Here is a 72,089-nt window from a genome sequence, read left to right as displayed (position 1 = left end):
CTCTGACGCTGCGCATTCATTAGCATGTTACCACACCCACAGGGACATACTAACATGCTAATGGGGCTGACTAGCCAGGTGAACTAACACCCAGGAGACTAGTCCCCTCTCTCATTAGCATTCGATAAAAGATCTTTAGAAAAACTTTTTGTTAAGATCTCTTTATCTATGCTAGTGTATACTTGATAATTTGAATTTGATTTATTCAAAAAAGCCAAGCAAAGGAAGTGAACTTATTTGGACAGCTTTAAATTCTCTGACGTTTCGGCCAACGGCCTTGTTCACAGAGTTTACTATAAAAAATAAAGTACAAAACATGAAGCAAGATGTTACAAAGTTTGTTGTCACAAAGTTTTTTTTACAATGAGAAGTAACAAATATTGGGGAACAAAGACGTGCGTAGTGAGAAAAAAACCCAATACAGACAGTAGATACATTATGTCATGGGTTGACTAAAGAATTATTAATATTAATCACCAAAATATAGCAAGTTTTTGCAAAAACCATATTAGTACCAGGAAACAAGGGGGAATGGAGAGTGGAATGAGGGGGTTAGAGATCTAGTATCAGCATGTCATATAGACAGACTATCTATGACTATATACATTGTTTATAAAGGCTGTGTAAAGAGAAGAAAATAGTTTTATGATTAATTATGTAAGTAATTAGTTAGAGAACACTACCTGTTAAAGGTGGTTCAGTGTCCTAGAGGAGAATGGTTATAGAAATTGTGAAAAAAAACTCACGTTAAAAACATATGTATATGTGGATAACAGAAAGACTTGCAAATTTAGACCAAAGATTGAAATAAATAGACAGTTAAAGTATATGTGTACCGCCCCGCTCTCGGCAGCCGAGCTGCTTGGATCCAGTCCTTCTGTGGGTGGCTCGAGGGTCTCCGGACCCGGGGGTCTCGCGGTCACTTCAAATGAAAAGGGGAGTGATGGGATGGTAGGTGTAGGACATATATGTACAGGCTGAGCCGTACGGAGTTCGTGACGCCACCCACGGTATGTGGTGATATTGGACACCACCGCTGCAGTTACGGGGCACCCGGGGGATATGTTGCACAGCAAGTTGTTAACCCCTCTGTGGGCAGGGATGGTGGCCCCGGGACCCGTTGGGGACTGGTGATGCAGGGAGATGGGCGACCGCAGGATGTACTCACTATTAGAAACAGACACAAGTCTCTGGTAAACCAAGGTGATGGTGGTCGGTGCCCGCAGCCGGCTGCGTTCAGGTTCCCCCACCCGGCTGGTGGTCTCTGTCTTTCTCCTGCAACTGTTTTGGAATGGTGGACTACCTGCGCTTGCAACTTCAGGAGTCCGCTCCCGGCTGGATGTGGCCTAAGGAGCCCTTGCCCGCAGATGCTGGCCCGTGGGATCTCTGAGCCTTGGTGGTAGCCTGTTATCCCTCTCGGTGGGCAGTTGCCTTCAATCGGGACTTTGGGTGGGACAGGACCTCTAGTCTTGGCCGCAATCAGTTAATTAACTAGTTCCAGTCGCTTCTGGACCTAGCTTCAGGGTCTGAGTACCCCCCTGTGTGCTCCGGTTTCCGAGTCGGTTCCCCGGGTCGGTAACGGCGGGCCACTACCCTGTCCTGGTCCACCTCGGTTCCACCAAGCCGTCTTCCCGGCTCCTGCAGACGGAGACTGCCATCTGCCTCCTAGCAAAGGCACCAGGGCTCCCACCCTGGTACCTGTCAGTTTTCCTTCAGACCTGACACACAGGCCTCACCTCCACTCTCACTGAACTCCACCACTACTCTGAAACTGAACTCTCACTTTCCCCGCCCCGGGCTGTCTAAACTCCTAGGTGGGCGTCTTCCAACCGCCTGGTTCCACCCCTAGTGTGTCTATCAAGCCCTTTGTAGGGGACTAGGGTTTTAAGGTTGGCTGTGTGTTACCTGTGAGGGAAGGGTGTAATGCGGGGCCCTATTTTTGACTACCTGGCCCGGCCAAGGTGTCACATATGTGATTACCTCTAGCGGTAGTATAGATGGAGAGATGTGGGGGCGTTCTGCCTTAGGTGTATTGGGCATGCAAACTGTGGAAGATAAATAAATGAAACTGTGAGTCCGGTTACATGGGAGGGAAGAGTGGGAATAAAAGTATCTTACCTGAGCCTGGGTGTGTGACGGCGCTCCCGTGCCTTGGCTGTATGAAGGCTGCTCACAGCTGTAGCGCTGTAGTTAAAATGCAGTCTGCGCTGGGTGGAGAGGTGACGTCACGCGCGTGCGCGGTGATCACCACCGCCACCTGCGGTGTACTGTTATTTGTTTGGAGTGAAGATGCCATGGTGCAGGAATGACGTCACGCGCATTCGCAATCATCATTCTTGCAATCGGCGGTGTGAAATCAAATGGGTTGCTGTGATATAGAGATAACGTCCTGCACTTGCACAGTCATGTTTGTGGTGTCAGGCACTGTGAAGCTGGCTGCTAGAATGTAGTTCTAATGGGAATATATAGTGTGTAGCTAAGGGATAAATGTAAGTTATAGGACTAAGAAGAGAATATGTATCAGTAGTATTGAATATGATGTGAGGAAAAGGGAGGAAAGAGGGGGGAAAAAAAGGGGGGGAAGGGGTTATATAATATAGCCTATAGAGAAAAGTGTAATGAGAGATTAAGGATTCTAAACAAGAAAGATGAGATGCAGTACCAGTCTTACCCATCAGGATGGGGCATGGGAAAGGGGAATAGGAGGAGAAACATGGGAATCCAATTTATTGGAGATCATGAGTTCATGTCTGTCAGAAAAAATGAACAATAGATTAGACATATAATCACATAGACCATTCAATTTCCCTGTTGAGACCGAAAGGTGTTAGTGTATGAAGTGTGTAGATCCAATAGCTCTTTGGAGCGCTGAAGCCTGATGTCTGGGATACAGTGGGCGTTCCTGGATGCGTCACCTGACTGTTACTATGGACGCTGACGTCAGTACACTATGCGCTCCATTGTGGAATGCGAAAGCCTGATTCCTGCGTAGCCGGATGTGACCTCAGACACTGGGGAATCATGTGAACAATGATTCTTGCAGGCTGCCTGCGGAAGTGCACTGACTTCCGGTATGCATTGTTCCAGGCATCACCTGACCGGTACTGGACACCTCTATTGGAATGTAATAGAATACTATGCATTCCAGTATGGAATGCGGAAGTCTGTGGTCCGGAAAACCGGAAGTGACCTCAGACGCTATTACATCCTGGGCTAATGATATGTATCGCGGTCTGCAGAAGTGCCCTGTACTACACATGTGGAAGTAATTACAGTGGATCCAATTAGGTATAAAGCTGTGGGAGGATTCAGTGTCTATGTACCACCGTCTATCTCTATACACATAGGTTTTTTACCCCTGAAGCCTGTACCAGTCCCTGCCACTGCAGGTTGACCTCTTTTAGTCTCCCCTGAGGAACTCTCGCTATTGAGAGGAAAACGCGTTGGTAGGGCGTCTTTTCTCTTTTTTGTGATTACGGGGCAGGCAACTTACTAGGGTTCTGCCCTTGTCAGGGCGGAAGTCTATACACGGGGCACGACAGGGGCTGATATACAATTACCCGACGGCTGACCCTGGTCCTTCCAGCCTGTGACCTTTTACATCTGGATCGGTGTGCAATCTTACCTATGGAGAAAGTTTGGGTGAGATCTGTCTAATTTCTTGACATTTGGCAAATTTTGTATATTGCACAAGTGATGTACAATCGCTTGTGATTTTATTATTAGATTAAAAGTTAAGTTTTAGTCCTTGCTATTATATTTATTGATTTAGGACTATTGGGCATTATCTCTCTGCATTGCAGAATTGCTTTCGCAGTACCAGTCTTACCCATCAGGATGGGACATGGGAAAGGGGAAGAGGAGGAGAAGGATGGGAATCCAATTTATTGGAGATCATGAGTTCATATCTGTTAGAAAAAATGAACAATAGATTAGACATATAATTACATAGACCATTCAATTTCCCTGTTGAGACCGAAAGGTGTTAGTGTATGAAGTGTGTAGATCCAATAGCTCTCTCTCTGTTTTAGAAGCTGTATATGATTCCCACCGCGTCTTGGGCAGTCTATTTTTTCTAAGATTTGAAACCTTACTTGGGAAAGTGAATGTCGGGCTTCTTTAAAGTGATGTGGTATGGGAAGCCAGGTTTTATTACAGTGTATTGTAGACTTATGGCTAGCAATTCTGTCCCGCACATGTTGTGTTGTTTCCTCCATGTATAGTAGTCCGCAGGGGCATTTTACTACATGAATGGCAAAGTTGGTGTCACAAGTATAAAAATCCTTGTTAGGATAAGACTTGCAAGTTCTTGGATGGGTCACAGAACTACCCTTTATCACATTCGAGCAGGTGGCACAGCTAAGACAGTGAAAAGTACCTGTCCATTTCGTGCCAAAAAATGTTTGGAATGGACCTCAGTGAATAGGGTCGATGTCGGCTCTAATCAGTTGATCTTTTAAGTTAGAGGATCTTTTCATACACATAAGCGGAGGGGGCCAATTGTGCCGATCTCAGGATGAGCTTTTTTCAAGAGGGGTCAATGTTATTTGATAATGTATTGTACTTTAGGTGCTATAAGATGGTATTTATGGACAAATGGAACACGTTCTAGTTGTGGTCCGGATACATGTGGTGTTTCGGAGGAATCTAGAGCTCTTTTTACTTCCTGTCTCAGTAGTCTTTGAGGATAGTTGCGTTCCTGAAATCTTTTGGACATGTCATCTAAACGTGAGGGAAGCACTTCTTTATCCATGATGATTCGACTGACCCTTGTAAATTTTGACTGAGGTAAACTAGTTTTAGTGGCCTTCGGGTGAGAACTGTCAAATGAAAGGAGTCCATTATAGTCAGTGGGTTTAGTGTAAATATCAGAGCTTAATGTGCCCTCCCGGTTCTTGGAAAATGTCTTGCATCCAGAAATACCACATCCGTGTGGCTACATGTGAAAGTGAATGATACCTCTTCTCTAATGGAATTCAGTTCATTGATAAAGGCTTTGAGGTTAGTCATGTCACTATTCCAAATGAAGAAGATGTCATCGATATATCGGTACCAACAGATAGTGTTGGAAAATAGAGGGTGGGGGTACACATATGTCTCTTTGAATATATTCATGTATAAATTTGCATATGCAGGGGCCACATTGGACCCCATTGCGGTCCCGCGGGTCTGGAGAAAATATTCATCCCCAAAGAGGAAGAAATTTTCCCTCAAGACAATATTCAAACGATTAATGCATAAGTCTCTAGTATCCCCGTCAATGTTAGATCTCTCAAGTGTTGTTCTCACAGCTTCTATTCCAATATCATGAATAATAGAAGTGTAAAGACTATTGACATCCATGGTGGCCAGGATGCTGTCAGGAGGTATGGAATTTCAATTTTTAATTTTACCAAGGAAATCACCCGTGTCCAAAATGAAAGATTTAGTTTTTTTGCAAAAGGCATCAATATTTTTTCTAAATAAATTGAAAGGGGTGCTAATACGAAATCTGTAGATGCTACAATGGGTCGCCCTGGGGGTTTCTGTAAGGATTTGTGAATTTTAGGTAAAATGTAAAAAACAGGGGTGATTGGGTGGACATTTGTGAGAAATGAAACTGTTTAACTGTCAATGATTTTTCTAGCTGCATAATGGGAAAGAACATTTTGGATTAGGTGCTGAATTCTTGAGGTAGTGTCTTGTGGTGTTTTCATGTAGGTATTAGAATCCGCTAATTGTCTTCTAATCTCATCCAAATAGGTAGATTTATTCATAATGACTATTCCACCCCCCGTTGTCGGCTGGTTTGATTATAATATTGAGATTATTACAGATAGAGTGAAGTGCTTGTCTTTCTATCTCACTAAGGTTATTGTGTGTGGGGTATTTTCCTAGCTTATAGTCACGAATTAGATGATCAATGTCCTGCTGAATTAAGCCAATATATGCCTCAACCGCGTGATTAGTGTGAGGTGGCATAAAATTACTTTTGTTCCTTAGCCGCGATTGGTCAATATACAGCATAGTGGATAAATCTCCGGAAGATGCATTAGATTGCAGCAATACATCAGGTTGAAGACCAAAATGGGCCTTCAATCTGATGCTTCTGTATGACGGTGTGGGGCAGAATGTTAAACCCTTATTTAATAATGACATTTCTATATGAGACAATGTATAGTCAGAAATATTGACAATTAAATTAGGTGTCTTACTTGGGAGCGTGTGATCCTGTCTGTTGGTGCGACGGTAGGAACTCCTTGTCCACGTCTTTTTCTTTGTCTTTTCTCTAAAAAAAGGGGAGCAGTACGTAAACTGGTACTTGTATCGCTTCCGGAGCTGCCAGAATCCTGTCTTCGTGTTCCAGGACCACGACGCCAAGACCTATTATCAGTGGACTCGTTCCAATGATAAACCCTATTGGAAAAATAATCTGCGCTATCTCGTTGGAATTTCTGTCTTTTTTTCTCCTGTAGGGACTTCTTATATTCCTCTAAAGTTGCATCAATTTGAGTTTTCAAATTATATAGTTCAGATGTAGACAGAGTAGTAGCAAGTTGAGTCTCGATGGCGGAAATTTTATCATTGGATTCCTTAATAGCAATTTGGAGGTGTTCGACTGTCAAGGTGATTATGTCAAGAGAACATTTATTAAGAATTCCTTGAAACTTTCTGCAGTATTCATCATTATCTGAGAAAATTATTGGCTTCTGATGACATCTTATACCCCTGGGAATCTTATTCTGACGGAAGTACTCCGCCAGTGTGGTACAATGTAGATCATATGAGATGAGTTTCCTCTTCTCCTTCCAAGTCTCGTGTTCTGAGTTCCTTTGCAGTGATTTGGAGAAACTCAGAGGAATTAGTCACCCTAGATATGATGCTACTACTGGTATTACCGTCATATGCAAATATTTCAGATGACATCAGTGTTCACAGGTGCAACTGCCAACAAAAGAAGCAAATAGCAAGAAAATGGCGTGCATACTGAACTTACATATATCTCTTAGCTGCACACTATATATTCCCATTAGAAGTACATTCTAGCAGCCAGCTTCACAGCGCCTGACACCACAAACATGACAGTGCAAGTGCAGGACGTTATCTCTATGTCACGGCAACCCATTTGATTTCACACAGCTGGTTGCAGGAATGAGGATCGCGCATGCGCGTGACGTCATTCCTGCACCATTGCAACTTCACTCTAAACAAATAACAGTACACCGCGGATGGCGGTGGTGATCACCATGGGTGGCGGTGGTGATCACCGCGCATACGCGTGACGTCACGTCCCCACTCGGCGCAGACTGCATTTAAACCACAGCGCTACAGCTGCGAGCAGCCTTCTGTATACAGTCAAGGCACGGGAGCGCCGACACACACCCAGGCTCAGGTAAGATACTTTTATCCCCACTCTTCCCTCCCATGTAACCGAACTCACAGTTTCATTTATTTATCTTCCACAGTTTGCATGCCCAATACACCCAGGGAAGAACGCCCCCACATTTCTCCATCTATACTACCGCTAGAGGTAATCACATATACTTTAACTGTCTATTTGTTTCAATCTTTGGACTAAATTTGCAGTTCTGTTATCCACATATACATATGTATTTTAACGTGAGGTTTTTTTTCACAATTTCTATAGCCATTCTCTTTTAGGACACTAAACCACCTTTGACAGGTAGAGTTCTCTATCTAATTACTTACATAGATAATCATAAAACTATCTTCTTCTCTTTACACAGCCTTTATATGCAATGTATATAGTATATAGTCATAGATAGTCAGTCTATAAGATATGCTGATACCAGATCTCTACCTTTCCCCCTTGTTTCCTGGTACTAATATAATTTTTGCAAAAACTTGCTATATTTTGGTGATTAATATTAATAATTCTTTAGTCAACATCAGAGAATTTAAATCTGTCTAAATAAGTTCACTTCCTTTGCTTGGCTTTTTTGAATAAATCAAATGCATATACGTTACCTTGAGTGTGCAGTGTAACTTTTATATATATTGGTGGGTTTCACCCAACCACTAGCACCTCATCCTCTTCAGTGTGCACACCATTTTCTTGCTATTTACAGGGACGGTTAGGCAGGGATTAGCAATATACACCCAGAACTGCTCGTGGTTCTGGGGGCATATTGCACCTGACAGGTTCACTTTAAAAAGTTGAACCCGTCCAAGCATCAAAATGCTCGTTTTTAGGCCCAGTGCTCATTGATGACTAATAGTCAACTTGGAAGCCCAACTGGAGTACCAACATCGTGGCAACAGGGGCCTTCAATAGGGCAATGACTGCCGTGGCGATCAATCGAGACCCTGTAATGGCATCGTGGGAGAGTAACAAAAGCTATTGCTCCCTTTAAATGCTGCACTCAGGACTTGACAGGGGTATTTAAATGGTTAAACAGCAGCGTTCTGAGCTAGCACCAATCACTGCTGTTAGAAGCAGATGCCGGCTGTATAACACAGTCAGCACCAGCCATATATTGAGTGGGCTCCGCTCCTGAGCTCAGTTGGTACACTCAAACATCAGGAAGAGGAAAATAACCAGAAGGTTTTTTCAGCAGTTGTTAGATGCACAATCATGTTATTGCCGAGCCACATGCAGCCTGGCATGTGAGATCACTAAAGAAAGTTAATTTGGGCTCTTGTGGATGATTGAATATTGTCATCTAAATTTTTATTTTTTTCTGGATAGCGCATAAAACAAATTCTGAACACCCAATATTTTTCACAGGCACATCGAAAAACCATGATAAATAATTAAGCAGAAGTGGAGGTCAGGGCTGTGTGTGACAGGCCTGAAGTAAACTGAACCGGTGCCAGGGTAGGAGCCCTGGTACTGCTGGCTAGGAAGCAGACGGAGGTCTCTGTCTGCAGGAGTCGGGAAGACGGCTCAGTTGAACCGAGGTGACCGGGGCAGGGTAGTGGCCCACTGGTACCAACCCGGGAAACCAACTCGGAAACCGGGGCACAAAGGGGGGTACTCAGACCCTGAAGCTAGGTCCAGAAGCTACTGGGCGCTAGCTAATTAACTGATTGCGGCCAGGACTATAGGTCCTGTCCCACCCAAAGTCCCGGCTGAAAGCAACAGCCCAACGAGGGGGATAGAAAGCCACCACCATGGCAGAGACATCCCATGGGCCAGCGTCTGTGGGCAAATGGGCTCTCTCGACATACACAACGCCGGGTAGTGGACTCCCATTGCTGAAGCGCAGGCAGTCTACACATACATTACACGGTGCAGGAGAAAGGCAGAGACCACCAACTGGGTGGGGGACCAGACTGCAGCCGGCTGCGGGTACCGACCACCATCACCTTGGTTTACCAGAGACTCGTGCGTTTACTAATAGTGAGTACATCAGTGCCCTCCAGCCACCCATCTCCCTGCACCGCCAAACACCCCCAACAGGTCCCGGGGCCACAATCCCTGCCCATGGAGGGGTTAACAATTTGTTGCATAACATCTCCCCCGGGTGCCCCATAACTGCAGCGGTGGTGTCCACCTTCACCACATCCCATGGGTGGTGTCACGAACTCAAACACGGCTCCGGCCGTACACCTACGTCCCCAAACCACCAAACCCCTTTTGATCGATGTGACCGCAGGACCCCCGGGTCCGGAGACCCTCGAGCCACCCACTGAAGGTCCTGATCCGAGCGGCTCGGCTGCTGCTGAGCACGGGGCGGCACACATATACATTTGACTTTGGCGAACAGCACCAATATCAGCGTGGACAGAGGACTATTATAATATGTACCAGGACCTTAACACCTTATGCAATATCAAGTACATGTATGTATTTGCAAAGGTGATCACATGTGGCGAAAGCTCCGGAGCTCCACTCTTTTTATACGCAGCCTGTCTCGAACAGCCGCAGCCAACAATGAGTTCTGGCTGAGGCTGGCAGCCACTTAAAAGCCAATGTCAATCCCTGTCCTTGATAGTGGCATTGAAAAAGGAACGCATGCCAGTGCTTATGGTCAACTGCTCCCATGGAAATCCATGACATGATTGCAGGGTGCCGATGGCTTACTATGACAGTTAGAGGCCTGCTGAAGACCCCATGACTACCAATGTGGTCCTCTCTTGAAGATCAGCTGTATTTTGAACTTAAAGGAAACCAAACAGCAAGATTTTCCTATATAAAGTAAAGCCAGTGCTATATTGGTACTAGGATGCTGAATCTAGGCATTCCTTTTGTTCAGAGATTGAATGTTTTAATTCAGAAATATGTGCAAGTAAAGTTCCAGCAATGCACTGCTATTTGACTGACAGGTGCAACAGGGGCAGGAATATATTGGTTGGGTCTTGCTATATATTCCCGCCCCTGTCTGCCTGCCTAGCCTTCCTCCCCCTGTGTTGATTTCGTCGCATGCGCAGTATCATTTGTAAGTATTATGCAGCTCATGTTCTTCTGGGTGTGCACTGCAGTGAGCTGATTTTAGGGGTGGTCTCTACTTCCACGGTAACCACAAAAGCAAAGGATGCAAGAGTGCATGTGCCGCCCTCGCATAGCGCATACGACAGTCCGATGCTGGAAAACAGAGTGTTCATAAATATGATGCTGGAGATAGCGCTATGAACAGGCACCAACACTATCTTAGTGAAGAGTTTTCTGCAATACTTACTAATGCTACTGCGCATGCGCAAGAATTAACATCTATGATGGCAACAGGGGGAGGAACAGCAGGCAGACAGGGGCGGGAATACTTAGCAAGAGCCAACCCACATATTCTCGCCCCTCTTCCACCTGTCAATCAAATAGCAGTACATTGCTGGAACTTTACTTACACATATTTCTGAAATAAAACATTCAATCTCTGAACAAAAGGTATTGTTACATTCAACATCCTAGCGCTAGTATAACACTGACTTTACTTTATATATGAAAATCCTGCTGGTTGGTTCCCTTTAAGTGGAGACCAGGATATACTCTATGTACTCAAATATTATGGTAATGCAGTGCATAGTGTAAGCGATCAGATGATCGCTGGTACAAGTCCCCTGAGGTGAGTAAAAAAAAAAGTATAAAATTAACAAAAAGATTTAAAATAATCATATTTGGTATTGCCACATTCCTAAAAGACTGATTTATAAAAGTATAAAATTAATTTACTCCGATCGATTAATGCCATAACAAAAAAAAGAATGTGAGAATTGTCTTTCTTATGGTCACATTTCCTTTCTAAAAATTCACTAAAAACAAATCAAAATATTGTATTTTTACTAAATTGCTATCAGTAAATCATTTAGCTCTTCACGCATAAAAAAGGAAAATAAAAATGTTGCGAGTTTCAGAGGATGGCAACACAAAAGAAGCAGCAAATTTTTACAAATTTTTAATTTTTTTTCTCCATGTAAATGAAAAAAAATATATATACAAGTTTGGTGTTGCAATAATCATATTATCATGGAAAATCATAATTTAGAGTATTTTTTTTCAGAATGTGCACTGTAAGAACAAAACCCCAAAAAGCATTGTAGAGTTGCATTTCTTTCACAATTTCGCCACATTTGAATTTTTTTTCACTTTTTTTCCTTTACACTAAATGTTAAAACAAACCGCCACTTTCTTCCATAAAAACAAGCCCTGTTATGCCGATGGAAAATTAAAAAGGTCACGGATTTTGGAAGAAGGGAAAGAAAAGACAAAAATGCCAAAACGAAAATTGGATGCGGAATTAAGGGGTTAAAACAATTTATATATTTGTATTATACAGCAATCCTCATTGTGACTGATCTCTTATATCTATATACAAGGAGATAAAGCAGAAGACGTAGCAGTCCGACAACGCTCATATTACATTAGGGAAAACTTGACTTTGATTATTTCACATTAGAAATTAAAACATTTTTGTTTTTGTAAAAAGAATATTTTTTATCCATAAATATGTCATTTAGAATTAAATTTTTAGGAAATCTGCGCTCTTTTGTATATAGTATATTATCTCCTATAGAAAACATTCTATAATAGAAATACATTTTACAATATTTGGGCTTCTTATATTTTAGAGTAATATATTTGTATTTTTGGGATTATAGTTGGAATATGAGTACGATCTCTTGTGATTCAATGGCATTTACTGCCGAAAGAGAGAAGAAGCCATGAAATATGCTGATACGCAGAAACATACTCAGCAGAAAGAGCTGAGAACAAAGACGGGGAGGAGAAGGTCCCATAATCCTTTGCTCCATGTACAGCAGTAACTCTTTCTATCCAGGAGCTTTGGACTCCTGCTCACTGTATAGTAGTATCCAATTTAAGCACTAGGTCCTAAAAGACTTTTTTTTACTGGGATACTCAATCAGCCAAAAATACATGTTGTCTGCTGAACTGAGGATTCTTTGATAAATAGCTACAAGCCCTGATTATCCGATAACAGACACTACTCATCCAAATATATATAATAGAAGGTGGAGATAAGCAGATTCCGAACACTTCAGGACCACATGGGGGACAACAAGAATTACAATGTTTGAAAATCTAATGATAGACTGCATAAGAGATTAGGGTCTTAACCGATAACAACCTTTAGTGGAAAAAGAAGTGTACTCACCTATAGTGGTTGTGCCAGTCACAACCACTATAATAGCCAAAATAATGGTGGTTAGCTGCAGCTCCCCGGATTAGACGATAGCATGTGTTCTGAAGAAAGGGATTTATGCCGCGCTCACATCACGTAATTCAATCAAAGATTTATGTCTCTTTATTCTTTGTAGGCAAAGGTCAATAGAGACTATATTTATGTTCTTTCTGGTCTGATGTCCTGATGAAGAGGGCTGCGTCCCTCGAAACACGTTGACCTGTGCCTACAAAGAATAAAGAGACATAAATCTATGATTGAATTACGTGGTGTGAGTGCAGCATAAATCCCTTTCTTCAGAACACATGCTAATGTTTGAAAATCGACACACATCTTGGAAACTTTGGAAGAAATCAGATTTTTTTTTTAATTATGATATGCAAATACCCACACAACTTAAGAAAAGAAGACAAACCAGAAACTCTACTTTCAGACACGTGTTTTGGCGTATTTGACGCTCATCAGTGAAAGGCAGGAAAACTAGTTTGGATGAGGGGAAGCCTCTCACAGGGTCTCAAAGGAGAGTGGCATATTGACATAGGGACATTTATTGGTTATGTAATTCTCCCTTGGAGATCTAAAGTGGGGTAAATAAGTATTTGATACACTGCCGAATTTGCAAGTTTTCCCACTTACAACGAATGGAGAGGTCTGTAATTTTTATCGTAGCTACACTTCAACTGTAACAGACAGAATAAAAAATAATCCATAAAATCACATTGTATGATTTTAAAACAAGTAACCCCTTTACCCCCCAGCCTGTTGTCACTTCTGACCAGTGTCACTTTGACAGGGTATAACTCTGGAATGCTGTAAAAGATCCCCGGTGATTCTATGACTATTTTTTCATGACATATTGTGCTTTATTATAGTGGTAAACTTAAGATCGTATTTTTTGTGTTTATTTGTGAGAATATCAAAAATATAGCAAACATTTTCAAAATTTTGTAATTTTCAAACTTACATTTTTTATGCCCCAGTGAGTTATGTCACACAAAATAGTTAATAAAAAACATTTCCCACATTTCTACTATATATCAGCACAATTTTTGAAACATAATTTTTTATTAGGAAATTAGAGGGTTCAAAGTTCATCAGCAATTTCTCATTTTTCCAACAAAATTTACACAGACATTTTTTAGGGACCACATCACATTTGAAGTGATTTTGAGGGGCTTGGGTGACAGAAAATACCCAAAGTGACACCATTCTAAAAACTGCACCTCTGAGACTACACCAAAACCAAATCAAAGAAGTTTATTATCCTTTCGGGTGCTTCACGGGAATGAATGCAAAGTGGAAGGAAAAAAATGAACATTTTACTTTTTCCCCACAAAAATGTTACTTTAGCCCCAAATTTTTAATTTTGACAAGGGTAACAAGAGAAAATGCATAATGTAATTTGTTGTACAATTTCTTCTGAGTACACTGATACCTTATATATGGTGGAATACTATTGTTTGGGCGCATGGCAGAGCTCAGAAGGGAAGGAGCGCCATTTCAATTTTAGACCACAAAATTGTCTGGAATATATAGCAGATACCATGTCTTGTTTGGCAAGCCCCTGAAGTGTCTAAACAGTGGAGCTCCCCCACAAGTGACCTCATTTCGGAAACTAGACCCCTCAAGGAATGTTTCTAGATGTTTGATGAGCATCTTGAACCCTTAGGTTTTTCATAAAATTTTATAACATGGAGCCATGAAAATAATAAAAAAAATACATTTTTATCACAAAACTGTTACTTCAACCAGATAGCTTTTTTTCACAAGGGTAACACGAGAAAATGCACCATACAATGTATTGTGCAATTTCTCCTGAGTACTCTTATACCTCATATATAGTGTGAATCAACTGTTTGGGCACATGGCCGCCTTTGGAAAAGAAGGAGCTCCATTTCACTGCAAAATTGGCTGAAATCATTAGCAGATGCCATATTGTGTTTGGACGGCCCCTGATGTGCCTAAACAGTGGAGCTCCCCCACAAGTGACCCCGTTTTTGAAACTAGACCCCTCAAGGAATTTATCTAGATCTTTGGTGAGCACCTTGAACCTTCATGTAATTTTATAACAATGAGCTGTGAAAATAAAAAAAATACATTTTTAACCTCAAAAATTTTTCTTTAACCCTAAATTTTTCAAATTGATTAGGGTAATAGATAATAATGGACTATACAATTTGTTGTGCAATTAATACGCCAGTACCCCACATGTGGTCAAAAACTACCTTTGAGGCACAGTACAAAGTAAAGAATGGAAGGAGCGTCACATTGGAGTGCAGATTTAGTTTATGGGTACCATGACACATTGGCAGGGCCCCTGAGATCCCAGAACAGCAGAAACCCCCCAAAAGGGACCCTATTTTACAAATTGTACCCCTCAATGAAGTCACCCAGGGATGTAGTGAGCAGATTAACCCTACATGTGTGTCACAAAATTTTATATTATTGGGCGGTGAAGAAAAAATAATTACATTTTTACTCCTAAAATGTTGTTTTAACCCCAGATTTCAATTTTCAAAAGGGATATAAGTAAAAAAAGGCCCCAAAATATGTTACACAATTTCTCCTGAATATGGCAATACCCCACATGTGACTGTACAGTATTGTTTGACCACACCAGAGGGCTCAAAAGAAAAGAAGCGCCATTTGAATTTTGGAACACAGATTTTCCTAGAATAGTTTTCAGACTCCATTTTCAGAGCCCCTAAGTGCCAGAACAACAGAAACCCCCTGAAGCAACCACATTTTGGAAATTACACTCATCTGGGAGTATACATCTACGGGTGTATTGACTACATCTATGTGTGTAGTCATGAGCTAATCTCTGGAAAACACTAGAGATGAGACAGCCTCTAAAGGCTCGAGTTCACTTCGGATCGTCGAACGGAGGCAGCGTTCGAGTTCGGTTCGGCAAACCATTCGACGAACCTCTCGAACCCCATTGAAAACAATGGGAGGCAAACACATAAAAACACATTATAAATGTACACATACAGTTAATAAACATTGCCATAACACTTACAGGTCCCCGAGATGCGTCCTACACTCTGTCTCCCGCCGCTTTTCCTTCCGATAATCGCTGCGTCCTCCCGGTAACCAGCACTGATAATAGGACCTTCCGTGACGTCAAAAAAAGCATGTGACCAGTCACGTGTCTATTATCTCATTGGCTACAGACTGGTCACATGGCTATGATGTCATGCTAGGTCCTGTCATTGCACTCTCCGGTACGCGGTGATCGTTCCAGCATCTCCGTATACCAGCGAAATGCTCTGGCACATGGTCGACTCCCCGTTCTGCTTCCCCGTTCCGTTTTCACCGGCTGCCACAGCAGGTCAATAACGGAGATCACCTTTACTATAGCAACCCGCCTGTCAGCGGTGACGTCACCGCTTACAGCCTTCAGCCTCTGCTCACTCTCACTGAGTGAATAGACTGCAGTGCACGGGGAGCAGCAGCATAATTCCTCCCATGCAGCACTGTCTGATGTAGCAGAGCTGCATGGGATGAAGGAGAAAGAAGACAGAAGGCCAGGATCGTGGAGGTCTGACAGAGAGTAATAAACATGGAGTCTCTAAGTGTGTCTGTGTATTTATTTCTATTAAAGTATTTTTTCTCTGTGTGGTGTCTTTTTTTTTTAACCCTTTATTGGAGATTCTTAATGGCCAGGTCAAACTTGCCTGATATTAAGAATCTCTGAATTAATACTAGCTTTGTTTTACTAGCTAGTATTAACTCATTATTACCCAGCAAGCCACCCGGCTTCAGGGCAGCTGGAAGAGTTGGATTCAGCGCCAGATGATGGCGCTTCTATGAAAACGCCATTTTCTGGGGCGGCTGCGGACTGCGATTCGCAGCAGAGGGGCCCAGAAAGCTCAGGCCAACCTGTGCTGTGGATTTCAATCGCCAGCTGCCTAGTTGTACCTGGCTGGACACAAAAATGGGGTGAAGCTCATGTCGATTTTTTTTTTTTTAATTATTTCATGAAATTTTTGAAATAATTAAAGGGCTTCCCTATTTTTTTTGTTCCCAGCCATGTACAAATAGCCATCTGGGGGTTGGGGGCAGCCGTACCTGCCTGCTGTACATGGCTAGCATACAAAAATATGGCGAAGTCCACGTCATTTTTTTGGTGGGCAAAAATCTCCTGCATACAGTCCTGGATGGAGTATGCTGAGTCTTGTAGTTCTGCAGCTACTGTCTGCTCTCCTGCATACACCAGTGAATGGAGCATGCTGAGCCTTGTAGTTCTGTAGGTGCTGTCTGCTCTCCTCCATACAGGCAGACAGCAGCTGCAGAACTACAAGGCTCAGCATACTCCATCCAGGACTATATACAAGGGTGTGTCCAGCTCACCTCACTGCCTTAGGAGACCACAATCTCACCGTGCAGGGATCCATTTGGAGTCAGCCAGCTCCCTTGGTATCCAGAATTCCATGCAAAAAGTCGATCCAGCACAGTTCCAGTAATTTAAAAATAAAAATCCTTTATTGAAGAAATATTAAAAATCCATCATGCCATGTTAGGAGGATGCGTTTCGGACTAGTTGTCCTTACTCAGTCTCAGGAGACTGAGTAAGGACAACTAGTCCGAAACGCGTCCTCCTAACATGGCATGATGGATTTTTAATATTTCTTCAATAAAGGATTTTTATTTTTAAATTACTGGAACTGTGCTGGATCGACTTTTTACATGGAATTCCATCCAGGACTGTATGCAGGAGTTTCTTCCCCCCCCAAAAAATTACATGGGCATCGCCATGTTTTTGTATGCTAGCCAGATACAGCAGGCAGCTACGAGCTGCCCCAAACCCCCAGCTGCCTATTTGTACCCGGCTGGGAACCAAAAATATAGGGAAGCCCTTCTTTTTTTATTATGAATTTCATGAAATAATTTAAAAGGAAAATGACGTGGGCTTTGCCCAATTTTTGCGTCCAGCCGGGTACAACTAGGCAGCTGGGGATTGGAATCCGCAGCTCAGGGTGCCCAAGCTTTCTGGGCACCCCTGCTGCGAATTGCAGTCCGCAGCCACCCCAGGAAAGAGCGCTTTTATAGAAGCGCCATCTTCTGGCGCTGGATCCAACTCTTCCAGCTGCCCTGGTGACGGGTGGCTCGCTGGGTAATAATGGGTTTAGGGCTAGCTGTATATTATCAACTGGCCCTAAGCCCGAAATTCATAGTGTCAAGCCAATATTAGACATGGCCACCATGACTTTCTAGTGCAGATAAAAAAAACACAACACACAGAAAAATATTTTTATTATAAATAAAACACAATACAATTAGTGACTCCATCTTTATTGAAATAAAGAACCCTCCTCCGCAGTAATCCTGGGTCAAGGGTCCTGCACCGTCCAATCCGGATCCAATATCATCTGATCGGTTTGCTGGAAGGCAAAGCGATCAGATGATGTGTCAGATTCAAGGGCCTGAATCACATGACACAGCAGCTGATTGTATAAACAGCTTTTATACAATCAGATGATGCATCAGTGCAAAAAAAAACCAAAACAAACTACACACTTCTGTGCAGACTCCTGTCCGACAGCATCAGCTGATAGTTTAGCCGGCCGGGCAGTAAAAAGCCGGCCTCACTGCTCGACTTATAGTGTCAGCTGATTCCGTCAGGTGACCGCATCAGCTGATCATTGCCAGTTCTGAGAGAGAGAGAGAAAGAAGAGAGAGAAGAGAGAAAAGAGAGAGAGAAAAAAGGAGAGAGAAAAGAGAGAGATAAGAGAGAGAAAAGAGAAGTGAGAGGGAGAGAGAGAGAAGAGAGAGAGGGAGAGAAGAGAGGAGGAGAGAAGAGAGAGGAGAAAGAGAGAGACAGAGAGAAAGAAGAGGAGAGAAATGGAGAGAAATGGAGAGAAGAGGAGAGAAGAGGAGAGAAGAGGAGAGAGAGAGGAGAGAGAGAGAAGAGAGAGAGGAGAGAGAGAAGAGAGAGAAGAGAGAGAAGAGAGGGGACAGAAGGAGAGAGAGAGAAGAGAGAGGAGAGAGAGTAGAGAGGAGAGAGAGAGACTGACTGACTGAGACTGACTGACTGACTGACTGAGACTGACTGACTGACTGACTGACTGACTGACTGAGACTGACTGAGACTGACTTACTGACTGAGACTGACTGACTGACTGAGACTGACTGACTCACACTGACTGACTGACTGAGACTGACTTACTGAGACTGACTGACTGACTGACTAAGACTGAGACAGACTGACTGACTGACTGAGAGTGACTGACTGACTGAGAGAAAGAAAGGGAGCAATGCTGCCTCATTCCGTGAACTCCTCCAATTTTAGATGTGCGGCTCATAGCTGATGTCCGGCTCCTCCCCTCAGTGCATAATTAAATTAAATTAGAATTATAAATAAATAATTCTTATTTAAAATACAATCAGATGATGCATTAGTAAAAAAAAAAAACAACAAAAAACTACACACTTCTGTGCAGACTCCTGTCCAACAGCATCAGCTGATAGTTTAGCCGGCCGGGCAGTAAAAAGCCGGCCTCACCGCTCGACTTATAGTGTCAGATGATTCCGTCAGGTGACCGCATCAGCTGATCATTGCCAGGTCTGAGAGAGAGAGGGAGAAAAGAGGGAGAAAAGAGAGAGAAAAGAGAGAAAAGAGAAGACAGAGAGGGAGAGAGAGAGAGAGAGAAGAGAGAGAGAGAAGAGAGAGAGGAGAGAGAGAGGAGAGGAGAGAGAGAAAGAGAAGAGAGAGAGAAGAGAGAGGGGAGAGAAGAGGAGAGAAGAGAGAAGAGAGAGAGACTGACTGAGACTGACTGACTGACTGAGACTGACTGACTGATTGAGACTGACTGAGACTGACTGACTGACTGAGACTGACACTGACTGACTGAGACTGACTGACTTAAATTAAATTAGAATTATAAATAAATCATTCTATATTTAAAATTAAAAATAAATTACATTTTTTACCAGGACGGCCAGGGCTAGAGCTCGTGAACTAATGTTCATGTAGAGAGTCGAGCGCTCTAACCATTGAGCTACTGGCTCTAATGAAAAACATGGGCAGATTTGGTAAGATTGACTTCTGCATTGCAGACTGAAGTCTCAGATTACAGCGCGATTCTCTTCATGTGCTACGTGGAGAGGACACAGATTGCTCCCTGTCATCTTCATGTAGCAGAGCTAGCAGAGCTAAAAGTGTCGTGTGGATTACTTCGGACCTGGATTGTTGTTTTGGGATTAATAAAATGGTGAAAGAGGATGTTTTTTTGTCTTTTATTCCAAATAAAGGATTTTTCGTTGTGTGTGTTTCTTTACTTTCACTTACAGTTTAATCATGGAAGGTGTCTCGGGGAGATGCCTGGCATGATTAAACTCCTTATTACCATGATTGACACCGCACCAGGGCAATTCGGGATGAGCTGGGTAGAGTCCTGGGACTGTCGCATCTAATGGATGTGGCAATTCCGGGCGGCCGCTGGGTGATATTGTTAGGGTGGAGGGCTCCCCATGACGTGGTGCTCTCCATCCTGACAATGCCAGCCTCCAGCTGTGTGGCTTTATCCTGGCTGGTATCAAATATGGGGGGAACCGCATTTTTTTTTTTTATTATTATTATTATTTATTTATTTATTTTTTACTGCACGATATAGACCCGCCCGCGGCTGTGATTGGTTTCAGTGAGACAGCTGTCACTCATCGTGGGGGTGTGTCTGACTACAACCAATCATGGGTGCCAGTGGGTGGGGAAAGCACGGAATACCTGATTGAATAATGAAGTGGCAGCCATTTTCTAAAGAGGAAAAGACGCTGCAGATTTCTGAGAGCCGTGCAGCGAGACGCCTGTGATCGGTGAGTAGGAAAGAGAGAGCGATTGTGCTGGGGATGCAGGACGCATGCAGATAGCAACGTGTGCACATAGCCTTACTGTGAAAAGCCACGTTTTTGTTGATCGAACAGTTCTCAAACCTAACTCGAACTGTCGAGCTTTTAGCAAAAAGCTCGAGTTCGAGCTCGAGCTTGAACACCCGCCAAAATCACTTGAACATGAAATTGGCGAACCTCGAACATTGAACATCGCTCAACTCTAGAAAACACCCATGTGTCAAATGCAGTGAATGTTGCAGAATTAAAAATGACAGATAAATCCTTGTCATACACAGTACATTGTAGTGCCCATACATTGTGCATAGCTCGTGCTTCTGGAAACCTGCATCCTGTAAATTAAGCGTGCTCTCTTCACTACAAAAACGCTAAACATCTGGACGCCAACTATGGCTTAGGCACATTGTGGACTTAGAAGGGAGGGGGGCATTTGGATCTTGGAGCTCATATTTTGCTGGATTTCTTTTTGAGGGGGGAGCCATAGCAGTTTCCAAAGCCTTTGTTTGTTTGTTTGTGTGCAGAATTATTAGGCAAATGAGTGTTTTGATCGCAGGATAATTTTTTATACATGTTGTCCTACTCCAAGCTGTATAGGCTTGAGAGACAACTACCAATTAAGTAAATCAGATGATGTGCATCTCTGTAATTAGGAGGGGTGTGGTGTAATGACATCAACACCCTATATAAGGGGTGCATACTTATTAGGGAACTTCCTTTCCTTTGTCAAAATGGGTTAGAAGAGAGATTTGATGGGCTCTGAAAAGTCCCAAATTGTGAGATGTCTTGTAGAGGGATGCAGCAGTCTTGAAATTGCCAAACTTTTGAAACGTGATCACTGAACAATCAAGCGTTTCATGGCAAATAGTCAACAGGGTTGCAAGAAACATGTTGGGCAAAAGAGGCGCAAAATAACTACCCATGAATTGAGGAAAATCAAGCGTGAAGCTACCAAGATGCTATTTGCTACGAGTTTGGCCATATTTTAGAGCTGCAAAGTTACTGGAGGATCAAAAAGCACAAGGTGTGCCATACTCAGGGACATGGCCAAAGTAAGAAAGCCTGAAAAACGACCACCTTTGAAGAAGAAACATAAGATAAAACGTCAAGACTGGGCCAAGAAATATCTTAAGTATGATTTTTCAAAGGTTTTATGGAGTGATGAAATGAGAGTGACTCTTGTTGGGCCAGATGGATGGGCCAGAGGCTGGATCAGTAAAGGGCAGAGAGCTCCACTCCGACTCAGACGCCAGAAAGGTGGAGGTGGGGTACTGGTATGGGCTGGTATCATCAAAGATGAACGTGTGGGACTTTTTTTGGGTTGAGGATGGAGTGAAGCTCTCTAGGTTCAGTTCACCAAGCTCACCTGAACAAACTGTACGTTCACCAAACCGTTTGTCAAACCGAATCCAAACTGTTATCAAACCCCTTTGAATTAAATGGGAGGCCAAATGTAAGGCAGAAAAAACACCTTTGGGATGGGAGGAGGTACAAAAACCTTACAAAACAGCAAAACTATGTTTTACAGTGCAGTACCACTATTTTCGCATAGCCATTAGCTTTCTAGACTATTGACATAAGAAATATAGAAGTGGATGAGAGACAGGTGTAGAGCTGGTGCTTCCATACCCCTGCCAGTACAGACAAGGCCCAACTTTGAGACCTATCCTGGAGTCTCAACATTTAGAAACCTTTCAGGCAGACAGCAGTACAGTAGCATCAATTGTCCCCCTCCCCATAGTGTCTTTGCACATAAGGGAGGTATGGTCTATGCAACATACAGGCTGTGGCCCAGCATTTCAATTTTCAAAATGAAGACATGCATGGCAGATATAGGTATGTTACTGCCAGAAACCTGGCACTACTCAAGAGACACAACTTTGAGACCAATATTGGAGTTTCAATATTCAAAAACCTTTCAGGCAGACAGCGGTACAGTGGCATCAATTGCCCTCTTGCCTATAGTGTCTTTTCACAATAGGGAAGTACTATCTCTGCGACACACAGGTTGTGACCCGGCATTTCAATTTTAAAATAAAGACATGCCTCAGTTACAGGTGTAGGCCTGTTTCTCCCAGAAGCCAATACGCAATTTAATAACTTCCGGGGTGATTAAAGTGAAAAAACACCTGAACAGTCACAAAATTATTGTTAAAACCCAAATTCTTTATTGAAAACACTAATAATGTATAAAACAGGAGAGCACACCACAGAGGGACAGATATAATGCCTATAGTAAAAATCAAGTTGTCATGACTCATGACATGTTTACTACATCTGCGGAAAAGGAGGCATTAGAAAATTTAGAGTCTTTGGCATCAGAGAGTGAAGCATCAGATGGAGGTAAGTTTCCAACACATCTATTTGGTAAATCTAAGACTTTTCCCTCCCTTAGTTTATGCCCTGCAGCGGACGTCTTCACCAAATTAGTTACTAGTGATATTGAAAATCTACAGTTGGCTAAACTCTCTAGACCATCTAATTTGGACTTTAAGGACAGAGAAGCTCTTAAACAACTGCGGCAGTTGGAAAATGTGGTATTCAAACCTGCCGACAAAGGTGGAAACCTTGTCTGGCCGTGTCAATTATATGAGAAACAAGCTTACAAATTACTCAACGATGCAAAGTGTTTCAAGCATTTAACTACTAATCCCACTGCTGCATATCAAAATGAGCTAGTAGCAATATTAGAAAAAGCTTTTTGTGAAAGCTTAATTCCCAAAACCATTGTTGACTCAGTAAGGAAATTACAGCCACATATGCACACGTTGTACCTTATCCCAAAAGTGCACAAGGATCCATGTGATCCACCCGGAAGGCCGATTATTTCCGGGAATGGCAGTTAATGTGAAAACGTCTCTGTCACCATTGACTATTTCCTCAAACTCCTGGTGTCAACACTACCATTATTTATCAACGACACCACCTCAGCACTTCAGAGACTTAATCATATCCATATTAATGGGGGAATGGTCATGGTGACAGCAGACGTGGAATCATTGTACACTTCGATTAAGCATGATGATGGCCTGCGGGCTGTGGCATGGCTCTTGGGTGCCAGTGATGTTGGCGCATCCACTTCTGAGCTCCTGTTGATGCTGCTGGAATATGTTTTGTATCACAATTTTTTTTATGTTCAATGGTAAGATTTTTTTCCAGCAACAAGGTACAGCAATGGGGTGTCTTGTGCGCCCTCATATGCTAATTTATTTTTGTGATATGGGAACGACAAATTTTATTTGGGTGACAGTTTGCCATCGGTGTCGGGAGTTCAGGAGTGGATGCGCTACATTGATGACATCTGGTTTCTGTGGTCAGGGTCCGTGACAGAATTGGAAACATTGATGGCTGATCTTAATGGTAACAATTTTAACATTACACTCACATACAAATATGGTAAGCAACTTGACTTTTTGGATGTGAAAATTGCGGTCACGGAGAATGGAGACATCAGTACAGACATGTTCCGAAAGCCTATGGCAACGAACACGTTGCTCCATGCATCTTCATCCCATTTTCCGTCTACAATTAATGGAATCTCTATAGGCCAGTTCTTAAAGGCCAAAAGAATATGCACATGGGATGAAGATTTTCAAGTCCAGTCTATGGACATTGCCCGTCAGTTTGAAGAACGTGAGTATAGCCGTAGGAGTATCAGACATGGCTACAAAAGAGCTCAAAAAGTCAAGAGAGATGACCTTCTCTTTGGAACAAAAACAAGATATGGGAAGGATTCTTCAAATATTACCAGACTGATCACAACCTACAATTCACAATGGAAGGATTTCAAAGCAGTGATTGAAAAACATTGGGATGTACTATTAACTGATCCGATTCTTAGAAATTACGTGCCAACAAAACCATCTATTGTGGCTAGGCATTCATGCAATTTACGTGATATGCTAGTACATAGCCACTACGAAGGTAAGCATGGATGCAAAAAATCCAATTCTACACTTTGAGGATTTTTTCCCTGCGGCCTGTGCAAGGCATGTGGTAATTGTACTAAGACTAAAATTTTCAAAAACCATAACGGATCTGTAACTTTAATATCAGTAAGACACTTACCTGTTCATCTATGGGGATCATATATGTAGCCGAGTGTCCATGCTCCAAAATTTATGTTGGACTTACAAGGGAAATGAAGGTCCAAGTTCTGGAGCATCTTAAGGACATCAAAAATGCCAAGACTGTTGAGGACATGGCCCTTTTGAAAAGTGTCCCTAGACACTTCAAAATATTCCATCAATGTAACCCTAGGGGTTTAAAATTTAGGGCAATTGATCAGGTCAATTTGGGACCAAGAGAGGTAACATAGGTCAAGCTCTGGCCAAGGTGGAATGTAAATGGATTTACTGCGCTTGGCTCTATGTCCCCCCAGTGTGGTCTAAATGAAAATAACGGTTATGGGTCCTTTCTGAATGATTCATACAGTAATGGTAATCGGATTTGGTTTGGTCCTCTAATTGTTCTTTATGGATATTTTAATTAATGTAACAGTGGAGGTTTTTATGGATGGGATTGATTTTAGCTGTTTGGTTTTTTTTTTTTTATATATATATATATATATATATAAATATATATATATATATATATACAGTATATATATATATATATATATATATATATATATATATATATATATATATGTAGAGTAACACACATATATATTTTTTTTAGTGTGTTATCAATCTTTTTCTGGTGTGAATTGAGTCGCTTTAAGGGATATCTGCGCCAAGAAATGCCCCTGTTATCGAAAGGAATCAAGTGTACCACAAGATGTTGTGATGAATTGATATAATGAAAAGATGATTCTATCAGGGGATTTTATGTGGGGGATTTCATTCTAATGTTTCTTTATGAAATGCCCTTTATTATGTATACATAATGTGATTGACTAATTATTGTTGTCTAAGTATGGGGTTGTTCATATTTATATTTATAATGACAGCATTTGAATTAATATATCGATGCAGTGTGGTGATTTTATACATTATGTTGATAATGGATACCATAGACTTTTATAATGTATTGAGTAATATGTGAGATGTTCTCACTTATATACTTAAAGATACGTGGAGTCACTGTACTGCATACATTATTATTCATCAATTAGTGTTCTAACCTCGATATACCTCGATATATATGTATATACATATACATATACATACATTATCCAATTTATTTGGACATCGTCTTGGATTTATAATCCCATTACAGATATTTATCCTATCTGGTAGAGTATTGATTTGGATGTATAATCCTCACATACATTTGCAAACGGGCGATGGGCATGCGTCATTTCTCGATCCTTGAATTTCTGGTATGCGTGCATTATGTGACTGCATGCGTTCCACGTATACGGCCCAGTGCGCAACCAGGAAGTTCATTGTGTGAGGGAGGCGGTGACGACGTCATGCGCTACAACGAAGCCCATGTACACCCATAGCTCATCATGATTGGTCACACGCTGACAATGGGCTCATTTCACTGGTAGTATATAAGAGGTAACGTCCCCCCACCCTGACACGCCCCTCTTGAAAAAGCAGGCATGAAACGTACGTCAGGATAGAGGGACAGACAGCCTAAACGCTCAGGTAATATGCCATTTAGATTATTTGACTAATTGTTTTTCTGTGACCTTGTATAATGCTACTTAACGGGTATGGTTAATCTCAGTGTGGCGAGAGATATTTATGCACTTTATTGGCATTGTAGATAGATGGGCAGTGGTTATGTGTTCATTACTCGTACTACAAACAAGTCAGCTGGAGAGGCTGTGGTCTTTAATCAGCTGACCTGTGTATTCCGGCATATATACAACAACAATTGAGATTTATCATGATGAAGCACGATTATTGCTTTGTTGTGGTTTAGTTGATATACAAGAGTCAGCTGTATGGCTTGTTCTGCCACTTAGGTATCACAACTACTTCTATATTCTCTCTGATTTAGGTAAAAAAAAAAAATGAGATATACAATCATTTAGATAGTATAAATATTGTCAAACTTTTACAGTGTGATTGTGTTTACACTTATATCCTGGTAGCTAATGCACTTGTGTCACTTTAATATAGATGGTCCACTGCTGTAGTTATTTCTATACAGCTACAGGTATTATTGTTATGATAGTTGATTTACAATACTGTTACATAATTTATGATATTTATGTGATAGGCATTCATGTATATTTGTACAGCTTGATATATTGAACATCATTGATATAATTTTTGATGAATTTTATGATAAAACAGTTTGATCGATTGTTAATATTTATTCCAGATATTTTTGCAAAATAACTACATGGCTAAACCATGAGCGTTTTACTATAGGCATTATATCTGTCCCTCTGTGGTGTGCTCTCCTGTTTTATACATTTTTAGTGTTTTCAATAAAGAATTTGGGTTTTAACAATAATTTTGTGATTGTTCAGGTGTTTTTTCCACTTTAATCACCCCGGAAGTTATTCAATGGGGTATTGGCTAAGTTGTTAAGTTTTGTGAAGCCTTTTTGATTAATTTTGGACATTTTTGTTACATTGATCAAACTCAGCCTGAATAGTGTTCCACAACTCTGCAGCTGTGTCACTGTGTTTTCTGATGTATGTTAATTTAAGCACTGCGTAATTGCGTTGACTGACACCTAGGATGTGGCCTGGCATTTAAATTTTAAAATTCAATAGAAATGTTTAAAAACATTTCAGGCAAACAGTAGGACAGTAACATCAATTGCCCCCTGCCCATTTCACCATAGTGTCTGTGCTCTGCAAGGAGATATGGTCCATGCAACAGACAGGATGTGGCTTGGCATTTCAGTGTTAAAAATCAAGAGATGCATGACAGACAGTCGTAGGCTTCTTGCTCCCAGAAGACTGGCACTACAGAAAAACATCTCTTTGTGTTGGAGGTGAAAAGAAAGGGTATATTTTTTATGTAGACTGTTATGACATCATCAGACTTGGAGTGACTCATTTGCACCCTAGTTTGGCAGCATTGCTGCCCTTGTATGCACAGATTAATGAAGACCCCATTTTGAAAGACCGCAGCTCAGCGATCAAGAGCTGATGCAGCACATTCAGGCATTTCTGCAAATATGATGAAGAAAAGGACCTCTCACAAGAAACATCGAAGCAATATGGGACCCAGTAAACTAATTTCTCAACCTAGAAGAAATATTGTAAGTTGCAGGATACAACATGGCTGGAAAGAGGGCAGTGGTCCAATAACGCAATGGAAAGGAACTGTTTTGGATCAAGTACTACTCAATCCTTTTCTTTACCTTAAAAAATATGATGGATTTGATTGTTTGTATGGACTTGAGCTTCACAAAGATGAAAGGGTGTCTGCTCTCGAAGTTCTACCACATAGAGTTTCATTATCCCGAAACTGCAATGCTCATTTAGCAGGGGGGGTGGTACCAGGGGCACCTGCAGGGAAGACCTTCTGTGAAGACAACATGCCTTTTGGTGGCACTTCATGGTTGAAAATCTCTTTGCATGTGAGGTGGAAAGAAAGGGTATCTTTTTCATGTAGACTGTAAAGACATCATCGGACTTGGAATGACTCATTTTCACCCTAGTTTGGCAGCATTGCTGCCCTTGCATACACATATGAATGAAGACTCTATTTGGGAATTGCCAATGTAACCTCCTTGGCTTCCTCCTCTTCCTTATCAGCTCAGCTAAACAGCTGCATGCCTCTGGATTCACACCAAGTTGGATTTACAACTTCATCATCAGGCTCCATGTTATCTCATTCCTCCTCTTCCTGACCTGACATCACAGGGCAGTACAAGTGCACCTCAGGTATCTGAATTTCATCATCATCACCTCCACCCCAGGTTATCAGTTGACAGGGGTTGGGATCCTGCTGGGACCTTACTTCATCCAGGCCAGGATCCGACTCACAAAGATTTTGGGCACGGGGGAAGATGCTTTCCTTCTCTTCAGTCTGGGAATCTTTGGAGCAAACCTGTGATGCCCATGGGATAGAATGTGTGATCAGCTCTTGACACTAGCCCATGTGTGGTTACCAACAGTCAGTAGGCGATTTGTGACACGGGCATAAACAAGTGTAATTGGGGTGGCATCTCTGAGAAATGATATACGTGCGATGCTGAGGTGCAGAAAGAGGAGGAGAGGCCTCTTGATGCAGCGCTTGACCTCCACTCCAGTACTTGCTGTTTACCAACCTCATTTCAAAGTTGAACCAATTGCGGCTGCCAAAGAAATCTAGTGGAGTAGGCTGTCCAGTAACAGAAGTTGTTCTCATTTCTCTTTGATAGGATGAGCTGGTGTTCGCTGTCTAGACCTTTGACTTTCAGAACTTCCCACACGTATACCTTAAACACCCAGCCTATTAACTCTTCTATGACAACTTCTTTGTGACTTTTCCCTCATGGTTAATGTACCCTTTCAAACAGATTTTTCACAAAACTACACCTACACCTGTCAGACACCTGACACAAAATATACATTATTTATTTCCTGCTTGAGTTGGCAATATTGTGAAGGCACTAAAAAGGACCACTACCTGTAAATGCGTTTCACTTCATAATTTGGAGCAGACTCTGAAATGTGCCAAGAAGACCTTTTTAGCTTGCTCAATAGCAAATTTTCAGGAGGCACTAACAACAATACATATAAATGTGTTTCACTGTGTAATTTTGAGCAGGCAATTAAAATTGCCAAGAACAACTTTTTAGCTAGTTGCCTAGAAAATTTACAGCAAGCCAGACACTGCAAACTAACAACACCCATAAATGTGTTTGCATGATTTTGAGCAAGCATTTAAAATTGGCAAGAACCACTTTTTAGATCCTACTCTAGCAACTTTTTAGGCCAGGCACTGCTAACTAGCAATACCTATAAATGTGTTTATGTAATTTTGAGCAGGCAATTAAAATTGGCAAGTACCACTTTTTAAATACTTCACTAGCAACTTTTTAGGCCAGGCACTGCTAACTAGCAATTCTTAAGGGTACTTTACACGCTGCAATCTCGCTAATGAACGACCTCTCCAAAACCAACGATTTTTACCTCTTTTGCGATTGTTGAAGGTCGCTCGTACGTGTCACACGCTGCGATGTCACTAACGACGCTGGATGTGCGTCACAAACACCGTGACCCCAACGATATATCATTAGAGATTTGCAGCGTGTAAATGGCCCTTTACAGTATAAATGTGTTTGCTTAATTTTGAGCAGGCAATTAAAATTGGCAAGAACCACTTTTTAGTTACTTTCCCAACAACTTTTTAGGCCAGGCACTGCTAACTAGCAATACCTATACATGTGTTTGCTTAATTTTGAGCAGGCAATTAAAATTGCGAAGAAACACTTTTTAGATACTTCCCTAAAGACTTTTTAGGCCAGGCACTGCTAACTAGCAATACCTATAAATGTTTTTGCATGCTTTTGAACAGGCAGTAATACACAGCAAAACCTATTTATATTCTTCATTGGCAACCCTCTAGCAGGAACTACAAGTACCAGTCCCTATTTATATCATGAAATGTGCCAATTTGTGGCACACACATACCTACACTGCACGTCCCTTTTCTAAACTGTCGCTCTCCTATCCATTTCAACTACAGTACCTAGCATTAAACCTCTAGCTAAGCTCACTGTCTAGCAGTGGCGGGAGCACTGGCGGCAGCACCTTGCCTAATGATTCACATTCACAAAATTTCACTGAAGCAACATGTCTGTGTACCGCCCTGCTCGCAGCAGCCGAGCTGCTCGGATCTGGACCTTCTATGGGTGGCTCGAGGGTCTCCGGACCCGGGGGTCTCGCGGTCACTTCAATCAAAAAGGGGGGTTATAGTGGTGGTGGATGTAGGACGTATATGTACGGGCTGAGCCGTATTAAGTTTATGACACCACCCACGTTATGTGGTGAGGTTGGACACCACCGCTGGAGTTACGGGGCACCCGGGGGAGATGTTATGCAGCAAGTTGTTAACTCCTCCGTGGGCAGGGATGGTGGCCCCAGGACCCGTTGGGGTTTTGGTGCAGGGAGATGTGTGACCGCAGGGTGCTGGTGTACTAACTATTGAAGGAAACACACGAGATTCTAGTAAACCAAGGTGATGGTGGTCGGTGCCCGCAGCCGGCTGCGTTCTGGTCCCCCACCCGGCTGGTGGTCTCTGTCTTCCTCCTGCATCTTTGTAAGATGGTGGACTGTCTGTGCTTGCAACTTCAGCAGTCCGCTCCCGGCTGGATGTGGTCTAAGGAGCCCTTGTCCACAGACACTGGCCCGTGGGATATCTGAGCCCTGGCGGTGGCCTTCTATCCCCCTCGGTGGGCTGTTGTCTTCTAATAGGGACTTTGGGTGGGACAGGACCTCTAGTCCTGGCCTCAATGGGTAAATTAACCGGTTCCAGTCGCTTCTGGTCCCGGCTTCAGGGTCCGAGTACCCCCCGTGTGCTCCGGTTTCTGAGTCGGTTCCCCGGGTTGGTACCGGCGGGCCACTACCCTGTCCCGGTCCACCTCGGTTCCGCCGAGCCGTCTTCCCAGCTCCTGCAGACGGAGACCGCCGTCTGCCTCCTAGCCACTGGCACCAGGGCTCCTACCCTGGCGCCGTTCAATTTGGGGTATTCACCTCTGCTGGAGCTGCACTCAGCTCCAGCCTACACTCCTCTCCAACTTGAACTCTAACACTGTTCTGTTTACTTTCCCGCCCCCGGGCTGTCTAGACTCCTCGGTGGGTGTCTTCCAACCGCCTGGTTCCGCCCCCTGGTGTGTCCATCTAGCCCTGAGGGGGGGTGACTAGATTTTGAAGGTTGGCTGATGTCACCTGTGAGGGAAAGTTGTAGTGCAGGTGCCTATCTGTGACTTCCTGGCCCGGCCAGGGCGTCACATCTACAGTTGATATGCAGTCGGACATGTGACTTAGGCACCCTTGTGTCTTAAACTTGTGGATGTTTTCTGTGCTGTGATTGCCTGCAGGAACATCCTCAAATAAAGATAAGAAAAAAAATGTCCTTCTCCTGAGTCCCCACCCTTTCCACTGATTTTACATATCCCCCATTCATAATACAGCACCATAATCCTTAATATTATTACAAAAGCAGTTTTGGAAACGTGGACAGTGTTCAAGGGCAGAAACTAACAAAACAGAAGATCGCCTACTGTTGGGGAAAGTGCTCGGGGTTACCGAGCTCGAACGAACATGCCAAGACTTGAACCGAATCTGAAATTGGTGAACCTTTATCGAACAGGTTCACTCATCTCTACTCATGACTTTTTATTAAGATGTCATATCTGTCTAAAAAACTTGCCTTTTCCTTTATGTTTGTAACGGGGGCAGGGGGCGCCTCGGGGGTTGTAGTCGCAGTCTCTCGCCCAGGGGGCGGCAGGCTGACCCCCGGCCCGGCCGTCACTGTTAGATCAGAGGTGTTGTTTGTGGGGCAGAGTGTAGGTGGCAGGGACGCTTCCATGTGGGCAATTTGCTTCTCGATGACACCTTTTTCTCTCGGCTCACAGGCCTCTTCACCACTCCCAGTAAAGAGCCACAGACAGGCAGTTGATGAACCAAGAAACATTTTATTGATCACAACTTCCGCTCTTCTTTACACCCTTCAGCATCAAGTCACTTTGGATTACAGGTTACACTTCTTGGTGACGGTTTCCTCTTTCCCCGGTAACTTTCCCTCGCCTGCAGGGGACATGCGTTAACCCCCTAGTAGCTGCACACTGAACCCGGATTTACTATAGGGCAGATCTAGCACAGACTACCGGCTCCGGATAAGTTCTCACCTCTCCACTTCTTTGCGGGGGAACTACTTCACTTGTTTTCTACGGGCGTTTCCATTTACCTTCACGTCTTTGTCAGGGCACTACCCTTCGCCTGCAGGGGCCACTTGTTATCCCCCTGATAGCTGCACTGCACTGTAGTACACACTACCGGCTTTGGGACTAGTCTTGACTCTTCCACTTCTTCTGCCACTGCAACACTTCCACACTCTGCCCCGTCACCTCAGACTTCTTTCTCCAGTCACATCTCACTGCACACTGGACTCTGCATTCAGAACCCTTCCTTCCCCACCTAGGCTGCCCTGCCCCTTCATTCCCTGCCACTGTTACCAGGGGAACCACTGCTCTACACTGGCACCTAGTGGGGAAACAGTTTATGACAGGTAACATTTTACCATTAACATTTACAATTTGCCACCATACTACTGTGGCGTCTTCAGGGGGGAAAAACAGTTCCTTCACTACCAGGGGTCCGACTACCCCTTACATTCCTCCCCTCTTTAACCTCAGCCTCCTAGCGAGGTTCGTACCTGCAAAACAACACATGTAGGAAAACACACAGACTGGCACACAAGTTTGGTGCCCGGAGTCCCTCCAGGGAAGCTCCCGGTCTTAGTCGCACATCTGCCCGGAGGCCCTCCTCAGGCACTCCCGGTCTTAGCTGACCTTCTGTCCGGAGGCTATTTCCAAGCGCTCCCGGTCTTTGGGTGGGCAGAAAACAACAAGACAACAAGATTCCTTCTTAACAGTCACGGAAGGAGTCCACGCACAGTTCTGCATTAAGCTCCTACCGGGTTTAGTACTTTTAACGTTACTGTAACTGGAAACATTCACCGGCTTTCAACAGTACCGGTTTTCAACGGCAAACAAATCACTCTCTTCCGGACGATTACCTCTGGTTCTGGGATATCTTGCCAGTACAGGGCCTTAACTCCTGAGGGGGGCAGAGGGCCTACCTTAACAGACGCGGGCGCCTCCGGATTCTGTACGGATGCTCCTGGTGGCCCGCTCCCCAGAGTTAGCCGGGACTTGTAGGTGGCCCGGACTTCCGTCGTCGTTTCCCCGGTAACGGCATCCCATGAGGTAAAAAACGTGACCTTCGCTGGTTTCTCCGAGACTCCAGTCACGGCCGGTATCATGTTTGCTGGCAACGTGATGGTGGGTAACTCTCCCACCGAGCTCTCCATCGGACGTCCTCTTCCGCGTCCTACGGGCACCAGCGCGCCCGCTACGGCTTGCTTGTCTGTCCTGGCCTCCATTTTGTGTAGCACAGGTAACTGGAACTGTTGCTTCTGCTGCTGGGATTGCAATGGCGCCGGTGAAGGTGGAGGCGGTTCTTCTTTTCCCGCTTTAGCACACACTCCGCCCCCGGCTTCACCCACCAGGTCTGCATAGCGTTGGCGACGCCTTTTCTTTCTTGCAGCGCCGCCCATGTCTCTAGACCTCTGCAGCTTCTTGGGGCAAGTACCTCCCCTCTTTGGGCGGCGCACTCCGGGCTTCTTCCTCCCATGCCAGCCCAGTGCTTTTCGTTTGGCGCCAACTTTTCGCGCCTCCACTGAGTCCATGAGGACGGCCACCATCTTGCCGCCATCTTGTGGCCCGTTCAGCATGTCAGGCACCACTTTATCTTCCTCACAGTCTCTGGTCAGGGTTTCTTGCACTGACGAAGCCGCAGCGGCGGCGATACGCGTGGGAACCCTGGTGCACCCACGTGCCCTGCCACGGTCTGCTCCTCTCGGCCTATAGCCCTATGGGTATAGCCTCCCCCCCGCTCCTTCCCCTCTCCCCCCCCTCCCCTGGGGGCGATATAACCCATTGGTGTATCATTGCTGCTATTTGTGTGTGGGATTGAGCGGTTTATGCTGTATTATTGTATGCATTCATTTTGGTTGCCACTGGCCTAGGTCTTATATTAACCTTACAGCCATAGACCCCTTTTAAGGACCTTTGGGGTAACACTTCATATGTGGCATCATATATGTGTATGTGATTTCCTTGTGTCCAGGCAGAGCATTCTATGTTGCATAAGATTGTCATTTATAACTGTTGTTAACTGCTATTCATGTGACCTGCTTTTCTGCTGGGACTTGCATACCATGCTCAATTGGAGGATGTGGGCATAACTAATGTTGGCAATGTATTAATGTATTAATAGATCACACGGGCACTTTACGGTCTGTATTGTTACAATTGTGGGAGCCAGGTTGTTGGTTTTATGGTTCACGGTTTTAATGGTGTTTTATTGTATGTAAGTGTACGAATAAAGGTTTTTTGATAATATACTTGGGTTGTGCGGACATGTGCAATGTCTCTTTCTCCTTGTGGCTACTATCTATTCCATTGCATTCCAGCACCCTTTGACTACATATACAAATGCTGTTGTGGTGCACTCCTTCCCTCCTCTTCTTGCAGGGTTTCTTGCATGCAGGCTTGATCCTGCCGACTACGCCAGTTTGTAACGGGGGCAGGGGGCGCCTCGGGGGTTGTAGTCGCAGTGTCTCGCCCAGGGGGCGGCAGGCTGACCCCCGGCCCGGCCGTCACTGTTAGATCAGAGGTGTTGTTTGTGGGGCAGAGTGTAGGTGGCAGGGACGCTTCCATGTGGGCAATTTGCTTCTCGGTGACACCTTTTTCTCTCGGCTCACAGGCCTCTTCACCACTCCCAGTAAAGAGCCACTGACAGGCAGTTGAGGAACCAAGAAACATTTTATTGATCACAACTTCCGCTCTTCTTTACACCCTTCAGCATCAAGTCACTTCGGATTACAGGTTACACTTCTTGCTGACGGTTTCCTCTTTCCCCGGTAACTTTCCCTCGCCTGCAGGGGACATGCGTTAACCCCCTAGTAGCTGCACACTGAACCCGGATTTACTATAGGGCAGATCTAGCACAGACTACCGGCTCCGGATAAGTTCTCACCTCTCCACTTCTTTGCGGGGGAACTACTTCACTTGTTTTCTACGGGCGTTTCCATTTACCTTCACGTCTTTGTCAGGGCACTACCCTTCGCCTGCAGGGGCCACTTGTTATCCCCCTGATAGCTGCACTGCACTGTAGTACACACTACCAGCTTTGGGACTAGTCTTGACTCTTCCACTTCTTCTGCCACTGCACCACTTCCACACTCTGCCCCGTCACCTCAGACTTCTTTCTCCAGTCACATCTCACTGCACACTGGACTCTGCATTCAGAACCCTTCCTTCCCCACCTAGGCTGCCCTGCCCCTTTATTCCCTGCCACTGTTACCAGGGGAACCACTGCTCTACACTGGCACCTAGTGGGGAAACAGTTTATGACAGGTAACATTTTACCATTAATATTTACAATTTGCCACCATACTACTGTGGCGTCTTCAGGGGGGGAAAAACAGTTCCTTCACTACCAGGGGTCCGACTACCCCTTACACCTTCATAATATTACTTACACCATATCCTCTATTCACCAATCTACTTAGAATAGTGACAGACTCATTTTTAAAGGTTGAGCTGTCAAACTCTCCATAGGGGATAGAAGATATGGTGTGAACAGGATGACAGCCTTCAGCTCTTAAAACAGAGTTATCGCTGACAGGCTTCCTATAAACAGAAAAAGCCACACATTTTCCATTATCAGAAACCCATAAACAAATGTTAAGAACTTCCATTACTTTGGTCCTTTCCATGTGAACTGTAATTTCACATCATTGTTATTAAGATAATTCCTAACATCTGGTATGGCCGCCATGTACCCAGACCATACCAGGATATCGTCCATATAGCGGCCATACCAGGCTATAAAGTTTGAAAATGGGTTGGAACATGTGAAAATATTTTTCCTCCAACCAAGCTACAAACAAAATAGTTAAAGTTCAAGAAAAACAAAACGCCATTGGTGCTCCCTTTATGTGAAAAAAATATTCACCATTAAACATAAAAAAATAGTTTTTTAGCAAAAAATCTATGCCCTTCAAAATAAACTCTTTCAGCAACACGTTATAAGTAGAGTTGAGCAGATTGCTCATAATCCGGGTCCGGCGGATCAGTGGCGGGTTGACAAAGAAGTCCAGATCCAATCCGGAATCCGGGCACATGAGAGAGAGAGAGAGAAAAAAAAAACGAATTCAGATCGTGCAGCCGGATTCCCACATCCAGGTCGGACCCGGATCGGAAGCTGAAACCGCGCGGATCCGGATTTTTACAGTTCGGGTCCACTCAACACTAGTTACAAGAACTATACCGATCAAGAAGATGTGAAACCACCAACATGGCCACATTGTGCGGTATTGAGGAAGAAAGATCAATGATGTCAAAAGTAACAAAATTATAACCCTTCCTCCATCCCATATTTTCAAAGGCCAATAACATAGAAGTACTATCCTTCAAATAACCTGGTACTGGGCCAATAAGTGGTTGAAGATGTTGATCAAGCCATATACTTAGACCCTCGCTAAAGGGAACCAATTTCCGATACTATGGGGCTAAGGTGGCAAGAAAACTCTCCTTCTGAATTTTAGGGAAAGCATGAAATACGGCTTCTGGGCAAAATTCTCTGTTAATAAATTTGGAAGCATGATCATCAAGAACTCCTGATTTACATCCCTCATCCACAATTATAGATAACCTGCTTTTGCATAAATCAGTGGAATCATGCTGTATTCTGAGATATGTTCGGTTATCATCCAAAATAGTATGTACCTGCGATCTGTACAATTCAGCATCCAAGACTATAACACAACCTCCCTTGTCCACTTTTCTTATAACCACATTAGATTTTTGCAAATGGACAATGCTTTATTTTTTGTAGGACAAATTGTACTTTTGAATGAAATAATTAGTTTTACCATACAGTGTATTGGAAAATGGAAAAAAAAATTCCAAGTGCGGTGAAATTGCAAAAAAAGTGCAAAAGTTTGTCCAAAAATAGATTAGAAGCTATTGGTGCCATTTTCTGAGACCCGTAGTGTTCTCATTTTTCAGGATCTGGGGCTCAGTGATGGCTTATTTTTTGCGTCTTCAACTGGCTTTTTTAATTATTCCATTTTTGTGTGGATGCTACGTTTTGATTGCCTGTTATTGCATTTTAAAAAAAATTTGTGGCGACGAAAAAATCCCATAATTTTGGCGTTTGGAATTTTTTTGTGTACCAATCAGATTAATTGATTTTATATTTTGATAGATCGGGCATTTCTGTATGCGACAATACCAAATATGTGCAGAATTTTTAATTTTTTAACTTTTATTTTCAATGGGGCGAATGGTGGGTGATTTGAAAGGTTGGGGTTTTTTTTATTTATTTTACTAGGCCCTCCTAGGGGACTTTATGGATCCACAGTCTGATAGCTTGTGCATTTCTGTTGAGCCTCAACTCCACAACCTCCCTGAACTAGCTTACGGATGTAATGCGGGCGTCACACGGGACGATAAATTGTGCGATCGCATAAGCGATCGCACCCGCCCCCGTCGTTTGTGCGTCACGGGCAATTAGTTGCCCGTGGCACACAAACTTGTTAACCCCCAGTCACACATACTTACCTCCCGGGCTACGTCGCTGTGGGCGGTGAACATCCTCTTCCTGAAGGGGGAGGGACGTTCGGCATCACAGTGACGTCACACGGCAGCCGGCCAATAGAAGCGGAGGGGCGGAGATGAGTGGGACGTAAACATCCCGCCCACCTCCTTCTTCCGCATTGCTGGCGAGACGCAGGTAAGCTGTGTTCGTCACTCCCGGGGTGTCACACGGAGCGATGTGTGCTGCCACGGGAGCGACGAACAACCAGAACACAGAAGGAGGAACGAGATTATGAAAATAAACGACGTGTCAACGATGAACGAGAAGGTGAGTATTTCTGCTCGTTCATAGGTGTCACACGGTACGATATCTGACAATTCCTGATGTGCGTCACTAACGACGTGACCCGACGACATATCACCAGATATATCGTACCGTGTGACGCATAAGAGTCAGCTACCACGACCTTGTCAGGGTCATTATAAATGAGAACAAAAAATGAGAAAAATGCCTGCACAATGGAAAATTCAGGAGAGTCCTCAGGCAACAAAAATTCCCATGTTTGCTGAGCCCCATGGAGCAAGGACAAAACAATACCCACTTGTTGACTCTCAACCCCAGAAAAGACATGCTGGAGGTGAAAATACAATTTACATGCATAAAAAACAAATTGTGAGCTTACTTCTATCCTTGTCTGTCCTTGTCTAAGCAGTCTTTACCTTGGGTTTAACTGTGCCATTGTGTCACCCAGAGCTATGGGGTACTTGGTCGGGGGCGTTGTATTACTGGGGAGATATCACTTGGTGACCGTTGCCCAGTTCCGTGTCCTGGGGATGCTCTTTAAAAGGGGTATATATACAGGGGAAATTAAATGAAAGTTTATACATGATGCCACTTGCGGATTGCGGCTATGTAGATGGAGCCGCCGCAGCACAGTTCTCACTACTGGGACTTATGTTGGTGTCAGCCTAGATGTTAGGCCCTCCGCAAGCAGGGCTGGACCCCAGAGGATAGGGGACGTGGATGGGTGCAGAAAGAAGGTAGGCCACACAAGGGGTTGCATTGTAACTGGTTCCTTTACTCACAGTGAGATGGAAACTGGTCACCCGTGGCTGGCTGGTCTTGACCGCTGGTCCCCTTAGTCCCAGTGCCAGATTCTGTACCCCGTTGGTGCTATGGTGCCGGGAGTACTCCACCATACTCCACCGGCATTCAACCGCCTGGGACCTCAGGTCACCGTCACACTCCTGTCAGTCCTTCCACTTTCTCTCCGTCCGGCCGTTACCGACTCTCTCTCTCTCTTCTCCGACTAACTGTCCACTGTCTGCCCCTCCCACCTGGTTGTCAAGTGGACTGGATTGGCTCCACCTCTAGGTGGCCATCCATTACGTCCAACCCTAGTCTGGTGCCAGTCTATGGGGAATTTGGGAATAAAACAGGGATTATCTTTAATGTTTTTGTTGTTACCGGCGCTGGTTTTCTGGGTCCCTGGGGGTAGGCCCTGCATCCTTGTGGGGATGCAGTACCTTGTAGCTCCCTGATAGCTTCAGGGGCACTACACCATCAGGACTGGCGAGTAGTTGCTCTCCACAACCTCTAAGGACAAAGTTTCAATTGATGAGGCCAAAGAGTTCACGGGGTCCATGATGATGCCTTAGCACACATTACCCTATACCTCCTTCACCCCCTGGGACTGTTAAAGAGGCACTCTTCCTTCCTAGTGACTTAGTGTAATGAGGGAATACGAGGGGATAGGATGGTACATGGCTGACCCTACGACTAAGGACCCTGAGCTGTGCCTTATCCTGATGGTAGACTTAGTGGTAGTCAGGGTCGAGCCTCCAATGTGACCCTGTCTCCTGTCCAGGCCCTAACAACTGTGTCCCCACCACTCAGGGCATTGACCCAGACAGAGCCTAGCTACCCACTAACACCGAATAACAGACACGGGTAACAAAGAACCTCATACACACTAAAAACCAACACCAAGAACAATCAAGGAAAAATGGATGAGGAATAATAAGGGAAAGGAGGTAAAACAAAAAACACTCAACTTGCACAAACCACAGCAGACAGCATAGCAACAACCACCACGTACGCTCTGCTCCCAGGCAAGCTCCTAGCAGGATAGAGTAACCAGCACAATACCCAGAAAGCAGAGGGCTTATATCCCAGATGGAAGTGATTAAGTGCTGACAGCTGAACAAGTCTGTTGCTGCATCAGTGAAGGAATGAATTAACTCTTAATGTGCTGAAGGAAAAAATACTACATTTAAAGTGCACGGTCCTAGATGGTAAATGAGAAACCTGACCCTGAGTCTGTCCTTATGCATGTGACATATAGTTTGAGGCGAATAGGTTCAATGTTCCTGACCCTACAAGTTGCATTTTGTTTTGCAATAGGACTCAAAATGCTGATCATGCCCTCTGCGACTGACCCCAAATGCTGAAGAGAAGCATGCACTAAAAAGGTACCAACCAGCAGAATTTTGCTATGTAAAGTAAAGGCAGTGCCACACTGGCACTAGCATAGTGAATAAAATCATACCTTCAGTTTTCATATTAGATATTTTATTGCAGAAAAAAAACGTTAAAAAAGGTCCAGAAATTCGTGCATCCTGTAAGTGACATGTGCAGCAGTGCGGGTCTTTGTGGGTTGGGTCCTTGGTGTATATGCCTCCTCTTGCGTCTTGTATTGCATTCCCACTTTCCTTTGTTTAAATATTGCGCTGCGCTGCTATTGTTGCTGTTGGTGACGCACTCACATTGTTACAGTAATGATGTCTTCATTAAAATGGTGCCAGAGTCCATGCATGCATCTACCGTGATCTCTGGCGCATGTGTGGCACCCCTGAGGCTTCAGTCGCCACAGGGTACTGCATCTCCTTTAAGATGTAGTACCCATCTCGGGTAAAGAGAGGTTAATCTCTGGTGTTTCTCACATTCAAAAACCACAAACAGGTGCCTTCCCACTGGGGGGATGGTTTGGGGTAGATAGGGGGATGGCCATCACGAAGCCTGGGACTTTCCCGGTCACTAGGACAACCACCTGGGGGGCGGACACCACTTGGGGAAAAGGGAAGGAGTATTTTCACACATAGTCAGTTAGCCCCGGGCACAGCTTGGGGTGAGCAACACACTGGGACCTCAGTCCAATCTTCTTTTACCTCACACTTCTGGAAGCGCCATCGGACCCGTGGCTTGGAGCTTATAGCTCAGCCCAGGTTCTCCACAGCTACAAGGGATTCCAGGGTCTGTGGTGAGTGCAGGAAACACCAGCAGCCCGTTCCCCATTCCACCTACACCGGGATCGGAGGGACCCCGACCAGAAAGGACTCACAGTGGGAACACTGGCGGTGACCTCGAATTGCTCGGGATCAGCTGGGGCCCATAACGGCGGTGACCATCATCTTCTGGGTAAAACCAGGATTGTGAGTAAAGAGTAGAGTTGAGCGCGGTTCGCGGTTTGAGGTTCTCCAGTTCGCGGCTCGAGTGATTTTGGGGGCTGTTCTAGATCGAACTAGAACTCGAGCTTTTTGCTAAAGCTCGATAGTTCTAGATACGTTTGAGAACAGTTCTAGCAGCAAAAAGACCAGCTAATTACTAGCTGGCTTTCCGCTGTAATAGTGTAAGTCACTCTGTGACTCACACTATTATGAAATTTCAGTGTATAGTGTGCGGGAACAGCACATTCAGATCACTGCTGTATGGATAATGGCGATCGCCATTTTTTTTTTTTCCTTGTCTTCCTTCCCTAAGCGCGCGCGTGTAGTGGGGCGGGCCAGCATTTCAGCCAATCCCAGACACACACACAGCTAAGTGGACTTTTAGCCAGAGAAGCAACGGCATGTGTGATAGGATGTCCATGTCACATGTCCCTGCATTATAAAACTGGACATTTTCCTCCAGCACGCCATTATCTGCCTTCTGCGTCCTTGGTGTCAGTCATCACTGGCGCAGCTCCTATCGCCGATACTGCTGTGTACGCTCCATACACAGAGCTGTACAGCATAGGGATAGCACTTTCTATCAGTCCTTTTAAGGGCTCATACCGGCAGGGTCAGAGCCATAGGTGACAGGTCCGTGAAAACGGAGTTTAACAGCTACACAAGATGGCAGCGTCTGTGTAGCTAAAGTCAGGGATTTCCTCGCTGCATTTCCCCATTAGGAGGGATAGAAAGGCAGGCTTCCTTTCCTCTACCCAGAGACCCACAACCCTGCCACTGTACCCTCCTGCCCTTTGCACACTCAAAATCATTGTTACTAAGCCATTATACTAGCAAACACTGAGTGAACTTAGTGGCATCCTAAACGTGGCTATTGGACGTCTGTATTGTCCCACTAGTGCAAAGATATTTGCAGCACCTCTGCCTGCATTGCACACTCAAACTCATTGTTACTAAGCCATTATACTAGCAAACACTGAGTGAACTTAGTGGCATCCTAAACGTGGCTATTGGACTTCTGTATAGTCCCACTAGTGCAAAGATATTTGCAGCACGTCTGCCTGCATTGCACACTCCAACTCATTGTTACTAAGCCATTATACTAGCAATTTATGCTGCCAGTTTAAGGGTCGTAGTTGCATTGTCAGGGATAATTATTGTTGTTTATTCTGCTGTTAATAAAGCTAGACCACCGCTGCAATCTACACCACCTCTCAATTTTTACTACCACATTTTAAGTGCACAATCTTGTCGCAATCAACATGAGTGGCAAAATGACAGATGCTGGTGGAAAGGGGAAGAGGCGTGTTGTAAAAGGAAAAAAAGGGTTTGTCCGTGGGGAAGGTGGCAAAGCTCCATTAACATCTGCTGAAGATAGACCATCTACCAGCAAAAGTAAGATGTCTACTACTTACCGTGGACAATCCGATGTGCTCCCTTTTTTACAGACACGAACAACAGGAACAAAGGTAGATGATGGCCAAAAAAGGAAAATGCTTGAATGGATCTCAAGTGGTCCAACAAGTGCCCTCTCAGCCACCTCAACTACCGCATCCAAAAAACACCATTCCTGTGAGTTGTCATCCCAATCAAACTTGCTTTCTCCCAGCTCTGAAGTCTCCATCAGCCCTGCACAGTATGGTGGAACTGAGATGGCTGAGTCTGCAGAGCTGTTCAGTCACACTATAGCCTGGGAATCAGAGGTCTGCTCCCAAGCTACAGTGAGTACAGACCAGGAAATGGTCTGCAGTGATGCCCAGAACCTTTGTGACTCTGATTCAGGCCGTGAGGACCAAGTTTCTGAGCATAATGTTGACCCTTTGTCACAAACTGTAACACCTGTGGTTATAGACAATGAGGAACATACTGATGACGATGAGACGCAGATACCAGATTGGGATGACAACTTAAATATTCGGTTAGGGCAAGAAGAGGCTCGGTCTGAGGGTGAGGGGAGTGCAAACACAACAATTGATGATGAAGTTCTAGATCCCACCTACTGTCAACCCACAGTCAGGCACTCGAGGAGGTCCACAGAGGCGGTGGAGGAGGATGCAACCGACGACGAAGTTACCTTGCGCCTTCCTGGACAGAGTCGGAGCACTGGTAGCACGTCTACAACTGCATCATCAGCCACCACTCTTCCTCTGAGCACTAGTCGGGGGGGCTCAGCAGGTCGCATGCCCTCTAAGCCTTGCCTAGCCTGATCCTTTTTTGACATAGAAAAAGATCACCCAAATTATGTGATCTGTAAAATTTGTCGTGATTCTGTTAATAGAGGTCAAAACCTCAGCAGTTTGACAACTTCTTCCATGAATCGTCACATGAATAAATATCATATGTCCCAGTGGGAAGCTCACGGTGCTGCAATGCGGCCTAGCGGAGCGAACCATCCACGGCCTGCCCCTTCCAGTGCATCCGCGCGCTCTTCATCTTCTAGGACTGTGGGGACAGCTGTCACACCTGGTTAACCGCAACAGGCAGTTTGCTTGGTAGGTCGACAGTTGGTTTGGAAGGGGAAACAAGTACGTGTGTACAACTCTCTCAGACATCGATAGCACCAACGTTGGATGAAGGCAACATCATGTCTACGCCTGCACTTTCCTCACAAACCTGCATTTTTCCAGGGACACCCTACTCAACACCGTCTACACACAGCAGCCAGATCTCTGTCCCTCAGATGTGGACAAATAAAAGGCCATTTCCTGCGACCCATGACAAAGCTAAGAGGTTGACTTTATCCATCTGTAAGCTCTTGGCTACCGAAATGCTGCATTTCCGCCTGGTGGACACACAGGATTTTAGAGACCGATACTTGGATCAGTAAGCATGGACAGGGACGTTACATGTCGCTGACTGGGCACTGGGTAACTATGGTGATAGATGGTGAAGGGTCTGCTGCACAAGTCTTGCCGTCCCCACGACTTGTGTGTCAATCCTCTGTCTGTCAAAGTTCCGCCACTGCTTCTGCCTCCTCCACCTCATCTGGGTCCTCCACCTCCGCCCCAAGCCTGCCTGGTCAGGCCACCAGCGTTCTCACTGCGCAGAAGGAATCACGCACCCCTCATTACTATGCTGGCAGCAGAGCGCAACGGCATCAGGCGGTCTTTAGCTTGACATGTCTTGGGAATAGGAGTCACACAGCTGAGGAGTTGTGGTCAGCTCTGCGGTCCGAGTTTAATAAATGGTTGTCTCCACTCAACCTGCAACCTGGTAAGGCCGTGTTCGACAATGCTGCAAACCTGGGTGTGGCCCTTCGCCTGGGCAATGTGACACACGTGCCTTGTATGGCTCACGTGTTGAACCTTGTTGTCCAGCAATTTTTAACACACTATCCCGGCCTAGATGGCCTTCTGACCAGGGCACGAAAACTGTCTGCTCACTTCCGCCGTTCAACCGCCGCAGCTGAGCGACTTGCATCGCTCCAGAAGTCTTTTGGCCTGCCAGTTCATCGCCTGAAATGCGATGTGGCGACACGCTGGAATTCGACTCTCCACATGTTACAGCGACTGTGGCAGCACCGCCGAGCCCTGGTGCAATACGTCATGACGTATAGCCTGGGCCAACGAGATGCAGAGGTGGGGCAGATCACCCTGATGGAGTGGTCTCAGATCAAGGACCTATGCACCCTTCTGCACAGTTTCGACATGGCGACGAATATGTTTAGCGCTGACAATGCCATTATCAGCATGACAATTCCAGTCATTTACATGCTGGAGCACACGCTAAACACTATTCGGAGTCAGAGGGTGGGACAACAGGAAGGGGAGGAACTACAGGAGGATTCATATGCGCAAGACACAACAACATCACCAAGGTCCAGACGTTCATCATCACCAACACGACAGGCATGGGACCATGGGGGACAGGGATCAACAAGGGCGCATGGTAGCAGGCGAAATGTTGAGGAAGGTGCAGGAGAACATGAAGAAATGGAGGACGAATTGTCCATGGACATGGAAGACTCAGCGGATGAGGAGACCTTGGTCAAATTTCAGTTGAAAGAGGTTGGGGGGGAGATGTCAGAGGAAGAAAGAACGGTTAGCACCTCTATGCCACAAACACAGCGTGGACTTGGTCCGCATGGCTGCGCAAGACACATGAGTGCTTTCTTGCTGCACTACCTCCAACATGACCCTCGTATTGTCAAAATTAGAAGTGATGATGACTACTGGCTTGCCACACTATTAGATCCCCAGTACAAGTCCAAATTTTGTGACATAATTCCAGCCATAGAAAGGGACGCACGTATGCAGGAGTAGCAGCAGAAGCTGTTACTCGATCTTAGCTCGGCTTTTCCACCAAACAACCGTGCAGGTGCAGGGAGTGAATCTCCCAGTTGTAACTTGACAAACATGGGACGGTCTCGTCATCTTCAACAGTCTACCCGTACCAGTAGCACCGTATCTGGTGCTGGTAACAGCAATTTTATGGAATCTTTTCATAATTTTTTTAGACCCTCCTTTGCAAGGCCAACAGAGACAACAAGTCTGACACATAGTCAACGGCTGGAGAGGATGATACAGGAGTATCTCCAAATGAACATCGATGCCATGACTTTGCAAATGGAGCCTTGCTCATTTTGGGCTTCAAATCTTGAGAAATGGCCAGAGCTCTCCACTTACGCCTTGGAGATTTTGTCATGTCCAGCTGCCAGCGTTGTCTCTGAACGTGTCTTCAGTGCTGCTGGGTGTGTGCTGACAGATAAGCGCACGCGTCTGTCCAGTGACAATGTGGACAGACTAACTTTCATCAAAATGAACAAGTCATGGATCCACAAGGAATTTACTACCCCTGTGTCATCCTGGGGAGAGTAAATGCTTGTGGATTTGGAATGTGCTTGATGCAAATCTAGCTGTGAAGTGTACAACTGGGGCACAAGTGCTGCCACTGATGGGGTGTCTGTGTGGCCCAATTTTTGGAAAAAAGGGAGACTCCGCTTGGAGTAACCCTTGCTTACATTGTGTTTTAAAAATGATCCAAGATGAACAGAGCTGGGATCAGGAAAGACTTAGCTACCTACCCCGGGGTCATCCTGGGGACGGTTAACAATGGCGTATTTTTGAATGTGCTTGATGCAAATCTAGCTGTGAAGTGTACAACTAGGGCACAAGTGCTGCAACTGAATGGGTGGGTGTGTGTGGGGCACAATTTTTTGAAAAAAGGGAGACTCCGCTTGGAGTCACCTTGCGGTGTTTTACATGATTTTAGAAGGGCGTGCCATGCCTATATCTGTGTCTCATCCTCTTTTTCCTCGTTACGCTCTTTTGTTTTCGCATGAGAATTTGTTCTTGTCAATTTTTCCATGTGTTTGTGTTGTGTTGTCAGTTGTTTGTCACCTTTTGGACACCTTTGAGGGTGTTTCTAGGTGTTTTTATGTGTTTGTGAATGCCTGCTATTGTTTCCTATGGAGTTCGAGTTCGGTTCGTCGAACGTTCGACAAACCGAACTCGAACGGGACCTCCGTTCGGCGAACCGAACTCGAGCCGAACCACGGCCGGTTCGCTCATCTCTAGTAAAGAGACCTTGTACCCGCAGAGACTGTGTCCACCTTTCCTTGCCGGCACCCCGCACTTTGGCGCCCACCATTACTACTCCCCTCATCATACTCCCTAGGGCCCGCTACACCTGTGGGGAGCTGAAACACCTTAGCTGCTACTACCATCAACCCCGGAGGACAGCGACAACAGCCGCGGCTAATCCCTGGCCGCATACCGTAGGTGGCATCACGACAAACCCTATCGCCCCTCATCACCTCCAGCCCCCTTCTTTTATTGTACACCTCGAGGTCACAAAACCAGGCAGAAAGGGCCACCTGTGACATCCCCAGACCAAACATCATCGAGCCCGGTGACGAGTATGTAACCCTTTGCCCCGTGGGTGCTACACATGTTATTGAAGACACTGTGGAGAAGACTATGAGCAGCATTAGTGCATGCGCAGGTTGAATTTTTTTTCATCTGCTCATGCTCCCCTGTCACTCATAGTCTTCTCCACAGTGTCTTCAATAAAATGGTGCCAGAAATTGTGGTACAAGCGTGCATGGACTCCAGTGCCAATTTAATGAAGACATCATTACTGAAGCAATGCGCATTCGCCGCCAACTGTGGTAATGAGGTGTGGCACGATTATTTAAATAAAGAAAGGGGGGTATGCCATAGAGGACACAGGAGGAGAAATATACACATAGGACCCGACCCGCCTCGCTCCAAACGTCAATCACAGCATGCACAAATTTCTGGACCTTTATGAATTTTTTTTTCTGCAATTAAATATCCAAGATAAAAACTGAAGGTATGGTTTTATTCACCATGCTAGTGCCAGTATGGCACTGCCTTTACTTTATATAGCAAAATCCTGTTGGTTGGTACCCTTTAAATAACCTGGGTCAGATCTACATTGTGTTACGTGCACTACCCAGCACACACAGGTCTCAGCCTAAACATTCCCCTTACAATCCTACTGTCACCTTTGAACTCCTCTCACCAGTCCCATGCACACACGAATATTTCTCCAAAAACACATAGCACAAAGTCAGACTCAAACATTTTGTCAGTAAGGGACACAAACTCAAATCTGACCGCCCAACATAAGATAAACAGGACAATAAAATAGAAAGCACAAAACGTGGAGGGCTAATAATGTGGCAGCTGAACAGGGGCAGTGCTTTGGTAAAAATATGATTGTGGACAGTCTGTGTTCAACCCTCTTACAAGTATCTGTTGAATATCTGCCAAGTGGATGAGACGTAACTCAGCAAGAAAGCTGAATAAAAACAAAGGCGGAGGCCTGCATTTTTTTTTTTTTTTACTGAAGTGGAATCTAACCTTGAAAATGTAGAAGTTCAAGTCTTTCGCAATTACATTAGAAAAAAATAAAGTAAAGACAAGACACAACAATAATTAACTGTTTATTGATTGTAATACAATGACGATAATTTAGTGCTTGGAAACATTTTGTAATTTTTTATGGTATATGCTGATTTCTTCTATTTTGACGTGTCAGAATACAGATACCTAAATAAAGCTACAACTCTCATATGCTAAATAATGTAACTAAAAATAATTTTAAAGGGGATTTCTGAAATCACTTTTACTTTCATTGCTGAAACTTCCTGATTATAATATACACTTTTCTGTTTGTATAGAAGTAATGTACATACAAATCTTATGTGTCACCTGGAGATGGGGATTCTCAAAGTCCATGGTCCAGATGAGCAGATAAATGCAGCAAAGACTGATGACATTAATACAGTGAGGTCAACAAATAGAAGCAATGCTGGCTGTACAGAAAGAAAAGCTGTGGAGGTTGGAGAAAAGGAAACTGTGGAGGCTGAAGATTCAGCAAAAGAAGATTGAAGATGTAGAGCCAGAATAACAGGATTGTAGAGTAGTCTTGCAGGGGAGCCTTGCTTATAAGGTCAGGCAACACACTATAGAGGAGCAGAGTACAGTGCTGTAGCAGAGCCCAGCAGAGGTGTTGCAGAGCTGAGTTTGTCAGGAGACTCACTGTCACGCTGTAGGGGGGTTAGAGTTAGGCCCACCCCTGCATTAGTAGCCAGCACATTGGTGGTCCATGTATAATTGATAAAATGTAGATGTATTGTGTAAAACCATCACCAGGTGGCAGAGGTGTAGCATGGCTGTCCTGGCACCTGGGTGGGCACAGAGAGAGTAGTAGGAGGAGAAGAGTAGGGGGATATAAAAGGGAGAGATAGATGAAAGGAGGACAGGAGAGTCCCAGTCGAGAAAGAGTGAGAATACCCCAATTGAAGATTCTGATCCTAAGGGTCACCCCTGCGACCGTGAAGTGTGGATATCCATTCTGGATTGGTTAACTGCGTCCCCATGAAGACGGTCGGGGGTCTGGCGTCCGTATTTTCTGGTTCGAAATATTCAACTATTTCCTCGACTTACTGAAGGTCAGTGCGCCCTTAAGGAGTAGGGTATGGCTGAATCCTGGCCTAGGCATGGATGGGAGAGCACTGTCGATTGTGGTTCTTCATATGCATTAGTGTCCTCTGTAGCTGGGGTGAAGTGACCCAACTGACTTAATGAACTGGTCGGTGCCAGCATGAAATTGAGTGGAGGAATGAGAGGCCTTGAGGTGTCAAATAGAACCCAGGTGCCAGGAATATGGAAAGCTGCTATATTGTATATGACTCATAGAAGTAGAAGGAACCTCTATGGGATGTGGATGTGTACCAGTACCGGCGGAACGCGGGCCAAAGTAATGAAGCAGCGGAGGAATAATAAAGTTTATGTGTTTGGAAGAAAAGTTGCCTGGACTTTATTTACTGAAAGAGAGAAAATGGTATCACCTGAACAGATGCAGAGTTCTCCTGTGTGTTGCGGCGACGGGGAGGCGAGGGGTCTGTGGCCTTTTGTCCCCTGCTACCACAACTACAACCACTGCCTGCCCCATTCCCTCCACCACAACGCCGTGCGTGACTTGTTGGAAGAGTAACAGGACGGGTGGGGGGGCCCTGCACTTACCCTCAAGCAAATGGGATGCACTAGACTTTCCTCAACCCAGAATTATGCTTGAAAGTAGTGACATGTGAGCCGCCAGCCTCTCCCTAGCTCCTGTCCTGGCCCTGATGATAGTGTCCCCTCTACACCCAACAGCCAAGGAGACAGACCAGGACAGAAAAATCAACACCTCACCAACCAAAGACGACAGACCAACTGAAACACACGCACACCAATTACCCATACCAGAGGACTACAAGAGGTGCAAAGAGAGGGGTAACAAAGAAAATGAGACTGTAACTACAACAGGTACTTTCACACCATACAGCAGCAGCAGACAACGACAGCAGCAGCAGCCACCTTCACGCATCTCCAGGCTAAGCTCCAGAATGAAGCGAATAACCGACATCCCCTGCAGGAAGTGGTCATCAGAGTAAATACCTGGGCGGGGGTAATGAGCTTGCAGCAGGCAAAGACAAACTGACATTCACCCCGACATTGCCAAAAGGGAGAAAAAAAGTTTAAAGTCTATGGTCTCAGATGGTAAAAGAAAAACTAGTCCTGTGCCTGTCATTAGTCACAAGGCACGTAGTGAAAACTGTGACACTCACTTAATAAATGTAACAAAAATATAGCAGTTTTAGCAAAGTTAAGAGACCTGACACCACCATGATTGTCAAAGACACATTCTGTGGTTCCATGGCAATCCAACACACCAAACAACAGAGAGAGATGGCAGCAAGAACAGGAAGCGGTGCTGTCCGGGTATCAAGAAGCGGTGTGCGACAACACTGCTATCTACATACAGTACATTTTATTTAGCACTGTTCACAGGAATGAGCATGGATGTACTTAAAGCACCACTACAGTGTTGTTGGTTTTTATTGCACCGCTATAGTGGTAATTTAAATATAAGTCCCCTGAGTCCTGTCTTATAGTATTATACTCACCTTCCACCTCCTTCATCCTTTTCCAGCTGCGCACCGGTCAGTATGCCCTGAAAAGTGACAAGACCGTAGCTTCAGTGTTTCATGGAGTGCGCCAGAGGTCACTCTTCAATATATCTTTATGAGAGCCTCGTTCTGTCTCTCAGAGAGATGCATTGCGCTCTTGTGATGTAACTTCTCTCTTAAGGACAGTCAGAAGATACGGGCACAAGATGGATCGCCGTCGGTAAAGTATAAAAACACCTGAAAGGTGAGTATGAGAAAAATACTGTAGTGGTGATTTAAGATTAGACAAAAAAATAATTAGAGATGAATGAATCGATTTGATGTAAATCAATTTTCTAGGAATTTGTTGAAAATTTGGACAATATGCAGTTTTCTTTGTGTGAATCGCCTCAAAAGAACTGTTGGCATTTTACACATTACATAAAATTGCATCAGCCAAAGAAGGATCCCACGGCCGTACAGACTTCCCCAAACTGCCATACAGTCAATCTGGAAGGACTATGATAGCCGCTATAAAAAATACCGAAAAAAGGGCAGAAGGCCGAGTAACGTGTTGAGCACTTCCTATAGAACATAAACCGAAAAAGAAAATAGACATATAAAGCTTAAATAAATAATAACTTTTATTTAATATATTAAGGACAAAAACAGAGATAAAAAAGGAGAGCGGGACATAAAAAAATCCCGGGACATGCTATTGTACCAAATGTAAATATTAAATGCTGGGTTCAATTCACAGAAAATACACATATCATTAAAAAAATCAACAAATAGTTTGATGACGGTTAGATCCAAAAACCATATATCAGCATTCAGCAATTTATATCACTTAGGTCAGTAATACATGATAAAAAAAAGTTGGAGCCAGGATATATCACAGGTAAAGTGCAATTAAGGTTTAACCCAAGTGGGAAACAGTAATACAGTATGAAACCCCATAAATCAATACCAATAATGGGCCTAAAGCAAGAATAGAGGTAAACTGCAGTAGTCTGGGGGAGCCCAGAAACGCATTTTACATTAGCTTCTTCTTGGCTCCCATTATTGTATTTCTGGCTCCCCCAGACTGCTGTAGGTTACCTCTATTCATGTTAATAAATCATTCCCTTATGCAGTGTATCTAGGCTTTCCAGCACCCAGGGCAAGAATTCAGTTTGGCGCTCCCCCACCAAGCAGTTTGGGTGGTCATCATGTGACGAATCCTTCATAGGTGATTTGTACACTTACAACCACATAATAACGAGCTTCTCTTAATAATTTTCTCAATGTTCAATGAGAAACGTAGGAAGAATGTCACATGCAAGTATGAAAATCATATATGAGTGGAATGGCCATGTGGTGACTGCTGGAACCAGGAAGCAGAGCCGAATTGTGACAGTGAGTATATTACACGCTGTTAGAACTGAGGATAGTACACTGCTTAATTTTATAACTAAAGTGGTTGTCCAGATTAGAGATGAAAGTCTGCAGTGACTCTATTCGTGACTTCAGGCTTCTAAAATCTTACAATGCATGCTCTGCACACTTTTAGGAGTCTCCAGTGCCACTGATGAGAGTGGACGATCATTGTGCTGTTCCTGTTTTCTTTAAAACCTTTAATGATCATATCCACTGTTATTTAATTAATGCTATTCAATGTCTTATATTATATATATGTTCATGCTTGTCCTTTGCTGCCATCTACTAGTCAGACCTTCCGTTCCCCTGGTTCTTTTAATCCAGCCTGTGGGAGTGTTTTTAGCCCTACATGTGACCTCACATCCTGCCTCGATCTTAGTTTCACTTTTAGTCAGTGCATTTGTGAGGAGCACATCTATTTCACCTTTGGGCTTCAGAAAGCAAAGTTTTTGACCAGTAGCAGCTAGAGGACAATCATCACAAGACTACCATAGTTACAGCCACTTGTTCACTGTACTGCTACATGTTTTTGTTCATGGAGGAAAAAATAAACCACCGTTGCTTCACCTCAGCGTGTGTACATTTGAATCCATCCATCCTGGATCGCACTGGTAATGTCTGCCTCACCTAGTGGAAACGAAGGTAAGACTCATTGCACCTCTACCCTACTACCTGCCTTCAATCGCCTCTAAGTGGGGACAGAACAATCATATAAGCAGAAGTATGAGATTTATATATATAGCGCCCCACGGGGCAGGTGTTTTAACCTACTCGTTGCCGGGCTGGGGGTGCAGATCCTCTGCGTTGTCACGAGGTGGCCTGGCCCGCTTCCGTTATCCCAAGACATACAGGAAGGAGGATTGGAGGGTGGCAGGGAGGATGGAGGTTAGGAAAGTCTATTAGGATCGTGACACCACCTGTGGTACGCGGCCAGTGATGGGGGCTGCCGCTGCAAGATCTCTCACCGGGGCAGGTGTTGGGTGCAGCTGGGATGGTGTCGCTCCCCACAGGTGGAGCAGACCCCAGGAGGATGGCAGGGGCACAGCAGTCCCCAGGAGTGCCGGAGCGCAGGGCAATGGCAATCAGAGTCAGGGTTAATAGGTGTGGGTTCCAGGTCTTTACTTATTGGTTCAACACCGCACCCTGGGTACTAGTGTGGTGCCCCTGACCTTTGCCTGTCTGTCTCTTTGTCCGGTTGTTTTTTTGCCTGGCTGATTTTTGCCCGGCTGTCTCTTTCCCGGTCTGTCTCTTTCCTGGTCTGTCTCTTTCCCGGTCTGTCTCTTTCCCGGTCTGTCTCTTTCCCGGTCTGTCTCTTTCCAGGGCTGTCTCTTTCCAGGGCTGTCTCTTTCTAGGTCTGTCTCTTTCTAGGTCTGTCTCTTTGTCCGGCTGTCTTTTTGCCCTGCTGTCTTTTTGCACGTCTGTCTCTTTGCCTGTCTGTCTCTTTCCTAGTCTGTCTCTTTCCAGGTCTGTCTCTTTCCTGGGCTGTCTCTTTCCAGGGCTGTCTCTTTCCAGGGCTGTCTCTTTCTAGGTCTGTCTCTTTCTAGGTCTGTCTCTTTGCAGGGCTGTATTTCCAGGGCTGTCTCTTTCCCCATCTGTCTCTTTCCCCGTCTGTCTCTTTCCCGCTCTGTCTCTTTCCCGCTCTGTCTCTTTCCAGGTCTGTCTCTTTCCAGGTCTGTCTCTTTGTCCGTCTGTCTCTTTGCCCGTCTGTCTCCTTGCCCATCTGTCTCTTTGGGCGGCTGTCTCTTTCCCCGGCTGTCTCTTTGCCCGGCTGTCTCTTTGCCTGCCTGTCTCCTTTCAGGGTTGTCTCTTTGCCCGTTTACCTCTTTTCCTGTCTATCTCTTTGCCCGGCTGTCTCTTTCCAGGGCTGTCTCTCTCCAGGTCTATATCTCTCCAGGTCTGTCTCTCTCCAGGTCTGTCTCTTTCCTGCTCTGTCTCTTTCCCGCTCTATCTCTGTCCCGCTCTGTCTCTTTCCAGGTCTGTCTCTTTGTTTGTCTGTCTCTTTGTCTATCTGTCTCTTTAGACGTCTGTCTCTTTGCCCGGCTGTCTCTTTCCCCGTCTGTCTCTTTCCCCGTCTGTCTCTTTTCCCATCTGTCTCTTTCTCCGTCTGTCTCTGTCTTTTTCTGTCTCTCTCTATCCGTCTCACCACCGACATCTTTTTACCTCACACATAAGCTTCTTATACTAACAGTTTATTTTGTTCCTATAGCAACCACTGACAGTTGCTATTTATAGCCTGCAGCTCCCACATCCATTCAGTTTAATGGCTGCAGGATTTTAGAGAGTAACTGGAAAGCGTGGGGTTAAATTTTCCTGCCCAAGCAAAGTCTATGACGTTCCCTGAGTCACATGGAGTGTCTGCAAAATTTTGTGATTGTAAATGCGACGGTGTGGATTCCTTTAGCGGACATACACACACACACACACACACACACACACAGACACACACATACACACACACATACACACACACACAGACACACACATACACGCACACACACATACACACACACACATACACACACACACACATACATACAATGAGCTTTATATGTTAGATTATAGACAGTGTACACAGAAAGCTGCCAATCAGTGTTGTGGGTGGGGCAAAGCTCAGCAAAAAAACACACCTGGGACAATTTAAAGAAGTGTCTCAATGGAAAAAATGAAAAAGTATTGACCCTGAAATCAGTGATTAGAGATGAGCAAACTGTTTGACATTTGAATTTGTCGGCTTGTCCAAATTTTCCCCAAAAATCAATTTGTGACGAATATCAATACTTCAAAGCCTCTAATTGTTCTGAAAATACAGGTATAACAGTGAGTTCTTCTAGGTGGGTATTGGACCATTTTTGAGTTCTTTAATGCAAACACAGTTTATTAATATTCAAGTGACCTCAACCTATTTGGCTGGGGTAAAACTGATGGTAACCGGTGGTAATCAACAGCTGGATTCAGATGGTTTCTTCAGCTCTAATATTTTACTTCTATATCAAAGAAGTGTGCAAAAAAAATCTCTAACAACACGCACACTTTTGTGAAGTAAACAGTTGATTTTAAATGTGTGCATTCTGGAGATTTGTTTATTTTAAAAATTAAAAATGGGAAAATATTATTGCTTCCCTGCCTGTAAAATACAAGAACACAAGTCTATGTTTGATGATTTCTTTTTTAGGAGCAAAATTAGGACATGGTATTTAACTGCTCTCCTGGTTTGCAAATGTAGTATGCTAAGCTTAAAAAAAATGTTAATAAGGTGTTGTGCTGTCCCTGCAGTATATCACAGATCAATGAATATACAGGTGAGGTGATTGCTGCAGGTTATTTGGGGGAATCCTGTCTGGCCTTGCCTGAAATCAGTAATCCAGTCACTGAGTCTTCAGGTAGATAGAAATGTTTCTAGGAATAAAACATTTATATGGATATCAAAAATAAATAGAGTGATCCCAGTAATGAGGAAAATAAATAGAAACCATATATGTAACAAACTTGTAATAAAGGAAAGGACTAATTGGAGAAGAACAAACAACAGAAGGGTACTTCAGGGAAGAACCAACCCCCCCCCACCCCCCCAATATGTTTATTGATGACAAGAAAAGTAGTGAAGTAGTGTGGTAAAGGAACAGCACAGGAGGTGCACAAAATCGCATAGAGACAGGTACAAAAATATGTAGATACAAAATATTAATCAAATACAAAAGATGATTGAAGAAACAGAACGTACAATTACATGTGTATACGGGAATTAATTTCCAAAAAATGACAAGAAACACACAAAAATATGTAAAATCGGTAACCAAACTGGAGGAATTTGTAACCTCAAGTACGCATGAGTAAAGTGCTGAGTGCAAAACCATGCAATAAAATATATGTGAATTGTCTAATGTAAGATAAAAATCCCTGACGAAGGTGACACTGTCACTGAAATGCGCGTTGGGGCTTGGCCACCGCGTTCCTCCAGGATGCCATTCTCAGTCCTCCTACAAAGGCTTTGGCATTACATATCTTCAGGACGCTATCTCCAGACCTCTTACAGGTATTTTGTACCATTTATTACTATCATGTTTACAAGTGCTTGACAGATCCCCACATGGGGTTAAATATATGATGGCCGTACAATCAGCATTTATATTATGAAATGACACCATTTAATTATTTATCCTATATTTAATTACATGGAGCAGGAATACTATGGCCGTATAATCAATATTTATATTATGAAATCACAACCTTTATCTATTTATTTATGCATTTTTGCATATTATCTTCTATATAATGGTTTTGCTTGATTCCTGCTTTTGTGTTTAATTATTAGTTTATATTATTAGACATTGTCATTGTACCTATACACATGCATCTCTCTGACATTTTGTATATTTTTTACTCTTTAAATTTATGTACACTTTTTTACTTTACATTGGACTATTCACATATTTTATTGCACGTTTTTGCACTCAGCACTTTAATCAAGTGTATTCCTCCAGTTTGGTTAACTATTTTACATGTTTTTTTTGTGCGTCTTGTCATTTTTTGGAAATTAATTCTGATATACACATGTAATTACACGTCCCGTTTCGTCAATCATCTTTTGTATTCGATTAATATTTTGCATCTACATATTTTTGTACCTGCCTGTATGCATTTTTGTGTTCCTCCTGTGCTATCCCTTTTTTCTTGTTATTTATAAATAAAATTTGTTTTATTCTAAGCTATGACTACATTTCGGGGTTTTTTTTCGTTTCTTCCCTAAAGTACTCTCCTGTTGTTTTTCACTGAGTCTTGTTAGGGCCAGGTGGAAGGGCAGACCCAGGAGGTGGATCCACTGGGCCGAACTCCTTGATGATGGTAAGGGTCCGGTAGCTGGAGCACTACAGGTAGCAGGGCAGTCCGTGCACAAGAGTATAATAGAGAAGTCCCTGGGACCACGGAGTCACAGATGGTAGTCCGGGTGACGGAGCTCAGGTTCGGAAGCCGAGATGATGTCAGGCGGAGTCCGGAACCGTTGGAGCGAGATGACGGGTCACCACAGGGGTCAGAGATGGTACGGACTGTCAGGATGGCAGATAGGCAGCGTTCGGGGTGCGGGATTCGGCAGGACCGGATGGCGAGGCAGGATCGGCTCTAGATGAGAGATACGTAAGTATGGCAAAGAGACACAAGGAGACCTGACTCCTAGCTTGGGAAACACGAAGATCAGGCCCCGCCCACTTGGACATTCAACCCCTTTATACCCTGAATCTGTGTGCTTCATTTCCTGTCAATGGACGCTGGCCCTAATGCGCATGCGCGCGGCCCGGGTGCCAGAAGCCAGAGCAGGAAGCTGGGAGGAGGAAGCAGCAGAGCCGGGCTGGGGCTGAGACGCCGACGGGCGCCGGGAGCGGGGACCAGAACGCCTAGGAAGCGCCGGCAATGGATGCTGGAGAGTGGGGAGCGGCGGAGACCGGACTGAAGAACCGGGGAGCGAGCCAGGGGAACCGGGGAGCGTGACAGGTGAGCCGGGGAGCAGCGCAGGGGACCCGGAGAGCGTGACAGTACCCCCCCCCCCCCACACCCCCCTCCCCGCAACTGGGACAGGAAGGCACGGATCAGTGGAGTACCCACATTCTCCCGGGGCTCCCAGGACCTATCCTCAGGACCATACCCTGCCCAGTCCACCAGGAAGAACTGTCGACCTCGTACGGTCTTCATGGCCACGATATCTCTTACCGCATAGATGTCGTCATCGGCAATAGGAGGAGGAGCCGAACTGGCAGCAGCGGAGAAGGGACCAAGGACAACCGGCTTGAGCAGGGAGACGTGGAAGGAGTTGGGTATCCTCATCGTGGCCGGGAGCTGTAGCTTGTAGGAGACCTCATTGATCTTGCTGAGGACTTTAAACGGCCCGATGTAGCGAGGACCCAGCTTGTAGGATGGTATCTTCAATCGGACGTACTTGGAAGCAAGCCAGACTAGATCTCCAGGAGAGAAACACGGAGGGTCCAGACGTCTCTTGTCTGCATGTCTCTTCATCCGCAGGGAAGTACGCCCAAGGGACGCCTTGACAGAGTCCCAAATGGTTGCAAAGTCACGGGCTACAGCATCAGCAGCAGGGAGATCCGAAGAAGGAGATACAGGCAATGGGACGGAGGGCTGAAGTCCGTAAACGACATGAAAGGGAGAGCTGGAGGAGGACTCACTGACGTGGTGGTTATGGGAGAATTCAGCCCAAGGAAGAAGCGTGGACCAGTCGTCGTGATGGGCGTTGACGTAGTGTCGTAAGAAGGAGGTCAAGATTTGATTGACCCTTTCCACTTGGCCATTAGACTGAGGATGGTAGGCAGAAGAAAAGTCCAGAGTCACTCCCAGATGTTTGCAGAGAGCCCTCCAGAAGCGGGAGGTGAACTGAGTTCCTCTGTCGGACACGATGTGTGATGGAAAGCCATGCAAGCGGAAGATGTGATGTATATAGGCGTCCGCGAGTTCCTGAGCAGAGGGCAGTCCAGCCATAGGGACGAAATGAGCCATTTTAGAGAACCGGTCCACCATGACCCATATGACTGTGTGTCCGGAGGACAATGGCAAGTCCATAATAAAGTCCATTGCAATGTGTTGCCACGGAACTGAGGGTATAGGCAGAGGCAGAAGACAGCCGTATGGCAGATGTTTGGGCGTCTTGTTCCTGGCACAAGAGGAGCAGGCAGAGACAAAAGCAGCAACGTCCGTGCGAAGGGATGGCCACCAGTAATGACGTACAATCGCACTCCATGTTCTCTTTTGACCAGCATGACCGGCTGTTTTCGAGGCATGGCCCCAGTGTAACACTTTTTGCCTGTCAGTCTCAGAGACATAGGTTTTCCCGGGCGGTATCTGGGCCAGGGTGACAGGAGCCACTGGAATGATTTTACTAGCACAGATGATGGGCTGGGATGTCTCCTCCTCCTGCTCCATGGGCATGAAAGTCCTGGACAAGGCATCAGCGCGTACATTCTTGTCCGCGGGTCGGAAATGGAGCTGGAAATCGAACCTGGCAAAGAACAAGGACCACCTGGCTTGCCGTGGGTTCAGTCGCTGAGCGGACCGCAGGTATTCCAGGTTCTTGTGGTCCGTGTAAATGATTACGGGGTACACTGCTCCTTCTAGAAGGTAGCGCCATTCCTCCAGAGCCAGTTTTACTGCCAATAGCTCTCGGTCACCGATGGTGTAGTTGCGTTCAGGCGCTGAGAAGCTCTTGGAGAAGAAACCGCAAGTCACCATCTTCCCAGAGGAGGACTTCTGCATGAGCACTGCTCCGGCTCCCGAGGAGGAGGAATCCACCTCCAAGGTGAACTGGCGGTTTAACTCCGGACGGTGGAGCACAGGAGAGGAGGCAAATGCCCGCTTCAGGGAGCCAAACGCGGCGTCGGCCGCAGGTGACCAGTCCTTTGGATTAGCCTCCTTCTTGGTCAAGGCGGAGAGAGGAGCGGTCAGAGCAGAGAAGTGAGGAATGAACTGGCGGTAGTAGTTGGCGAATCCCAGAAAGCGTTGGATTGCCTTCAGTCCAGAAGGAGGAGGCCAGTTGAGAATGGAGGAGACCTTCTTTGGATCCATCTGCAGTCCGGTATCGGAGATGATGTAACCCAGGAAGGGGAGAAAAGACTGCTCAAAGACACACTTCTCATACTTAGCGTACAGACGATTCTCTCTCAGTCTTTGTAGAACCAGCTGCACGTTCTCTCTGTGGGTCTGGAGATCCGGAGAGAAGACAAGGATATCATCCAGATACACCACCACACAGACGTAAAGAAGGTCCCGGAAAACGTCGTTCACCAATTCTTGAAAGACTGCTGGCGCGTTACACAGGCCGAAGGGCATCACGCAGTATTCATAGTGCCCATCGTGAGTATTGAACGCGGTCTTCCATTCGTCCCCAGAGCGGATGCGGACCAGGTTGTAGGCACCTCGAAGGTCCAATTTGGTGAACACACGAGCTCCTTTAAGCCGGTCAAACAATTCGGGGATGAGCGGCAGAGGGTACTTGTTTTTTATGGTGATTTGGTTCAATCCCCGGTAGTCTATACATGGGCGTAGGTCGCCCTCTTTCTTCTTAACAAAGAAGAAGCCTGCTCCAGCAGGAGAGGAGGATCTCCGAATGAATCCCCTTGCCAGGCTCTCTGTGATGTAAGTAGACATGGCCCTTGTTTCGGCTGGAGACAATGGATATATCCGTCCTCGAGGTGGTGTTGTTCCCGGGAGCAGGTCGATGGCACAATCGTACGGACGATGTGGCGGAAGTACCTCAGATTCCTTTTTATCAAAGACGTCCGCGAAGGACCAATAGGCCGAGGGCAGTCCCGGTAGGTTCTCTGGAACCGGAGGTTGTCGGATGGGTTGTATGGTCTTCAGACAGTTCTCATGGCACGAAGAGCCCCATCGGGTGATTTCACCAGTACCCCAGCTGACTGATGGCTCGTGTGTCCGTAACCAGGGGAGTCCCAGCAAGATTTGATGGGACATGTGTGGGAGGACGTAGAGAGCGATGTTCTCGGTGTGCAGGGCACCGACACGCAGTTCGACCGGCCTGGTGATCCAGGAGATGGTGTCAGAGAGGGGTCTCCCATCCACAGAGGCAATCACGAGGGGTTTGTCGAGTGGAGTAACAGGCAGCTGGTACTTGTCCACTGTGGCCTGCTGGATGAAATTGCCTGCTGCCCCAGAATCGAGGTACGCCTCGGCCGTGAACCGCGTCTCTCCCGTTGTCACTTGTACAGTCCACATAACCGGGTCTGAGAGAGTCCCAGCACCTAGGGTGGCCTCTCCTACCAACCCTAGGCTTTGGAGTTTCCCGGCCTTTCTGGACAGGAGCGTAGCAGGTGTGTGCCCTCTCCGCAGTAGAAGCAGAGGCCCTTGGCGAGCCGCTCTGCTCGACGTTGTTCAGACTGCCGCACACGGTCGATCTGCATGGGCTCGTGGACGGAGACACCAGATGCCGTTGACTGTAGTACGGCGGGTTTCTGCGGAGGAGAGGAATGCCGTACCGGACGTCTCTCACGGGACACCTCATTGGATCGCTCCTGAAAGCGGATGTCCACTCGAGTCGCTAGGGTAATCAGGGCATCCAGGGCGGATGGTACGTCACGACCAGCCAGCTCATCTTTAATTCGACCCGAGAGTCCTTCCCAGAAGGCGGCAGTTAGGGCCTCGTTGTTCCAGCCAAGTTCCGAAGCCAAGGTGCGAAAACGGATTGCGTATTGACCCACCGTCAGAGTCCCCTGACGTAACCGGAGAAGAGATGAAGCAGACGCGGAGGCGCGTCCGGGCTCGTCAAAGGTGCCACGGAATGCCTGCAGGAACTCCTGGATGTTCGTGGTTACAGGATCCTCCTTCTCCCACAAGGGGTTCATCCACGCCAGTGCCTCACCCTCTAGATGGGACATGATGAAGGCGACCTTGGCTTGGTCGGAGGCAAACAAATGCGGCAGCTGCGTGAAATGGAGGGAGCATTGGTTTATGAAACCCCTGCAGGTTTTGGGATCTCCGGCGTACCGGGGTGGTGAAGCCAAACGAAGTCTGGAAGCATCCGAAGAGGCTGCCACGGGGGCTGGAGCCGTGGATTGGCTAGTGGAAGCCCGAGATGCTGAAGATGTAATTGACGCTTGTAGCGTGTTCAGGCGGGCGTCCACTGAAGTCATGAAGTTCAGCATGCGGGTCTGGGTCTCACGCTGGCGTTGGAGTTCCTCCTGCAAGGCCGCTAGTGCTTCAGCAGGATCCATGGCCTGATCTTACTGTTAGGGCCAGGTGGAAGGGCAGACCCAGGAGGTGGATCCACTGGGCCGAACTCCTTGATGATGGTAAGGGTCCGGTAGCTGGAGCACTACAGGTAGCAGGGCAGTCCGTGCACAAGAGTATAATAGAGAAGTCCCTGGGACCACGGAGTCACTGATGGTAGTCCAGGTGACGGAGCTCAGGTTCGGAAGCCGAGATGATGTCAGGCGGAGTCCGGAACCGTTGGAGCGAGATGACGGGTCACCACAGGGGTCAGAGATGGTACGGACTGTCAGGATAGCAGATAGGCAGCGTTCGGGGTGCGGGATTCGGCAGGACCGGATGGCGAGGCAGGATCGGCTCTAGAAGAGAGATACGTAAGTATGGCAAAGAGACACAAGGAGACCTGACTCCTAGCTTGGGAAACACGAAGATCAGGCCCCGCCCACTTGGACATTCAACCCCTTTATACCCTGAATCTGTGTGCTTCATTTCCTGTCAATGGACGCTGGCCCTTTAAGAAAGGGTCAATGACCGCGCGCGCGCCCTAATGCGCATGCGCGCGGCCCGGGTGCCAGAAGCCAGAGCAGGAAGCTGGGAGGAGGAAGCAGCAGAGCCGGGCTGGGGCTGAGACGCCGACGGGCGCCGGGAGCGGGGACCAGAACGCCTAGGAAGCGCCGGCAATGGATGCTGGAGAGTGGGGAGCGTCGGAGACCGGACTGAAGAACCGGGGAGCGAGCCAGGGGAACCGGGGAGCGTGACAGGTGAGCCGGGGAGCAGCGCAGGGGACCCGGAGAGCGTGACAAGTCTTCAGTAGAATGTAAGATGGTGCTAAGTATTTTTGTAGACCAATCTGCGCGAATTCAATTGAAAACTGTTCAAATTCACTGGGACCTGAAAATGTAAGGAAATCTGAGTCTAATTCAGTCGTCCGCCAATCAGTCTGATAATATGGTATCTAAATGTGATGAAAAAAATTACATGATGGGGAAGGCAATGTTGCGCTGAACAGTCACAATTACAGTCAGTTGCATTACCAGTACCATTAAAGCAGCTCAAGGTAGACACATCAAGAGCTCTCATGATAAGTGGTTTTCCAACAAAGCAATTCCACTCCAGAGACTGTTCCAAGCTACCCATAAGTATTATTTCTATGAAGGAGAAGGCATGAGCAAAGTTGCTGGTAATACACAAAATTTATTAAAAGTATTCAAGGTGCACAGTGCAGAGGAATAGTAAAAGACATAGTACAAAAAAGTACTACAAAAAGACAGAATGGGAATGGTAAGACTTTATTTGGTGCAACATACCGGTAAATAGATGGTAATAAATAAGACATACAAATATAGCCCAGTCAATGAAAGGAAAAAGGGGAGAGTAGTCCAAGGTTCTAAATAGCTAGTGCAAATAAAAAAGTGAACGTACAAATAAGGAGTTTATGGTGCATGCAAAGTTGCATATATGAAAGAACCATACGGACATTCAGAAATTACCCATAATTGCCATATTTGCAGAGGTACAGAGACATAAACCCCACATCAGGGGAACATTACTGGAGTTCAAGGGTGGAAAAGGCCCCGACGTACATTTCGCGTCCCTCAGCAAATCACCAGCAAGGGAGAAAATAATCGGCAGTATTATGGTGATCCTGACTCTCCAGCTCCACAAGAACTAAATAATGTGCAGAAAACAATAGTCGACTTGCAACTGTTCATGCAACTGTTCATGCAAGTAATAAATTTACTGTTGCCTTCAAAGGAAACAGTCTCTCGAAAAGGGTGAAAGGCCAGAACCGTGCTGAATTAGGCAGCATGAGCCATGGGCTTTTAAGTACAGTCTTAACAAACAAGCTTGATTTAAAAAAAACTAACTCCTATTTCTGAATCACCAGGTGGTAAGGGCACTTTACACGCTGCGATATCGCTATTGATATCACTAGTGAGCGTACCCGCCCCCGTAGGTTGTGCGTCACGGGCAAATCACTGCCCGTGGCGCACAGCATTGCTTACACCCGTCACACGGACTTACCTTCCCTGTGACATTGCTGTGGCCAGCGAACTGCCTCCTTTTTAAGGGGGAGGTTCGTGCAGCGTCACAGCGACGTCACACAGCAGCCGTCCAATAGAAGCAGAGCTGCAGAGATGAGCGGGCGGAATATCCCGCCCACCTCCTTCCTTCCTCATTGCCGGTGGACGCAAGTAAGGAGATGTTCGTTGTTCCTGCGGTGTCACACATAGCGATGTGTGATGCCGCAGGAACGATGAACAACCAGCGGCATGCACCACCAACGATATTATGAAAAGGAGCGACGTGTCAACGATCAACGATTTTTGACGTTTTTGCGATCGTTGATCGTTGTTCCTAGCTGTCACACGCTGCGATGTCGCTAACGATGCCAGATGTGTGTCACTAACGACGTTACCCCGACGATGTATCGTTAGCGATGGCGCAGCGTGTAAAGCACCCTGTAGACTTGAGATAGTCTATCCAAAAAATATATTCAATCTGCAATAAATGTCCTACATGGTGAAATATCACCGATTAGAACCTCATATCTAGATGCCATAATGAGGAGCTCACAGGAACGCAATCAGCCGGTAGGCAGACATAATGATACAATGCATAATGACATTCAAGTAAAAAATTACTCATGTGGTGTAGTGCTCCAGGAGGAAACATCTCAAATTCAGAAGTATTCCTGAAAATGTTGAATCGATGCTGTAAAAGATTTTTAAACTGACTTTTTTGCTGCTACCTTAGTAGAATCAAAGAGAGCTCCTTATTATCATTCTCACCATATTCTAAAACTGAAAAGTGTTCATGAGGCAATTCATAGGGATGTAATTTCTCAAGTGTTCCCATTGGACTTCACTTTGCAGTAGTCCACTCTGAATTTCTCAGGTAAACCGGTAAACGCCTCTGACATCATGACTGTAGACCTTTTAAGTCTGGCTCCAGCAGAAACTCAGGTGCTGAAGAAAAACCTTTACCCAACATATATCACCACCTGGTATAGCTTCATCAGGGCTAATCTTGTCATATCTTTTTAGGATGCCCTCAACAACATTTTTGTGCACCTTTGAAAAGAAGGACACAGTAGAACCAAGGTCAGACGGAGTCCAGAGAAACTCTGCTGCTTCATTATAGTGAATGGATCTGTCGGGGGTTTCACCTGAATCATGTATTTCAGAGATTTCGATGGAAACCATAGTGTAAGTGCTCAGCATAGAGCACAAAATAAATGTGAACTTATCCAAAATGTTCTACATCTCAAATTGCCACCATACAGCATTTAACTCAAACCATAAAAATATAAGTCCACAGTCAGGTCTGTCATCTGTTAATGAACATAAAGGAGGCTTCCACGTTATTGGTAGTACAAAGGCTCTGGAAAAGCAATATGGCTTCCCCACCAAAAAAAAAGAAAATCAGCAAAATTTGCACTCCCAAATCCAAATTCTTTCTGAGCCACACAATGTGCCTAAACCACAGTTAGCATCCACATGTTTGGCATTCTTGTAGTGAGGAGAACCCACTTAATTTCAGGGTGTGGGTTCTCCAAAAATACGAGTGGACACAACGTATGGCACTACAATGTACTGAGCACCGCAAGAGTTTATTTGCTATTTTTAGTTCGGCAATATTCACTGCTTTTGACTCCATAACTGTTTTCCAGGGACACAATTGCCACTACAAAGATGAATTCCCAGAGAGGTATAATTTCCAAAATGTGGATCACTTGAGGGGGTTTCTGCTGTTCTGGAACTCTGCAAATGAAGTCCTCAAACTATTCTAGTGCTCTATACCTGTGCTACAAGAGTCAAATACCGCTCCTTTCCTCCTGAGCCCTGTGGTATGGCCAAACAGTACTGTACAGTCATATGTGGGGTATTGCCACGTTCAGGAAAATTCTGTACCACATTATGGGGCTTTTTTACCTATTCCTCCTGTGAAAAGTAGGGTTACAACAGTATTTAAGTGGTAAAAATGTAATTATTTTTTCTTCTCTGCCCAATAGTATAACATTTTGTGACACACCTATGTTGTCAAAATTCTCACTTGACCCCTAGATTAATTCACTCAGGGGTGCAGTTTGTAAAATGAGGTCACTTGTGGGGGTTTCTGCTGTTCTGGCACCTCAAGGGCTCTGCAAATGTGACATGTCACCTGCAAACCATTTCAAATAAATCTGAAGTTTAATATTGCACTCTTTCCATTCTCAGATTTGCACTGTACCTCAAAAGTAGTTCGCGATTACATTGAGAGTATTGTCATTCTCAGGAAAAATTTCACAACAAATTGAGTGGTTTATCTTTTATTAATAAAACAGGGAGAGCCAGCACTGCTTGAGAATGGCATGCAACAAATAACAACAAATAAAAGTGCCCAAACCTACTGTATCCTCACCTATCCCTTGTAGGCTGTGAGCCCCGCGGGCAGGGACCTCTCTCCTCCTGTACCAGTCTGTATCTTGTATTGTTTATGATTATTGTACTTGTCCCTATTATGTATACCCCTTTCACATGTAAAGCGCCATGGAATTGATGGCGCTATAATAATAAATAATTCCAACTGTACTATAATGCAAAATGAAATTTTTAGCAAACAATTCATTAATTTTTTCAGCCATAGTTTATATTTCCATTGTGCCATGCGGTCTCTTAAATTTATTAAAAGCAGAACCATATAAAATCAACACATATACATGTAACATTTCAGAAACCGCTTCCATGTTGGAAGGAGAGGCAGCTGCGAATAAAGGCAGCCCAGTATTTTGCATTATAGTACAGTTGGAATAATTTGTGAATTTACACTTTAATTGGATAGGAACTGAGTCATATGAGCAACAGGAGTCATCACATGACCCTGTGCTACCATGACAACCATTGGATCCACGTGATCACGTCACGTGAATACCAGTGTCAGGCGGTGAGTAACGGAACACTGCTACTGCTATTATAATGCTGTGAAACTGTCACAGCGGCATTTAAGGGGTTAACAGGTACGGGCGGATTGCGGATCTGCTCGTACCTGGTAGGCACATATGTCAGCTGTATAAATCAGCTAACGTGTGCGCGGATCCCCGGATATTAACACTGTAACCGCTAGGACGTAACTGTACTGCCTGTCGTCGTTAAGGGGTTAATGTCACAGAGACCAGATGACAAGATGAGGACACCTAAACTGACCTTCTGACTGAAGAACCCTGCACTCTCTCTCAGCCCCGAGGTACGCTACATGGTAGTGAGGTCTGAGTCGCCAGCGTGATCCTAACTGCTGTCCAAGCCCTGACGTAACTCCCCTCCCCCACTTTCACCCAAGGGGTGAGCCGGGACCGGAAACACAAACCCCAAAACTAAACAAGGACAGGGGAAAACGACAACTCGTATAAGGCAATCACACATCGTACAATAAGTACACCACAGACTGCTGCTGTAGCACCAATGCTGCAGCCAACACAGCAAGTGGCAGAGTGGGCAACTCCAGCTCCTTACAACTCCAAGCCAAGCTTCCAAATGAATGAGAATAACCGGCACCCTCTGTAGGAAGCAGAGGACATATATGTAGCGCCCTTGAATACATCAGGGTGCTACAGGGAACTGCATCCTGTTCCCTCAGGATGCAGGACCTATCCCCCTGGTTCCAAGTTTCCAGAAACTGGTGTCACCTCCATCAACACCACAAATCCCAATCAACACCTCATATCATGACCTGTCAAACACACCAGTGGGTTGGTCCAGCTGGAAAAGGTCCACCCATCTAGGGGTCAGGCAGACTGGTGGGAGGGAAGTGAAGGAGTCGAGTGAGTCCTCAAAGAGAGAGGAGCTGGGGAGTGTGAGCTCCCGGGGAGCTAGAAAGACCCACGTTGGGTTGCAGACAGTAGTCCGGGACCAGAGGAGTTGGGGACCGGTAGCAGTGACATTGGAAAAGGGAGTGACGGACATAGCCCAAAAGAACGGACCAGTACCGAGCACGATGGGGTACAGGACCCTAGGTCAGGAGCCGATTCAACGTCCTGACAATTGACCTGCAGTGGAAGGGGACCTTCAAGGACCTTCCCAGAGAGCTCAGAGACTGAGGGCATCAGCACTCCACGGGGGACAGGATTTTCCAGAGAAAGCAACCCATTAAAATCCCAACTGCCAGCCCTTGGGAGTAAATCTTCACTTAAAAACTGAACAGCAGGACCTTATAGTTTCAGGCTAGAGGGACCCACACGTACACGAAACTGTGCAAGAGGCAGGCTCCGGATTACTATGTGACACCGGTGGGACCGGGTACTTGGTCGGGCTCCCCGCAGCAGCAGCGGCACACAGAGAACTTGGTTTACTTGCAGCGTGTGAATCTCCTTTATAATCTTCATCCAGCACCACAACTACCCACAGTGACAACCCTGGTCCCCTGTACCCTGCTCTCCTGAATAACCACCAACCTCCTGAGCCCAGGGCCTTCCCTACCTGTGGAGGGACTAATATCAGGTTGCTTAACTCCATCAGACCCTGTACTCCTTACAGCAGCGGCGTTACTCCCATTACCGCAACCCACAGGTGGCGTCACAAACCTATACCCTGTAAATACCCCCTTTATACGGGTCAAAGTGTCCGCCAACCCGGGTCCAGACCCCCTCGAGCCACGATCCTGGATCCGAGCAGCCCGACGAACACCGGGGCGGCACACCTTTAGGACCTGAGAGTGGCCCAAACTGAAAACACCTGCCCAGGAGTCAGAAGCTGCTGGAAAGCAAACTTACATAAACCCTCTATTCTCCAAAGGAAAGGGAGTAGATGTAATCAGTAGAGTCTGAGCAAGTAAAGTGAGACTCTGACCCAGAACCTGTCACTAATCTCTACAACAGAGAGACGACTGTGAAACTGAATGTTTTGATTCCGCGCATTAGCCATCCCCAACCAGTCACCCATTGCTTGAAAATCTGAGTGGTTAGTTAACGGAGAGTAAAGGGGCTTGTCTAGATGCTTGACCACATGGCATGTTGAATGAATTTGTCACCAGGTTTTTCCAAATAATCTAGGAACAGCATTGTGTAGAGCCAGATGCCCTGATTCCAGCGATGTGTCACTAACTGGACTGCTTGCTGTTATTTTATCAGCAGGAGATTACCATTAAAGGACTATCAAACTTGCTTCTATGTAGTCCTCAACATTCATTAGCTCTGTGTGACTCTGCCCCCATCACTGATTGGCAGCTTTCTGCCTATGCACAGTGAACACAGAAAGCTGCCAATTAGTGGTGTGGGCGGGGTTATACAGAGCTCAGCATTTAGAGAAGCAGTAGAACTGCATCAGAGAAAACAGAGATTTCATCAAAACTATAGAAACCTCTAAAGTAAGTGACCCTGGAATCAGGGTCACTGTCTCTACAATATGCTGCTCTCAGATGGAGGACCAAATCTGATGACAGGTAAATTGTAATTTTTCCCCTATGTCAACGCAAGGGATGTTACATGAAATCTTACTGAATTGATGAGTTCATTGTTTCTAGACCGACTGGTGTAAATGACTGAAATAAAATAATGGATGATCAGCTCTTTTTTCTTCCCTTAATAATAAAGACCATCATTTATAAACTGTATTCTGTGTTTACGCATCTGATCTTTGCCTAATAATGAAATTTGCTTGGTGATCTGAAGCATTTAAGTGTGACAAACCTGCAAAAGAATAAGACACCAGGAAGGGGGCAAACACTTTATCACCACTGCAAGTAATACAGCATTTGGACACTAGAGGTCAGTACAGCGCAGGTTATCATCTATTTCCTACTATACCAGTTTAGACCGCAGGTATGTGCACACTGAGGGCCTGATTCAACATTTGCACTTCTTTTTCAAGACACTTCACTTTTCTTTTTTGACTTTAGGTTTGCGCTTATGTTATTTGCACCAAATTAATCAAAACAGCGCGTAAGATCCATCATTTTTTGTGTAAAGACAAAATTTGTCTTTTTTATTCCTTTGACATTTTTTTGAGAATTTTAAGTGCAAAAAGTTGCACAATTTGTAAAATGTCGCAGCCCCCCACCCAAAAGAATGCGACTTTTTGAAAAAGTAACATAATTGGTGCAACTCATAACACAAATAATCAATCACTTAGCTTTTAAGAAGATGGCGTACCTCTTTTCAGTTTTGTCTTGTTTTTTTGCTTTTACAGAATATGGACATGCTGCGTCTTTTAACCACTTCACAGTATATATATATATATATATATATATATATATATATATTGTGAGGTAGCGACCACCAATATCGTGGATGGTCGCTATGTGTGTCGCAGTGGAGAAGGATCTGCTGCGATATTGAACTGAAGGTGTGACTGTGGGACCTGTAGTTCCACAGGACTTGGGTTGTAATTAAAGGGAACCAAACATCAGGATTTTCGTGTATAAGCTGCAGCCAGTGCAGTGCTGGCACTATCAGGCACAGTGTGTACATACCATCAGGGGGCAGCTCGGGTGTTTAGGCAGTGAAATCCAACTTTATAAAGTTTGAATTTTCGTGCACTTTTTGATTGACGTGTGCACCTCTCTGTTAATGTCCGGGCGTGTTATGCAGGAGTTCCCCGCCCCCCCACCAGCCTGTTCCTCCCTCTCTCCTGATGTCCGGGCGGGTTATGCACGTGTTCCCCGCCCCCCCCGCGCTGCCTGTTCCTCCCTCCCTCCCTCTGGCTGTATGTAAATATCTAATCTTCAGAAACATGGCGCCGGAGTGGGCCTCTGCGTATAGCGCTTATCTCCGGCGCCATGTTTCTGAAGCCCCCGCATTACACAACTTGGTGTTTGAGAGGGCGGCGCATGCGCCCTCATTTCTTCACAGCCCGTTGTGACCGCGGGAGCGCGCGCGATTAGAACAGGACAGAACAGCTGACCGGAGGACGCGATCAGCTGCTGCTCCTGTATCGTGCCGCCCCAGGACACCGGGCCAACACACCAGCCGCGAAGGACAACGGGACGCCACAGGAAAATGCCACCAGCAGGATTCATCTCACTGTCCTGCAGGTATGTTTGAAGGAGGAGGAGGAATAGGATGATAATGATGATGGAGTAGGATAATGAGGAGGAGGAGGATAATAATGATGATGGAGGATGATGATGATGGAGGAGGAGGAGGATAATGAAGGAGGAGGATAATGAGAAGGATAATGATGATGGAGGAGGAGGATAATGATAATGAGGAGGATAATGATGATGGAGGAGGAGGAGAATGAGAAGGATAATGATGATGGAGGATAATGATGATGAGGAGGATAATGATGATGGAGGATAGTGATGGAGGAGGAGGATAATGATGGAGGAGGAGGATAATGATGATGGAGGATAATGATGATGGAGGATAATGATGATGGAGGAGGAGGATAATGATAATGAGGAGGATAATGATGATGGAGGAGGATAATGATGATGGAGGAGGAGGATAATGAGAAGGATAATGATGATGGAGGATAATGATGATGGAGGAGGAGGAGGATAATGATGGAGAAGGAGGATAATGTGGATAATGAGGAGGATAATGATGATGGAGGAGGATTATGAGGAGGAGGATAATGATGATGGAGGATGATGATGATGGAGGAGGAGGAGGATAATGAAGGAGGAGGATAATGAGAAGGATAATGATGATGGAGGAGGAGGATAATGATAATGAGGAGGATAATGATGATGGAGGAGGAGGATAATGTTAATGAGGAGGATAATGATGATGGAGGAGGAGGATAATGAGAAGGATAATGATGATGGAGGATAATGATGATGAGGATGATAATGATGATGGAGGAGGATAATGATGATGGAGGATAGTGATGGAGGATAATGATGATGGAGGATAGTGATGGAGGAGGAGGATAATGATGGAGGAGGAGGATAATGATGGAGGATAATGATGATGGAGGATAATGATGATGGAGGAGGAGGATAATGATAATGAGGAGGATAATGATGGAGGAGGAGGATAATGATGATGGAGGATAATGATGATGGAGGAGGATAATGATGATGGAGGAGGAGGATAATGATAATGAGGAGGATAATGATGATGGAGGAGGATAATGATGATGGAGGAGGAGGATAATGAGAAGGATAATGATGATGGAGGATAATGATGATGGAGGAGGAGGAGGATAATGATGGAGAAGGAGGATAATGTGGATAATGAGGAGGATAATGATGATGGAGGAGGATTATGAGGAGGAGGATAATGATGATGGAGGATGATGATGATGGAGGAGGAGGAGGATAATGAAGGAGGAGGATAATGAGAAGGATAATGATGATGGAGGAGGAGGATAATGATAATGAGGAGGATAATGATGATGGAGGAGGAGGATAATGATAATGAGGAGGATAATGATGATGGAGGAGGAGGATAATGAGAAGGATAATGATGATGGAGGATAATGATGATGAGGAGGATAATGATGATGGAGGAGGAT

The sequence above is a fragment of the Anomaloglossus baeobatrachus genome, chromosome 1 (assembly GCF_048569485.1).
Source record: "Anomaloglossus baeobatrachus isolate aAnoBae1 chromosome 1, aAnoBae1.hap1, whole genome shotgun sequence".
Classification (NCBI taxonomy): Eukaryota; Metazoa; Chordata; class Amphibia; order Anura; family Aromobatidae; genus Anomaloglossus; species Anomaloglossus baeobatrachus.
Note: the sequence above shows the minus strand (reverse complement) of the source record.